The sequence below is a fragment of the Dermacentor andersoni genome, chromosome 10 (assembly GCF_023375885.2).
Source record: "Dermacentor andersoni chromosome 10, qqDerAnde1_hic_scaffold, whole genome shotgun sequence".
NCBI classification, from domain to species: Eukaryota; Metazoa; Arthropoda; class Arachnida; order Ixodida; family Ixodidae; genus Dermacentor; species Dermacentor andersoni.
Window position 1 is genome coordinate 18826589 of NC_092823.1, and position 72089 is coordinate 18898677.

Below are 72089 nucleotides of genomic sequence, written 5' to 3' on the forward strand. Positions count from 1 at the left end.
TTGGGTCATGATGATTTCAAGGCAAGCAACGGGTGGCTGCAGGGATTTAAGAGCCGGCACGGTGTCGTCGAAAGAGTAATCAGCGGCGAATCTGCCTCCGCAGACAGCGATGTTGCTGCTTCGTGGGTGGCTGACAAGCTGCCTGGAATCCTGAGTCGCTTCGAGGCGGCTGATGTCTACAATGCCGACGAGACAGCTCTATTTTATCAAATGCTTCCGGGCCGCACGCTAGCGTTAAAAGGCGATGACTGCCGCGGTGGAAAGCAGAGCAAGCTCCGCATAACGATTCTGCTGTGTGCCAACCTCGACGGCACAGACAAGCGAGTCCCGCTAGTTGTCGGCAAAAGTGCCCGTCCCAGGTGTTTTAAGGGGGGAAGTGGGGATCAGATCGCGATTTTCGCGAAAAAAATCGATTTTTGAAAAGTACGCTTTTCAGAATCTACAGCATCATTTCTATCTTGTACTGAAATATTTCACCGAAAAACAAACTCTAAGCACTTAAAATAAATATATTTGTCGGTGCCGGCGTCCACAAACCCGCCCGAAATCGCGAAAAAGCCGCGAAGTTCAACGCGCGACTGCTCGGCTTTCCCACCACGGAGCGCCGCCATTTTGGTATCGTTGGAAAGCCCGACTCTTTGACTCTTTGTCCCAGCCCTTCCCTTCCTTCCCTGCCAGCCAGCAAGCGCACAAAAAAAGAAAAACAGGAGAGTGGCAGCACGGAGCAGCCAATGGCTGCCGCGCCCCGATTGGCTCTGCGCCGCGGCTCGTTGTACGGCGCCTCCTCATTGGTCGACGCCGCGCCATAATGGCGGCCGAGGCAAGGAGCGCAAGGAGCGTCTGCTTTTGTCCGCTGCTGGGAAGCCTTTCTGGACTTTCCTTCTCTTGTGTTTCGAGGACGTCGGCCACGTGCAATGGATCCGCGCACGTTCGAAAAGAAGTACCGGACGAAGCATGCCTACGGGAAGCGGAAACGCAAGCCCGGCACAGCAAGGAAGAAGCGGCGATTGTCAGCAGGTGGTTCGGCCGAGCCGAGCGTCCGTTCAGAATCGGCGGAGTACGCGCCCAACGTGCTGTGCGATCTCTCGCCCAACGTGCTGCGGGATCTTGCGCCGAGTCGAGCACCAGCCAGCGATAGTGAGACGAACCATGATCTTTTGCCGTCGAAGCGCGGGCGCAGTGTTACTTCACCGGTGACGATCGACATGCCAGTGAGTCTCGCCGTACGCGAGCGTCCCGTCGCAAGTTCGTCCAGCACAGATTACGGAGTGAGCTTGCAGCGGTCATCGCCGCCCGACTGCAGAGCATCGGAGACGCGCTTCCGCGGTGTGTCGTTCAACGCCGAGATGTCTCCGCAGCCAACAACCGCCAGTGAAGGCAGTCCCATGCCATCGACGAGTTCCGGCGCTTCGACGGAGCTGCAACGCGGGCGCACGCTCGCTGCCGCGGATGCGCCGGCGGCCGACCTTGCCGCTCATCGCAGTGTTGACTGTTCGCCCAGTGAACGTCGCACTATTCAAGCTCACCTGGAAACACGATTTGTGTCCGCGGAAACTGCAGAACTGCAAGCGTCGAGAGTTCGCGAATCGCTTCGCGCGGTTTCAGCAACGGAGCGCAAGTTCGGGCTGACTGGCTCACAGGAAAATGCCATTCCCGCACCTCCAGAAGAGGAGTTTATGCTTGTTCAAGTTGCTGCTTTGAACTCGCTGATTGGTTCCCCGCTTTGCCCAACTTGTCAGCAGCCCGGCCTAGCAGTGCACCGCGAGACTGAACTGGGACTAGCTGTGAAGATGGTACTTTCATGCATTTCCTGTGGTAGTACCCTACAGTCCGAGTGGTCCTCACAAAGGAAGAGCGGCTCTAGAGCTTTCGAGGTCAACATCAGAGCTATGCAAGCAATAAAGAGCATTGGGAAAGGACCAACTGCTCTTAATGACTTCTGGGCCACCATGAATGTCTCGCATCGTGGGTTACACCACAAAACATATGATGGGCACCTCAAAAAGACTTTCAAGCCTGCCGCAGCGGCAGCTGCACACAACATCTTCACAGATGCTGTAGAGGCAGTGAAAAAGGTGTACACTGAAATGGAGACAACATTTTCAAAGAACATTACAGTAGTGTATGATGGCACATGGTTGACACGCGGCCACAGCTCCCATACCGGCGTAGGCTGTATAATTGATTTCCATACAGGGCTTGTGTTGGACTGCATAGTTCTGTCCAACTTCTGCCTTGGGTGCAGCCGACAGCCAGCAGAAAGTGACCCCAACTATGCTGAATGGAAGCAGCAACACCAGTGCCAGAAAAACACTGATGTGAATTCTGGAAGAATGGAGGTTGAGGCTGCACTACAGCTCTTCAGGCGCTCCTTGAGCAGAAATGATCTACGTTACACAAACATAGTTTGTGACGGGGACAGCCGCATGTTTCGCACTCTATGTGATGAAGAAGTTTATGGTTTTGTGCAGCTATCTAAAGAGGACTGCATAAATCATGTTAAAAAACGAATGGGGGCTGCACTTCGCTCTTTGGTGGCCAAGGCAAAGAAAGGAGAGCCACTAGGTGGAAAGGGGGGCCTGACACAGCAGCTCATCAAAAAACTGACAAACTACTATGGCCTTGCTCTGCGGAACCACTCGGAAGTCGAGGAAATGCAAAGGGCAGTAATGGCAACGTACTACCACATCACATCAACAGATGATGAGCCCCATCATGAGCTGTGTCCCCCTGGCCCCCTTAGCTGGTGCAACCACCGGTCAGCTGAGGCAGAAGGGCAGCCAGCACCAGCTCACAAGTACAAGCTTTCAGCTAAAGTTGCTGAAGCACTCCTGCCTGTGTACCAGCGCCTCTCAGACCCTCAGTTGCTGGCCCGGTGCAGAGGAGGCAAAACTCAAAACGCGGCTGAGAGTCTCCATTCAGTGATATGGTCACTAGTATCAAAAGACCAGCATGCCTCACTGTTTGCTGTGGAAACAGCAGTGCACGAGGCAATTTCAAAGTACAACTCGGGCAGTCTGAAAGCTTATTCAGACCTGTGCACAACATTGGGCCTGCGCCCTGGTGCCCTCTCTCTTCAGCGGGCTGTCGAGAAAGACTCCCAGCGAATGAAGAAGGCACACAAAGTCCATCTCCTGAAAGGACAGAGGGCTAAGAAGTCACCTGCTGCCAAGGACACCAAATTCTACAATGCAGGAGCATTCTAGACAGTGTGTGCCAGTATGGAACTTTGAGGCTTGTTTTCTCAAAAGTTTGTTTTGAGCTTATCACCTCGCTCGTGGAAAGCATAGCACGGCAATGGGAGCACGGATTTTAATCCTGTTTGTTTTGCTGCAATTGGTGAAGTGTGCCTTATGTCAAGACAGTCTCAGATTTACCATTTAGGCTCACCATTTTTTTATTACACAATAATTGGAGCATGATACATTCTAAACATAAAGAGAAGGTGCATACTATATCGTTTAGAAGAAGAGCAGAGAAATTTAAAAAGAAATTAAGAGAATCTTGACTTAGACTATACTTCTTAGTAACTATTAAAAACATTTACAGACCCATAACCCATTTTGCTGTCACGCTAGGCTTTCCACGAGCAAGCAACATGTGAGCAATATATAAATAATGATAAAATAAAAACTACTGAAGATATGATTGTGAAACTTTGCAGCTGTCTGTTTGATGCTATTTCGAACCTGTATGCCAAATTTCATCACTCTAAGATAAAAAATGAAAAAGTTAGTTCCGATCCCCTCATCCCCCCTTAACCCTTTGCGACACGGCGTGTACAATTGTACACGCGATTTTCACGAGCTTTTTTGCGAGCTTCTATCGTCGTCATCAACACTTGGGCCATTGGAGCCGCATTCGAATTTACCGCTCTACCGGACGGTGCTGCCATCTCGTGATTGCCGCGCCAAATGCATTACCAAAACAAGAAAACAAGATGGACGCCTCGACGTTCTACGGCGCGTCAAGTAGGTGCTCTTGGCTTTATCTTTTCTGCCTATTTAAAACGTTGATTAAGCTGGAACTAAAGCTGTGGACCTGATAACTAAGTGCTATAGATGAGAATAATACGGAATTATTTTTTATTGTACTACTGGTTAGGAAACGGTGGTCATGTTTACGATGGCGTGTCTATTTGTACACAACGTGTCACAAATGCACCGTTTAGGCGGCCGCCGGTTCATCCTGCTGTAACTGCGGCGAATGTCGCTTTTCTGCTTTACTGAGCCTTTTTTTCCTTTTATAGGCATCCAGACTCATGCGAGAACAAGACGCAAGACTCCGAACTCGTCAGTAGACCAGCTTTTTGACGCCATCATGAATGGAGATGTGTCAGACGCCGATCTTTCTGACGATGAAGTCGCCGATGTACAGGCAGCTCAAGCGGTAAGTGGCAAATAGCGAAATTTCTTGTTAGCAGTTGCATCATTTTGCCTTTACGTTTGCAGGTAACTGCATCGAATGAGGAGCATGACCCTAAAATGCATCCTGCAGACGACGAGGGTGATCTCAGTGACAGTGATGAGATGCCTGCGAAAAAAGTGAAGCATGTCAAGTGGCTCTCCAAACCTTTCGATCCAGTGGACACGCGCTGCACCTACCACCCGCTTGGCGGATCAACGCCAGAAGAACCGCTAAAGTATTTCATGAAGTATTTCACCGATGAAGTGTTCGAGGACTTCACGAAGTACACAAATATTTATGCCTTGCAGAACACAGGAAACGAACTTTCGTGCTCCGTGCAAGAGATGAAAGTGTTTTTTGGAATTCTCATTTACATGGGTGTCCTGAAATTCCCACGTGTCCGCATGTATTGGCAAAGCGGTACCCGAATTTCTGCAATTGCAGATGCAATGGCGGTAAACAGATTTTTTAAATTGCGAAGCGCATTGCACATAACTGACCAGAATGAGCCAAGGGATGCATCCAGTGTGGACAAGTTCTGGAAGGTGAGGCCGCTCCTCGATGTCATTAGGTCCCGGTGCCTTCAGCTTGAAGAGCTTGAACATAACTGCATTGATGAGCAGATGGTGGCATTTACAGGAAGGGTCCCAGCAAAACAGGTGGTGAAAAGTAAGCCAAACCCTGTTGGTGTGAAGATCTTTGTGCGATGCAGCACCGATGGTCTGGCGCATGATTTTGAACTCTATCAGGGCAAAGGCACAGGAGTAGACCGGGAGTTCTCCTACCTTGGTCTAGGGGGCTGTGTGGTAATGAGACTTGTGGAGTCATTCCCACAGCACCGCAACCTGAAATTGTTCTTTGACAATTACTTCACGTCCGTGCTGCTTCTGAGGGAGCTAAAAGGTATTGGAATCCTTGCCACGGGTACGATCAGGTGCAACAGGCTGCTGGGTTGTAAGCTGAAGGGCGAAAAAGAAATGCGAAAGGAGGAGCGTGGGAGCACCGATGTCAAGGTGACAGAGGAAGGAGACGTTGCCCCTGTGCGATGGAAGGACAACAATCTGGTCACGGTGGCCTCAACACAGGTTTCCACTGGTGAAGCTAGGGCTGTGAGCAGGTGGAGCTCCTCGAAAAAGGAGCGCATCGAGGTAGAATGCCCACAGGCTATACTAGAGTATAATCGCCACATGGGTGGGGTTGATAAGTTGGATTTTATCATGTCGCTCTATCACATCAGAGCAAAGACAAAAAAATGGCCTGTAAGGGTAATTTCACACCTCACCTCATTTGCGCTTGCAAACTCATGGTTGCAGTATTTAAGAGATGCTTCTGCTGAAGGCCTTGTCCGAAAGAACACGATGGACATGCTACAGTTTCAAACCGATACTGCCATGAGCCTGCTTGTTTCCGAGAAACCTTTGGAGAAGAAGCGAGGGCGACCAAGTGCGGAAAGCTTACAGAGGGTATCAAAAGCACCTCATAATAGTGGACCCCTCCTTACAAACACTGTTCGTTTGGATGGTAAAGCGCACTGGCCTCAGCACGTGGATGCACGATTCCCACAGCGTTGCCGGAAGCCTGGATGCAATTCCAAATCACGAGTTCGGTGCAGGAAGTGCGAAGTGTTCTTGTGCCTGTCCGCCACTAATGACTGTTTTTATGAATATCACACCAAGTAAGCAAGAAGGCTGATCAGCTGATGACCAAAGAGGAATTTTTTATCGCTCTACCTGCAATATTTTCATGCAATAAAGCCTTCGGTTGACTTTTGCTGACTTAGTTGTATTGAGTCACAGTGTGTACATATGAGGACGCGACCTAATTTATTAAGTACCTAAGGTACCGGCTTGTTTATGGTTTTTTACTGAAATATTGTTCATCAAGAGTGCACACAGGCAGTTTCAAAATTTTCTGATGACTATATCCTAATGCGTGTCGCAAAGGGTTAAGGGAACGAAGCGTATGCCCGTGAAGTATGTGGCGAATTCCAAAGCGTGGATGACTCGGCCAATATTTTCTGAGTGGTTAAAGGAATTTAACCAGGACGTCAAGCGGCAAGGCCGTCAAGTTTGCCTACTGCTGGACAATTGCTCGGCGCACCACATCGAGGGCCTGCAGCTGTCGAACATCGAACTGCATTACTTCCCGGCCAACTGCACGTCCCTAATACAACCCCTGGACAAAGGGGTCATTAACAGTTTTAAATTCTGTTACCGGCGCCGACTAATCCTGAAAATACTTCTCGACATCCGTCTGGAACGGGAGATGAAGATCGACATTTATCAAGCAGTCAAGATGCTTGCTGCCTCCTGGCAAGAGGTCAGGGCAGAAGTTATCGCGAATTGCTTTTTAAAGGCCGGAATAGCCAAAAACGCACGGGCTCGTGCCGACGAGGAGGAGGAAGACCTTTCTACTCCGTCCAATGTGGCCGAAGCGTGGAACGAGCTATGTACTAATGGTGGTGTACCCGACGACGTTGAACTGACTGACTTTTTGTTTGCCGACAACGCCGCCGTGGCTACAGAAGAAATGTCTGATGCAGCAGTAGCTGAAAGCGTGCAAAATCCGGATGGCGGTGATGATGGTGCCTGTGAGGCAGATCCGTGTGACGTGCCTACTGCAAAGGAGGTGATGAACGCAATGGACGTTATGCGCCGTTTCGTCGGCTCGCTCGACGATGAAGGAGCTCTACACGATTTAGCCTCTTTGGAGCGGCGTGTTGTGCCTACACTCGTGCCGAAGAAGCAAGCGGAAATTACACAGTTTTTTGGTGTAAAATAAATGATTGAAGGGTAAGTTCACCTTCACGGATATATTGAGCTATTTGGTTTCGTTTCTGCATCATTCGTACGAGCCTTCACGCGAAACCTGCATGTAACGAAAACCTGCATGTAACGAAAAATTGCGAGCTTTTGTCAACTTCGTTATATCCAGGTTTAACTGTATTATTACAGAAAATTTCTAAAAATAATTATTTTTCCTGGCAGTTGCATTAGGCTTTATTCAAAAATTTTGACATGCTCTAATTTTGGTCCCCATTTGCGAAAAACATTAATTATGGCCTGGTTGGACCCTTGCATCATCCTTGATCAATTTGGTGTTGAAGCATTTGCCGTAATCACCACGAAACTGGCGTAAAATGTTTTTCGTTTTCTCAAAACATTTTTGGTGGTAGTGTAGTTTCGGAGTGACAATATCTCTGGTTCTACTTACCTTACCGCAATAATTCCTTTTTTGTCAGAAAGGTAGATGTATATATGAGAAAATAAAGAAGATTATTTATATAGCAGTGTCCCCCCCTTAAAACGAGTCAACACAAATGGCAGCCACATGGAGGAAGGTAGTGTGGATGGGGCACTTAGATTTTGCACAGCAGCTCTGCCGTCCCCATAATTTGCTCTTTCTTTAATGCAACCCTGTTATAGGAGTTATCGGTCATAACAAGAAAATTTTCATGGCACTTGAATATTGTTATAAATGGGGTCGACTGTATTTGCTTCGCTTAGAAATTATTCAAATTAGGGAACTATTCATTTTGTACTCGCTTTGAAGTGAAAAAACAGCTATTTGCACATGCCTAATATATTCACTTGGTGGGCCTTCACAGTACTACTGGAGTATGGGGTAGTGTCAGCTCTTGAAGTGACGTGCTGCCTGTAGAACCTCTTCCAACAGGTGATCCAGCCCGGGAGCACGCAGCACCTGCTCCTGCGCCGCCTGGAACTTTTCCAGCAGTTCAGTGTTGTGCTCGAGGAGCCTTGTCTCCACTGCCGAGATGTAGCACCCTGTGGATCAGGGAAGACGCACAAGGCAGGATTTTGGCACAAACAGTACAGTCGAACCCGGCTATATCAAACTCGCAATAAAAACGCCCATCATTTCGATATAGAGCATAATTCGATATAAGCCTGCTAAATAATTGGATGTCATAAAAGCACATACCATTTATAAAATCACTCTATTGATGAAACTAGCTTAGTTTCGCATGAAATAGTCCTGCATTTTCTTCTGCTTGGGCAATTTCACTGCCTGGGATGTACGTACTTCCCCACATTGTCTAAGGAGTCTGAGCAGCTGAGGCCGCAACCTTCCGCATTTGCATAGAAGCACCGGACTAGCGCGAGCGCACCAATCACTTCAGAGAACGTGGGCAAAGGACCGTCGTTGCTTTTCTCATTGTGCCCACTTTCACTTGTGCTCAGTATGATGTCGGCAATGTAGTCTTCGTTTTCAGGCTCTCTCGTGGTCACGACACGATCATTTGCACTCACAAACTCGTCCACCGTTGATTCGTGAACAGCTTCTGGAAATTCTGACAGCTCGCTCCAAACACTGGCAACGGCTGCATTGCATTCATCAGAATTTACAGTCATCACCGAGCATGCGGAAACGGGCACAGCTGAAGCAATTTCGGATGAACCACTCATACACGGCCGTGCATACGCGTCAGACACCATGGGCATCGGGTTGCTAGTTTGGCCGCTTTAGCCCTAGTCTCCCCCTTATTCTTCAAGATCGTGCTGAGAGTGCTCCTCGAAACCTTTCACGCTGTGGGGACTTGTCACCGCGTTCGACCTGATTTATGATTTCGAGCTTCACGACGAAAGGCGAATTCTGCCAATTCATCACTGCAACACTGCGAGAGAAGGCCCACAAGTTGCACAGAATGAACCAGAAAAGCAGCGAGACAACTCGAACTTTTGCCATCTTGTACGACGAGGGCACAAGAGCGTCTGATTGGCTGCCTGAGCAAGCGCTACGGGCAGGCCAGGATCATTTTTGCAGGGGGGTGTCGACGGCTCGTCCGAGGCAGCGCGGTCACGGTAGGGAGAGCGGTTGCATGGAGCCGCGCCACCAGATGTTAAATTCTGCAGTGAAGTATCATCCCGCACCGTCATAAACTTTTTGCTTCCCGTGTTCTCCCGTGAAGGCTATCCGGATGTGGTGATCTGCGACAATGGGCCCCAGTTCTCATCTATGCAGTTCATTAAGTTCCTCGAAGATCGCACCATCCGCCTTGTGCACTCTTCCGTTTACTACCCCCAATCGAACGGACTTGTCGAGTGGTTTAACCGGGTCTTCGCCATGCTGGAACAGCATCCGCTTCACCAAGCAGTAACCGAGTACAGCCGCCGACTGATTTTCCGGACTCCGAAAATTCGGACATGCTCGATTATTCGGCCTGCTTCGCGGCACCACCATACTCCCCATAGACCATAATGTATAACAACTGCCAAAAGTTCAGACACCTTGCAACCTCTCATCTGATTTTTCGGACACTCCTTGAGCCAACTCGATCGAGAGCACCATGCACCAACTCTGACCGGTGCATGGTTCAAGTTGCTGAACACCATTTTTGTTTTGAACGGAGCCTCCTTGCTGCCCCACGAAGTGGCGCTACTGCAAATCCCCGCTCATCATCATCATTTCTGCCTGGTTCGATAGAGTGGTTCTACAGCAGTTCCAGTTTCAGCTTAGTAAGCCATGTCAAGACAATCCAGCAGTTGATTTGTTTCTTTGCGCACGATGCTGCGAGTAGGCCACGTTTTTCGTTTGTGCGACTGGTGTCGGCATGGTGGTGTTTGCTTTGTGTGCTGTGTCGAGGTTCCGGTGATCCAACGCGGCATACGGAAACATTGCGTCAAGTGTCTAATGGCGCCGACAGTGCCCGCGCAGACTGCGCTGGGGAATGCCGGCAAGCGGGTGCCGGGAGGCCTAAGATTTGTCACCTTCCGATGTGCTCCCTTCTGACGCGGAAAATGTTCTGCCGAGACCTGTGTAGTGGTAGCATTGCGATTACGGACACCGTCTCATTTGGCAGATTCACAGACATGCGCAGAACTCGACGACGGCGAGATCATTCGTCAGGTTTCTGCAGCACCGCCAGACGATGACTCCCGAGTCGGAAGATGATGCACCATGCGCCTTCCGATGTGCTCCCTACTGACGTGGAAAATGTTCTGCCAAGACTTGCGCAGTGGTTGCGTTAAGATTCCGGACACCGTCTCATTTGACAGTTTCACAGGTGCTGACACTGCTGTACTGACATGCGCAGAACTCGACGACGGCGAGATCATTCGTCAGGTTTCTGCTGCACCGCCGGACGATGACAGAGTCGGAAGATGACGCAACATGTGCTACGCTGCCGTCGCATGTGGAGCATGTACAAGCAGTGATTGTGCTTTCAGCCACCTATAGTGACCGCACGACCCTCTCCGAGATTCAGGCTTATCTGATTGCACGTAAACGGAACAGCGTGCAACGGCGCATTCACGATTTCTTTAAGCCCATTGGCGAGCCGGAATAAGTGCGTGGAAATAAAGGATTTCATTTTCTCCCCCTTAATCTGCTTTTTCGGACACCTGTTTATTCGGACATTTTCGCAGTCCCCGTGAGGTCCGAATAAACGGTCGGCGACTGTATTTGGGCATATATCGCTGCATGCCACATGCCACTACGGGAGTTGCACTGTCTGTTCTCCTACACGGACAGCGACCGAGAACACGCCTTGACATTGTGGGTCATCCGTCACGAGCTTTCTTCAGCGATCCTGTTTCCGAACTTCGTCTGCGCCAACGAGTTAAGAGCAAGCAAGACTACAGCAGAGTACACAGACCATCGTAGGGCCGCCAAGAAGACAACAGTGTCTGTTGGTGATTACGACAGGATTAAAAAACCTGGAATATCGGTTAAGGGAGACCTCCCCGTTTAGCTACCCGAGGAAGGTAATCCGCCAGCAAGGTCCATCAATGTTCCTGCTTGATGATGGACTAACCTGGAACGCATCGAAGCTATCCAGGGTACGTGCAGCTTCAGCCACATGGAATCTGTCGCGTAATGCTGTTTCCGAACCTGTGACACCGTCGTCGGCATCTCAGCAACCCAAACGATTACGCCTCAACAGCTCGACCCGAAGCCTGACCAGCTGTGCCCACACCACGAGCTACAGAGCCAGCTGTGTCAGAGGACCCTGTGCGTCAACGTCGGGTCCAATTACCGAGGAACAGAAGGCATCATTCACTAAGTGAATGATGCCTCGGTCAAGAAATTGCGCAAGTGCCATGGTGTTCAGCGACAAGAAGAGTTTGACTGCGCTGATGTTATCCAGTGCAATAAGTGCCGACGTGTTGTCAAGCACAACGAAAACTTTTCTGTTTTTCTCCCGCAATAAACCAGTCTCCAGGAGCTGCACATATCTTGATAAAGAGCTTTGCCATCATCCAAGCCTTTGGGTAAAGGTTCCCTAGTCAGGAACCGTAAAAGCACCTCAGGTTTGCATACCAGCGGATAACAAGCAGGGACAGTTTTTGACTTCCAGTTGCAGTGACTGCGAAAGCAGCTGATAGCCTTTCATTCACACACTTGCCGCCAGTGCAGTTTTCACCCTTGAACGCAACATTCTGTTGGGCAGAAGTTCGTAAAAGAGTGCGACTTATCCGTGCTGAAAACGTCTTCCATGGTGCAGTTGGCTAGACTTACCGGCAGCAGCCCATTTTGCCATTATATGGCACCATCGTGGTCTGCATGTGCTGCCTCTCGAAGCACCACTGTTGCACCTATGTTGAGGCACGCTTTAAACCTTGCTAGCCAGCCGTTACTGCAAGAGAAGTTCTTGCAGTTCAGTTGGCTAACAAATATTGCTGCCTTTTTGGCAAGTAGGGGCCCACTGACTGGTAAGCTCTGCACCCTGGCTTTTTTCAGCCACAGCATCAAGGCCTCTGCAACCTGGGAAAGGCTGATCCCCTCAAGTGGCACGTCTTGATGCTTGATGCAGCACTGATCCGTAAATTTTAGTGCTTTCCATATGGTGCGAAATGTCGTCAAAGGCAGTGCCAGCGCACATGCGATGATGGTCTTTACAGTTCCAGTCCCAATGCCACGAAGGATGTCCAGCTTTTTCACGATGAGTATGCAATTCTTTTGTTCATTCGGTTTTGGGATGGCTCTCTTTCTCCGGACAAAACCCGGCGAAATATCCAGTCAATGCTGGGCCACCGTGAATGACACCACTGTGTACCACATCTGCGTCGATGGTACACGTGCAATGCGTGGTGCTCGACCAGCTCGATCCAGTTGAAAAGCAGCAAAAGCCATCGAGCAGGTCGGATCACGTGAGGGTGATGATTGCTGCAATGGGGGTTTCAGCTGCACCGTGCTCTCCGCACTTGGTGACCCAATCTAAAGGGGAAAGACCGATCCCCCTCACCAACATGGCATCAATCAGAACTTCCGAGTATCGATTGAACTGCAGTTTCCATGTCCATTGTCTTATTCAAAAGTGAACAACACACATTCGCGGTGCAACATGCCGTTCGTCGAACTGCGACATAAGGGTGGACCCGGGTGTTTCGGACCGAAAATCGGCCCAAAATTCGAATTTCCAATTTTTAATTTCCGCGTTCTTGACACGTTTCCGCACCTATTTCCAAAATTCGGTTGCGAAGTACGACATATTTCTTCCGTTATTGTGACCTAGAGATGCAAATCCGCAAGCATTGCCCTTTAGATTGGGGCAAATCATGCCCGATTTTTTTCGCGCATAGCTTGATAGCTACACGCTCTGCCCGCAGCATTTTGGTATAACTCGAAAGCTCATGTTTCTGGCTTTCTTAATTTGTTGGTCGGCAACATTGCCAGCTTTGCAGTCCCAAAAAGTAACAGCAAAAAAAGAAAATGTGCCACGCATGATAATATTGGCCAGTTTGAGCATGAGAACAAGATAGCGAGTAGTGATTGGCTCCAAGGATCACGAGCCCTCAAACGACGATAACAGCTGCCATTTCGTTGTAGTCTCACGAGTGCGGTGCTGGACATGCAGGAGGTCCGACAAAGTTTCGTTCCGTGAATTGTTATGGGAGGAAACGTTCAAGATGCAACTAACTTCTGAAAGCGACTCCATCGTTGCAATCGCCACAGGATACCCAGCAGCTCACCAATGAAGTACCACTGCCGAACGTCGATGCCTCAACTGCTATGCCAGATCACACATCTCCACACGCCTGTGCCACTCACGTAAGAATTAAGGTGGCTGTCCTAACGGAAAAGGAAGTGGATAAAATAAGAGCGCATGAGCAAGCTACCATTCGACAAGATTGCATCTACGCCAGCCACAGAGCGATAGATGCGGCGTTTTCTTGAAGACCCAACCACCGATAGTGCAACAGCCTCGGTTGCGAAGCCCACTGCTTTGTACGTTGTTGTCAGACTTGCAGCAGTGAACAATCTTCTCGGCGTTTTCTCGTATGATACTCGCGGTGGTTCTGTGTAGCCAGTGCGGAGCAATCAGGATTACGGTCTCGCTACTAAACTGACTGTGGTTTGCGAGATCTGCAGCGAAGTTGCGTCGGAATGGATCTTGCGGGAATTCAGGGCCTGAAAAAGTGTAATCCTTTTGAAGTGAATGTACTCGCAGTGCATGCTATGCCATCGACCAGCAACGGCCAAATGGCCATGAATGATACCTGGTGCCTACGGATGACTTTTAGGACCATTTTGTCAAAATTCTTTCAATATATCACTGCTGAAATGTGTTTTGCTGTTTTCTCAAAACCACAATTTTGGTGATGATGCCATTTTATCTCTACTTCTACTAGTGCTATCACTGTAATTCCTATTTTTTCCAGAAAGGCAAAGCTGTGTAGAATGCAAATTATGAAATAATGTTGCATTTATTAGAAAATTTTTATAAAGTTTTTGTTTTTAGCAGATAGATTGATTTCTCTCACTGAAGTTTGCAATGTTCTCATTTGATATAAAATTGGATTACAACACTATTCTTGATAATTTGCACTCTTTGTTAGTGCCATACCATTTCCCACAAAAAGAAAAAAAGCTTTTTTTTTTTTTTCATCGCGCATTTGCTGCAGGATAACAACAGGTGGCTGCCGCTGTAACAGTGCGGGGCACCAAAACAAAAATGGCGGCCGGCGGGAGCAAGCCAAACACGTCGAACGCGATTTTTTTTCCTCTCGCGAGTACATTACGTGCATTGAAACAGTTTCTTCCGCAACAGTAATGAATAATATTGTTAATATCAGCAAATTTGTGGCGATAACCTAGCCATGTCCACTTTGAGGGGACAGAAACAGAAATGGGCGCGCTTTGCTGCCAGTGACATAGAAACGCAAGGCGGGCATGCTGCAAAAATTTCAGCATTTGTCTTCACTACAATCCTACTATCAAATATGTAATTATATTTCCAATAGGCTACTTAGTTGTGAAGAAAAATTAAATTCATTGTTCATAATTCGCAGAAACAATAGAAAAAAAACTGCACTACAGAAATTCATATTGGCACATGCCTAGGTACTAGAAAACATATGGAACACAACGGTAGGAATACTTTTTTGATATATCAAATATAATCTTACAGCAATTCTATCTTCACTGTTCCAATTGTGGGTGCCCTATTGTCTGATCTAAAGCAAAACTTAAAAATTTTTAAGCATAAATACCAAAATCTGTTCCTACCATTGTGTGCTTTGTACACTCAGCTACAAGCCACAATAAAAATTATGGTTCTACCTGCCTTGAAGGCAGAGATATCATTGCTGCAAATCAGTAAGAAGTCAAAAATTAGTGTTTTGCGAAAACGAGAAAAAAAGAAATAAATTCACTCTTAATCAAAAGTGCAGAAAAAATTGTGCACTATTTCGCAGTGAAAGTGGCTAAAAGCCACCAGAAAGGTAGTCACATAGACTACAGCCACCCAAATGGCGTTTTCTGAAAGCATTCTGCATGTCCGTATTGGTCTTGCGCTTTTTTGCAGATGCAACTGCTCGGCGGCGATCCTTCTCCACCATGTGTTTCATGCTTGGTATTCCAGGGTTGAGGTGCAGCTCTTTCGATATTGCTGCAGAGGTCGTCTCGCAGCCAGCGTTGAATTTCATCACTGCCTCAGCTACTGCGGCTTGCACGGTGAGCAGCGAAGCATGCTGTTCCTTTAGAGCCAGTGCCCATATGAGGGAGTGGAGAGACTCGTTGCTATTCTGAGTACTGCCCCGTGGGCACTGTTCAAGGAGCTTTTCATCAGACAGGCACTCATAAATGGGCAACAGGGCTTCACAGACATGAGGAGGCAAATTGTAGCGGTGCTTAGGGGCTGCCTCACCCTTTGCACTCGCTGCATTTTGCCGGCACCACGAGCTTGGTCCTGGTGGACAATAGCTGTAGTCCGATACCAAGTCATTTGATGTTGTGTGGTGATAAGTGGCCATCACACCCCTTTTCATTCCCTGCACATCACCCTTGAGTCTTCAGGGCCCAGCCATAATATCGTGTCAGCTTTCTGGCTAAGTCGGTAGTCAGTTTGCCTTTACCACCAAGGCTCTTCAATCCAGGTCCCTTATGCTTTGTGATAAGGTTTCGCAAGCTTGTGCCCATACGTTTCTGTACATGGTTTGTACAGTCTTCCTTTTCCACTGAAATGTATCCACTCACTCTGGCCTCCTGCAGCACAAGGAAAGCGCGACTGTCACTATCTGAGAGTAGGGTGGTGTACCTCAGGTTATGCCGACGAAGTGACCTCTGGAAAAGGATGAGGGCAGCTTCAACTTCCATTTCGCTGGCCTTCTTGGAGGTGTTTTTCTGACAGGCATGGCTCTCCTTCCAAGCTTTATAACTCGGGCCATTATCCTTTGGTCCACGCTCACAACCAGCGCAGAAGTTGCTGAGCACCACATAGTCAATGAATAGGCCCATAAACAGCTCTATGACGGCACCTACACCAATGTGAGACAAGTGGCCGCACGTCATCCAGGAACAGTCGTATGACACGGCAATATTTCCTGGATTTCCAAGCTCCAATTCGTCGTACAGTTGCCGAACCGATTGTGTGCACAGTGCCGTCTGCTTCTCGGCACCAAGTGCCGCCGCGGGCGCCAACTTCCTTTTCCCATACCTCTGCCACGTTTTGGTGTGAAGACCACGGTGGGAGATGTTCATTGTTGCAAAAACATCGTTTAGTGCCGTTTGCCGATTCCCGGTGGCTTGAATCACGTGCGCGGCAAGAACGTTCACAACGAACGGGTTGCTCTTCTGGTTACAGCTCACGCGGGGCGAGCTCCACGCCGACACGATATCACAGCAGCACGCACACGTGATAACAATCTTTATGACAAGGCCATATTCTCGTTCACTTTTGCCTACTGTGATGCTAGCGCTGCACACCTTGCACTCCACAAACGACATCAGTTCGCTCACGGAGTCCTAACTGACGACAGCGAAGCCTACCTCCATGTCGACTGGTGCGGCTGCAACGTCGTCGGCGTGAGTGAGGGAATCCAAATTCCGTTTTGTTGCTGGCGTTGAAGCAAGAACTTGAAGTTTTTTTTGTGCATTCATCTCCCTCTGTAGCAAATCCGCACATTGCAACATTGCAGTGTCACGCCGAACGCGGCTGCTGTCCGTAATGATTTCACTCGGCGATCTGGAAAGGCATACTTCGGCATCGTCCGGAACTTGGGCATCATTTGCGGTTGGCGGCAGGCTGTTCTCGATGTTTTTCGAAGGAACAGCGTGGTTCTGAAAGTTATAAGCTGATCGCTTCTTCTTTTTGCCGAACTTGTGCCTCGAGGCGAATTTCCCCAGTGGATCGGACATAGTTCCGTACTTGTCACAAACCTACGACTGAGAACAATGAGATGCGGCGTCGCGTCGCCTGCGGAGTGGAGCAGAGGACGGGAACCTCACGCAGCCAACCACAGCACGCGTTTTTGCTCACGTGCACTAGTCAACGAATCGGATCGCGCGTATGGATTTTTTTATCTCCCCGGATTTCAACGTTACCGGCGAACCAACGGAGTCACTTTTCGCGGGAAATTAAGGGGGAGGCTACCCTGGAGACGGAACTTTTAATTTTTTAGGATATCCGGATGAAACTTTCAGGGTACGTTCCCACCACCGAACTATGAGGAACTGCAAAGTTTCATGAAGATGTGTTTATTAGTTCCAGAGTTATTGAGGTCTAACTAGGTGGTTCATGTACAGTCGAACCTCGATATATCGAACAGCCCGGTGATCGCAAAATAGTTCGATATAGCCAGAATTCGATATATAAAATCACGTAGAAAACGCGTCAAAAACTAGCGCAAATCAATCAATGAACCAATCGTGGCGCAATAGATACTCACATGAAGCTTCAAACAAAGTATTTATTTAGCTCGCTGAAAGTACTGAAGCAGTGTAGCCGGCTTCATATTGGCAACCGTGTGCTTGACCACGGCGTCCTCAACATAGTCCAAACGGTCCACAATAGACAGTCCAGTGCCTTCTATTGCGCCGCAGTAGCGGCGTACAACGGCCAAAGCAGCTACAGCCTCAGTTGCAGTCGGGAGCGGGGCAACATCAGCGCTTGCTGGATCAGCCTCGGCAGCGTCTTCGTTTGGCCGCTCAGCAGTCACTTCTGCCGCGATCTCCACGTCTGTTAACTCCGCCACTGTTCCGGTGCAGTCGTCACCGCCAACGAAGTCCGCAATGCACATGATGTGTGGCTCAGCACCGACAAAGCGCTCCAACTGGCTCCACGGCCGCCTCGATCACGCGCGCACGGCGGGGGCAAGCCTCGCCGTGCGCGCGTGATCGAGGCGGCTTGCCCCGCCGTGCGCGCATAGGTGCGCGCGTGATCGCGGCGGCCGTGCTGGCTCCAAGCCGCCGCGTGTGTACGCCGCTACGTTCAAATGGCGCCCTCGGCGCAACCGATGTGGGCAGCTGTCGTACGCAGCAGTCTGGAACGCCGATCGCGCCGCCGCTACCTTCGAGGTGTTGCGGGAAAGCTCACCTCATGTCAACAGAGCGCACTTGGTCTGGGGCGGCGGAGTTCGATATACCCATTTTACATCCGGCCCTGTTCGAAATAAAGAATTAAAAATGCATGCGATTTTTCATGTGATATAGAAATTGTTCGATATACGCAATAATTCGATATATCCGTGTTCGATATATCGAGGTTTGACTGTATATGCCTGAGGAAGAGCCTGGAGAAATGCCAGGACATCGTAGGAAGCTGAAATTCACTGTGATGATCACTTGATAGATATCCCAGGGGGCTACAGAGCCCTTTTCTTTAATTTACCCTCCTAAAAATTTAAAGTAAACTTTGAATTTTATGTAGCCAGTAGTGACCACATTCATAAAAAATTAATTGCTTATTATAAATTAACTGCACCACCTTTCAAAAAAGGAAGCCTATTACCCCTAGCAAAATCATTCGGGAACAGAATAAAAAAAACGGCATGCAAATCTGAGGAGCGGTTCTTGAGATATCGCCTTCCCCAGCACCACTACTAGTGAAAAAATCCATTCCGAGAAAACAGGCCTTAAAGTTGAACACTTGTATTTTATTAGAAAGCTCCTGCGCAGCTTCTAATTAGCTCTTGCGGCTCCAGGCACACTCAATGTGTCGGATTTTCAACTGGCGACAGCCGACAGCACAGTTCCGCCGCTGAAAAGCGTCTACGCAGTCGGCACTCGCTGCGGAAGATCGGAAGTTCGATGCTCGTACAAGACGCATATCGCGCTCCCGCGCACCGAACATATGCACTGTTTGGGCTTTACCGGCACGCGTACAGCGAAGAACTAGCGAAAAAAAAAAAAAAAGCTGACAAAATAATCTAAAAGATAGCGCAAGGCGATGAGCAGCTCGCAAGCACGCGTCTGTTGAGGCAGACTGGGCAGCAAGGGTCAACAACGACGCGAGCGCGGCGGCTGCGGCATTTAGCCCGCAGGATTTGAACGCGCTTCTCCGGCCAATCAGCGCTTCGCATCACATCGCGGGAAAACGCCAACAGCGCCCCAACCGCGTTGACGATGTCATTTTGCAAGGCAGCAAAACAGAGACAAAGAATTCACGGTCAAAATGACACCAAGATGGTGCGGACAGGCCGCATGGGCCGGGAATGGCACGCACACGAAGTTTGACTTCATTTTGGCATTTGTGCGTTTTGTAGGCCACGGTGGCCTCAAAAGTAGCGTTTTTTTGGTACTTTGCGGTTGAATTAGGTGCTGATAATTAAAGAACAGGTAGTTTATGAGACATACAACCCAAAAATATTGTTTTTCAAAAATATACTTTTTGCGATATTTTTGGTTTTTGAGGGCCATGTCCCTCCTTAAAGAAGGAAGGCTCCTCTTTCCAACGAGACCAAGATGGCTGCGATCACGCGGATAGAAAAAGAGCTACGGGCCTTGATAAATAGGGCTGTTTTTGCACAGAATTCAGCTCACACTGATGTTATGAATTGATATTGCAGGCGAAATACTCTTCCGTGAGATTCGAAACTTGGTGAATTAAAGGAATATTAGCTGTAGATACCGTATTTACACGATTGTAAGTCGACTCGAATGTAAGTCGACCCCCCCATATCGCTTGACCGAAAAAAAAAAAAAATCGGGGAGCATACCCGAGGGCGCATTCGATAACTAAAATTTATTAGTAGCTGACATGGTCACTGGACTACACGTCTTCACTAGTGCTGCCATCGTCATCGTTGCTGCGGTCCCACAGCGCGTCGTGGTCCAGCGAAATTTCAAATTTGGCAAACGACCGCACCAGGACATCTTGCAGAACAGCAGCCCACGCCAAATGCACACAGCCATACGCAGCCGTCAGGGAGACTCTTTTGACAGGCCCGGTTGGTGTAATTTCGCAGTCTTCTGCCGCCAGCCACTCGTACTCACGGCGGAGCAGAACCTTAAAATTAAGGCGAAGGTACGGGCTTGTTTCATGACCACGTCGCACTTCACTGGCAGGGACCGATCACGCATTTCAGCGACGTACGCCGCAAGCTTAGCCTACAGCTCCGGAAAGCGTCCAGACTTCGGCACGTGGGAAATTTCTCACTTGCTGTCACACATTTCGCTTCGCTGCAGTCGCCACTCTCGCACCACCCGTTTAGAAACATCGAAATTGCGGCCCGCTGCGCAGTGATTTGTTTCTTCGGCGTAAAGGATGGCAGCCCTCTTGAACGCTGCTGTGAACGAGTGCCGAACGATTAGTGGGCCTGGAGCACTCATGACGACTGGGGAAGCATAAAAGTAGCACGTAGCCGGCAGTCAAGTGGAACGCGTCAAACCAATACCAATGCCTTTTAACCACGACCGACTAGTAATAAACCCGGTCGTGCTTTAAACAGAGAAAGAGAAACCCGCGAGCGGTGTCTGCTCTTCCATGAACTATCGATACTCCCCGCAAGCGCCGCCGTTCTGAGGGTGCCGCCGCAAATGGGAACAGCGGCGCTTCCATCAACTATCGACACCCCCCCATGAGTGTTGCATGCACTGTAAGATTCTCAAAAATGTTGAAAAACCCTTCCGAAAAGCGAACAAACACGCGGGATAGCGAAAAGATACGGGTAGGGCCATAGAGCAAACATGAAATTGTAACTACGTTGTAGCTCCCGTTGGTATCGCTTTTTTTGGCGGGGCCATGTTTCGGTTTCGATTGTAAGTCGACCCCCCAACTTCAGACTTTCAAATTTAAAAAAAGGGGTCGACTTACAATCGTGTAAATACGGTATTGAAAATTTCATTTTCAGAAAATCGTTTTTCTCGCAATTTTTTCGCCGCAAGGAGTCGTGTCCCCCCTTAAAAAGCGGTGCATCAAAAGAAAATTGTACCTTTGCAAAGTCTGTGAAACGTCCATGGCAACGTACCAATGGGCAACAGGAAAGTTGGCACGCTTACCTGCCTTGCCCACGGTCTGTCCCAGCACCAGCAAGAAGAGTGCCTTCAGGAGCCACGTGTCAGGACTGCCATCCAGGTGCGGCGAGAAGTGGTACGGCAACCAATAGTCGCCCCGCTCTTGCCACAGACGACTGCCACAGTCCCTGACTGCTGCATCTTCACTGCACGGACATAAAGAACAGATCAGTATAGTGATTAAAGGGACACTAAAGAGAAACACATAAATTAATTTTGAGTCACAAAATGTTTTCAAAACGCTATGTTTATTAACTTTGTGGTAACAGGTTCATTATTAGAAGTGGAAATAAAAGTCACACTTTCACTTATCAAACTGTGCACCAGATCCCCAGGGCCAGTACCACCCCATCACTCCAAGTCTCTGATTTCATATTTAAATTTTTCATGCTTGGGGTGTTGTGCTTCAGTAAAATTTCTTGAAACTTACGAAATTCACTCTTTGGATCTTACTATAATACAATGCAGTCTATCTTCACCGACAGGAAATTAACCTAGGCCAAAGAAAACGCCGTTGAAATCCATGACATAATGGCAAAAACTGCAGTGGTACGTTAAGGCAGCACCACCTCCTGTCTTTTGTTTTTGTGGCTTTTTTAGCACAAGCCTCTCCTAACATTATAAACGGATTTTTGTGGTATTTTAGAAGAAAAATTTAACAGTACAGTCGAAATCATTTTTCACTTTAGTGTCTCCATAGCAAGCGCTGCTATGGTGCGGTTGTTACGGTTGCTATGCAGGAACCACTGAACCCACTGGGATGGTGTGCCATTGACATGAACAATCAGCTCTGACATGAGCTGTTCGTAGAAACGTCTCTACGGACTTCCTAACCCTTTGCACATGGGCCCTGCATGCGTGTTGATACTGTGAGAGCATGATGACGCCAACGAATTTTGACTGCATCTATAACTGCTATCGCAGCAAAACCAGCAGGTGACTGTACTAGGACACAGAGATGAGAGCATAAAGAGAAACGGACCCATGTTGATATCCTGCCAACCAAGCTCTTCATGTTATGCTAGCATGTCCCTCACATGAAAACATTTGCACAAGAGGTCTAGTTAACGACAACCTTGTTGTACCTGTGTCCCGTGCGCAGTGTTATGTAGCACAGCTTCTGCCAGGCATCCATGCTGTCCTTGTTGTCGGGGCAGTCCACAAAGTCAGCCAAGAGGCGCAGGCACTCGACCACGCTCTCCTCTCCTTGCTCTGCACGTAACGAGGAAGTGGTCATGAACATGACATAAAAATGACGACCAGTCTATTATACTCGCAGACAACCATTTTTTGGCTGTGAAGGTAAGGATACAGAAGTGGATATCTCGCACTAACTATGCAGAATTGTACTTTCATTCACATTCTTGGACATGAAAAATGGAAAAATATCACTTACAGTAGAACCCCGTTGATACGATCCCTTATGTACGATTTCCCAGCAACAACATTCGCAACCAAGAATGAAAAAAAAATTACGCAATCGAGTGATGCTTATTTTTTACCGATTCATACATTCCCGGAAAACACAGCATTTCAGCACCAACGTTCAAGACATCGGCCAACTGTGATTGTATGATACTTTTGTCGGCCGCTAGACTTCATTTAAACAAGAAAAGGCGAGTGCGCGATAGAGAGCAGTAGCTGCCTGCCACGGCAGCCTTCCCCGCAATACCATACCTGCCAACCTGGTGAGATAAAAAATCGGGAGACTTTTTATTCACGCCAACAGTGAGGGGGGGGGGGGAGAGGGTTGCCTTCACTGTTTCAACTTCCGGTGGAACGGGGGGGGGGGGGGGGGTTCAAACTTTCATGCAGTGTTCGACGAGTCCTTTTGAAGAGACCTTGCAGTAGCAAGCTTTGCTCACTTCAAAAATTTGTCCGAGTACCTTTGCTCAAAACATTGTTGGAGGTCGGAGGGTTCTGTTGCACACTGATGAGCAGAATTCAGTCCTAGTTTCTCGCGCCTTGCTAAAATCCTCTCACACTCTGCCTTGGTATGCGGTATCTCGAGTAAATCGAGCATCACCTTAGCAACTCGGTGAAACATGTTTTCCATCAGTGTTTTTTATTTTTCCACCCACAGACCACTGCACGTCCCCCCTTTCTTCATTCAGAATATGCTCTTGAAGACTGTACGCCTGTAGGGTGGCAAACTCAGCTTCGAGAGCATCTAAAGCGCCTTCAGCAGATTCACTGGAATCTCGGGGCAGCGGCTGAGGGAAACTCTCAATAAAAAAACGAAGACTCGAGAGCGATGCCTGTGAAATAAACTTCAGGTTGGCCACCTACGCATTCTTCTGAGTTGCGTTTCAGAGTTGCGTCGACATCCGTAACACTTCACCTCGTCGCATTTTGGAAACATTTTCTGTAGAAGAGGCCCAACGTGGTAGCCGACACTAAGGGGTAGGCTGTCTTCGACGAGGAATCCCTTAAACAGGCACTCCACATGTATGACACTGTGGTCACAGTTGTTCCGGAGAAAGTTCAATATGTTTTCTTGCTGCTCAGCAGTGCGCCATGGAAAAGTGCAGTTTCAAGTCGCCTTTGCCACCATGTGCTGACGTCGCATCCACACGTACAAAATGCATAAGGTTCTCCTTTCTTGATGTAAAAAAGCACGGAAATTCAGAAGTATAAGATCGCAAAAACTTCTGCAAATACCTTTTCTTGGGCTTTGATTGTGCCATGGCATCAAGCACACGAGGATTGTAACTTTACACGGTGCACCACATACACACGGCCTAGCCAACACTAATCATACACACAAGCAGCAACGCCTTGCAAGCAGCAGCAACAAGATGCACCATGGAGGAAGGCCTGCATGAAATGGAAGAGCTACATTGGCTCTGGCTTCGGTCGGCTTACTAGGCACCGTAGCCGGCTGTTTAGTCGATGATACCGATGGTGCTAGTGCGGCTGTTGTTGGTGATGCTGACGATTACCATGTGGATTTAGATTTCGCAGTGCCAGTTTAAGACAGTGATCGTACAATTGGAAAGTTTAGTCAAAAATTGGGAGTCTCCCGGGCGAATCGGGAGGGTTGGCAGGTATGCAATACTCACCGACCCGTCTCACATGAAAATGCCGACGCGCACTCAGTTTCTTATTCTGGTACCAGGAAATCTCCTCCCGGGTTGGTGCATGCCGCATTCACAGCTACCACCGCCAACCCTATTGTGATAAGCATCTTCACCTACAGTCAACGACCGATTTTCTAGATGCCTGATAATTCGGACGCCTTCATGGCACCGCCACGGTACCCCACAGAGTCAATGTATAAGAACGTCTGAAATTTCGGACACAAAAAACCTTCACTGTCCAATCTTCCATACTTTTTGCCGTGACTGCAGGTCCAAAACAGCATTAATTGTAGCCACTACTGCCGCCATTTTATCTCTCCACCTTAAACAGGTGGTCTCACATACCACCAAAACCTTAAAGGGACACTAAAAGCTAATGCAAAGTCAATGTGGACTGTTTAAGCATTCCAAAAACGTCGCAACGCTTGTTTTGTGCAAAGAAAAGATTATTTTACGAGAAAATTGCATCTGAAGGGTCCAACTACCTTTTTCAAAATTCATGTCTCCTGCCTCCCAACTGGGGGAGTGGTGACGCATACGCCATTACCACCCTTTCCTGCCGTCGGTGAGTAAAACGGCAAACAGACAGTGGCACCAAGCCAAGACGGATAAGCTCAGAGTGGCGGATTCGCTACTGCAGCTGCTTTATGGCAAAGTGGCGTGGACCGTTCGGACATACCACGACATCACATGGAATTTGAGTTCCCTGCTACTTGCAGGTTGTGCGAGTTTCGCGAGCCAGCAAAACCAGCGCAGCACTTTGCGATAACAACTGAAACACGGAAGCATGGGCAGCATGGAATCGAGAGAAAACGAAACTGTTTCACCATGCACGTCATTGTCAAGGGCAACTTCATTTAGTTCTTTTGTCTAGACATGAAATAGAACTGGATCAGTAGCAGTTTATTTCTTCTTATAATATAATGCAAGGGTGTTTCGTGCAACGAGTGGTTGTGAACTAGTTACAGAGTTTAACCGAGGAGTGCTTTCGTTGTCGGGCAAGTACCCGAATTTCCCAGGGGAGTCTCTAATCATGTCCTGCATTTACTTCAATTTCTCGATTATTAAGGCTTTGTTGGCGTTAATATTGACGCCCTAGAGATTCTCGAGCACTAATTATCACTTTAGCTTGACTTAATATTTGCCCTTGGGGCAAATATTACGTCAAATATTATATGCTGATCGTTGTTGTGACAGACCGCGCCATTGTGCGACGGAGGTAAGGACAGCAGCGGCAGTGATGACGAGCTCCACAGTGGCCCATCTTTGACACTAACCGCGATGTTCACACAAAGTTAACTGCTGTCGAGCGAGTCCCTCAGTGATTCCATGGACGCTAAATGACGCTACGCCCACCACAGTTGTGAACCTGAAAGTTCCGTGAAAGCAAGTGCACATTTCTACCTATTTCAGCACTTCCAAAGGTTGACACGCTGTTTAGAGGGATAAATAAATGTTTTATTTTTCATAGCCTACTTTCTACGTCAATTCTTTAAACCATAAGTCGTAAATTTGGTTCGGAGTTACAAAGATATGTTCAGCAGCTTTTTTTTAGAATTTTTTTATGGCAGTCCAGATATGCAGTCACCGACCGATATTACAGACCTCGCAAGGACTGAAAGTTCGTCCAAAAAATTTAACCATCCAAAAAACTCAATCAGCCACAAAAATAAAATTTATTAGGCTTACTGTAGCATAAGGGGGGACCCGAGTCTTTGGGAACGAAGATCGGCCAAAAATTCGAATTCTCAATTTTTATTTTCCATGTTCCTGACGTGTTTCTGCACCTATCTCCAAAATTTGGTTACAAAATCCCACATAGTTCTTCTGTTATCGTGATCTGAAGATGCGAATCCGCAAGTGTTGCCCTTTAAATTGGGGACAAATCGCGGCCGATTTTCGTCGCGCATAGCTCGATAATTACGCGCTCTGCCAGCGAAAATTTTGGTATCATTCGGAAGCTCACATTTCTGGCTTTCTTTATTCGTCAGTCGGCAAGATTGCCGGCGCTGCGGTCACGAGAAAAGCAACAGAAAAAGACATTCGCGGCACACGCTATTATTGGCCAGTTTGAGCATGTGATCAACATGGCGAGTCATAATTGGCTCCAAGGACCATGAGCGCTCAAATGACGAAAACAGCTGTCACTTTGTCTTCGTCTCGCGACTGTGATGCTGGATATGCTGGAGGTCTGACAAAGTTTTGTTCCATGAATAATTACGGGTGGAAACGTACGAGATGCAATAAACTTCCGAAAGCGTTTCCGTCGTCGCAGGTGGCACAGGATAGCCGGCAGCTTGCCGCTACAGTCATACCGCTGCCTAACGTCGACGCTTCATTGCTTTGCCAGATCACACATATCCACACGCTGGTTACACACGCGTAAGAATTGAACATGGCTGTCGTAACTGAAGAGGAAGTGGATAAGATAAGAGCACATGAAAAGGCTGCGCTTGACAAGATTGCATCTACGATGACCACGGAGCGAAAGATTCGGTGTTTTGTTGAAGATCCGACCACCAATCGTGCAACAGCCTCGGTCGCGAAGCCCGCTACTCCGTACGTTGTCGTCGGACTTGCAGCAGTGACCAATCTTCTCGGCGTTTTCTCGTGTAATACTTGCGGTGGTTCCGCGTAGCTGGTACACAGTGATCAGGATTACGGTCTTGCTACTAAACTGACTGTGCTTTGCGAGATCTGCGGTGAAGTTACGTCGGGAAGGAGTTCGCGGGGAATTGAGGGCCCGAAAACGTGTAATCCTTTTGAAGTGAATGTTCGCACAGTGCATGCTATGTCGTCAACCGGCAATGGCCAAATGGCCATGAATTATACCTAGTGCCTACTGATGGCCTTTGGTACCGTTCTTTAATACTTTATTTCAATATATAAGTTGTGAAATGTTTTTCTATGTTTTCTCAAAACCACGATTTTGTTGATGGTTACGTATTGGAGGTGCGTTATCTCTGCATCTACTTGTGCTATCACTAATTCATTTCTTTTTCCAGAAAGGCGAAGCTATGTAGAGTGCAAATAAGCGAAATAATGTTGTCGCATTGATTAGAAAATTCTTAAAAAATGTTTCTTTTTTTAGCAGTTAGATGGACTTCTCTCCCTGAAATTTGTAATGTTCTCATTTGATATAAAATTGGGTTAGAACACCACACTTGCTTATTTGCACTCTTTGTTAGTTCCACATCATTTTCGTGTCTCGATGTTTATTATGCCATGCATAGTTTGGTAGATAGCTCACCTCCAAGCAAATTATGAAATAAAGCTGAATTTCTTCAATATCTGGAAAGTTATTTACTCTGCAAGAAAACTGGATGTATACCTAAAACTAGCACATTGAATATATAAACTCGGGAAGTTTTATAAATACCGACAAAAAATAATAAAAAAAAAATTTTCAGGCGCAGAGTCCCCCCTTAGGCCCCTGTGCAAGGAATAAGTAGTCGATTCATTGCTGTATGCACTTCTGCTTACATGCAGCCAAGTACACCTGTATTTCTGCCAGTTTTTTGCTGTCGCTGCACGTAGATGCAAGGACTGCAAATGCTCGAGTCAGCATGTGAAGGCTATGGAGCACAAAGCACATCATCGTCATCCGAGTCAGAGTTGCTGTTTGACGGTGGGAGAACTTGGTCAATTACTTCGTCATTGTCCCCTTCGGCAGACGACAACACCATGCTGTCGACGTCTGCAAAGTCTTCAAATGTAATGGCGGCAGAATCTGCACACCGCAGCCTGACAGGTCATCAATGTCCGCATTTGAGCACGTTGCGGTAGGCAGCAGGTTCAGGCTCTTCAGTCGTGGACTCATTCGGACTGTGACTCGAGACTCATTCCAAGTCGCACTTCGAGAGCACCGTTGGTGCCATTTGGTGCAGTCTGCTGATAAGTTCACAAGAAAGACTTCCTGGAGCCAGCAGAGTGCTGTCTGGAACATAAACTAAACAAACAAGCACAGAATAGCGGAACGCTGCTCAAAAGGCAAACACAACAAACAGAATGGCAAGAGCAGGCCTTGCGCGGGATTGCCAGAATAGGATTCAACGATTGCAACGTTGATGCGACCCATAATTCAGGCAAAGCCTCCAAGACGGGTATTTGCTTTTAAATCTCTGAGGCATAGTGCTGCAACCAAGGCAAGGCCTCAGAAATTTCCATTTAATGTGTAATCTCTGAGGCCATACTTGATGTCCCAGGTCTCTGAGGCCATGCCCATGTCTGAGGCCTTGTCAAGGTTGCCAGAGAAGATAACGGCGGCAGAGTCGGCATACGCTACAGCCACAGCCAGAGTCCGGATAATCGTATGTAGAGCTGTCCGAAATATCGGTCATCTTTACACATTAAATTTACGGGGCCACTGGCAGTGCCGTCAAGCTGTCCGAATTCCTGAGCATCATCAAATTACCGAGCATGGCCGGATTATCGGTATCCGATTTATCAGTTGGCGACTGTATAACCAATATATCGTTATACATATTATCATTATAAATGGATTGCACAGTACTCCTGTACTCACCGACATCATTTACACCACATCGGTTCATCACCTTTGCTTGAAGCCATCTTTACTGCTTGAAGCCAACTGTCTGCACTGTCTTCAAGCAGTATTTTACCTATGGATGTCCCTCAAGCATGCAGTTAGCTCTAGCAATAAAGAAAAAAGAAGGTAAAGGTGTACATACCATTTCGCTCAATAAGCTGTACATACTCCAGAACCTGGGGGTTAGTAGGGTCCGCTTCACAAACTCTCTGGAAAATAAAATTGACAGATGGCTCAGACTTAATGGTGCTCAGCAATCTACCATTTCTCCAGAATTTTATATACCGCATACTGGCGAGGCTCGACATCAGGTTGATTTATTCTTATCGATCCAGGCAGCTAATCACACCTTCACACAACCAGCTCTGCAGCCAAGGTTAGAAGTTTATTTGTTCCCATTCCAAGACGTTCTGAATGGTCCTCAGCCACAAATATTGAACCGATTTGCCCCGTCACTTTCATGTCCTGTCACATTCTTCACTTCTGCCACAATATCATTTTGGTTTTTAGCTTATTACTTTCAAAAAGTTGGCGCACCAACAGGTCCAGCAATACACTCTGCTTTGAATACAAAATAAAATGCAGCTTTTTCATTGCCAGTGCTTGACTACAGTTTCAGAGTGCTGCTTCTTGGCGGAATTGGTAATTCATACTCTGCTGGGGTGCATGTGAAAAAGAAGGACCAAGTGAGGCACACTAAGCCACGTAGGGAAGTGCTACTGAAATTTTAATTTAAAAGAAATTTCAGTTCCTAGAACGCAAAAAAAAAAAAAAGAGGGGGGAATAAATTTTAAAGAATGCTCCCATATGTGTGTCTGTGTGCTGTGGCCTTGTCTTCCAAGCGCATCTCTAGACAGTAAGACTACAGTTTGCCTTTTATGAATGGGGCATGTTATGCCATTAGAGTTATCGTACTTGCACGATTCTATTGTGCCACCAATTGTAATGCACAGTTATATTGTCACCTGAATATATATATAAATATAACTTTGCACCGATTCTAGCACACATCTCAAGTTAACGAAACCTGAGTCGATGTGTAGCATGTTGAAAGAATTTCATGGAACATACAAAGGCACACCAGCACGCACACAGCTGAATCATAGCGGCAAGTCGCTATCGTAGTCTGAAGATGCCTCCTTTTCGCTGTTTACTGACCACAGAAAGTCATTTTCAGTTCCATTTATTGCATTAGAAATGCCACACTTCTTGAAAGCTCACGCAACCACTGCCTGCGGGAGGGCATTCCACGCACCATGGACCCACCTTACACTGTCTCTGAGCATTGCTTTCCTCAGACAAATCGTTGGATGGCAGTGTGACTAACTACCTAACATTGAGCTTTCCCTTATACAGTAGAACCCCGCTGTTACGTTCCTCACTGCTGCGTTTTCCCGGCTGCTACGTCGTTTTCATCCGGTCCCCGCATAGCTTCCATAGGATCCAATGTATAAGGAACCCCGCTGTTACGTAGTAGCTGTGGAAACGTTCCCGCATGATGCGTCGCAACCCGAACCCGCCTGGGCTAAAGTAGGCAACGCGCTCCAACCGCCATTTTGACTTTTGATGAGTTTTGACCGGGCTTGGCTATGGAACTGGCTGCAAAAAGCCGCACGCCAGTTCGAGAGGCCGCCACTAGGTGGCCATTCGTGAAAAATGCTCTCACTATCATCACTGTGATTACGGTCACCGCATGGTTTGTTGGACGGGTCGACTCACGGAGGAAGGAAACTCGGGAAAGGCCCTGACGTCACTCTTTGTGAAGCTATAGCTAAAGGGAAGCCGGAAGTTGGCGGTGCTCATGGCGTTGCTCCGCCTATCGGGCCAGCTCTCCTCTCTTGTTTACATTTCTCGCGAAACCACGCCGCGCTGCGCGCAACCGGGCTGTTCGGACGCACGCGCTACGCAGCAATACTAAACAATCGTTAGCACGTTAGCATGATTACGCCAAAGAGGGCAACATTTCCCGCGGATATTCCTTCGTCCGTTGCCATTGCCGTGGCGCGGTGACGACGAGGAGCACGAGCCGCATGATGCCGGGGAGTTGCCAAATCCTAGCTTTGGAGAAGCCGTCGCGGCTCTGGACCTCCTCCGCAGGTACGTCGCACCTCACAGCAACGCTGACAGCAATGCCGCCTTCCAGGCTATTGAGAAACGTGTGGTGATTTCTAGCGAGCGAAAGAAACGGCAAGCCACCATTCTAGACTTTTTTTTTTAAGTTCTAAGCGCACTCTGTGGAAATAAATTGTCTACAGTTGAAGCTGCACTTTTTTCATTCATTTTCGGAGCTTTCCTCACTGTTGCGTTTTCCCGGCTGTTACGTTTTTTTTCCTCGGTCTGGTTTCCTCGGTCCACTGTATGTAAGAATCCGTTTCATTCTTGATTTTGAGTAGAATTAGTTATTTGAGTAGAATTAGTAGAATTCCAAAGTGTAATTTTTTTGTATGAGAAATGCATTCAAATATTGCACATTAATTACAATGTGCAAATATGGTATTTTTGCAGTGTTTATGACAATCCTGTCCCACGTGTGTGCCATTTTCCCACTTATGAAAGCTCCGTTCTCAGAATGATGCTCTTTTGGACATGTTCACGAATTATTCACTTAACGTGAATTCTAATGACAGATTCAGAGCACTTCCACCTCCACATTTTCTGCTCTTTTTGAACCATTCCAATGGGACATCCGGAGTACCAACTGTGTGTTTCAATGGCAGACTGAGAGCGAATCTCAAACCGACATCATTTCTTGGAGCAGCTCGGACTGTTCAAAAAAAAAAAAAAAAAAAAGAGAGATAAAAGAAAGTCTGCGGAGTCGATTGGAACTCTGCATGCTTTCGTACGAGATATTTTTCTCCCCTAGTCCACCTGGTGACCTCACATATGTGGCCATCGTATCTGCCCATTAAACATTTGCATGCAATGACGACACTTGGGTGGTGCTGGGAACAATGGTGATTCTAGCTAAACACAACAGCAGTCGCCTTCACATCGCGTGCTGCGATATGCTCATGTCTTAACCTTTATCTTGACATTATTACCAAACCAGCCTGCAGCTAGAAATTGCGGAGAGTCTCGGGTAGGGTGTAGTAACATTTCTGCAGCTCTGTCGTCTGCTCACCTCTCATCGATCACGTGGATGCTACTCACATCCAGACGGATAACAGAAAAGTCGCCCGCAGAGCCGTCCGTCATCTGGGTAAACCATTCATGTCCACCCAATTCCCACTAAAGAACCGTGCCTTCATGTGTGGGAATTGAACTCAGCAACTTGCACTTGACAGCACCATATCATAAAACCCTTGGGTCACTACGGCGGGTAAGAAGGGACTTACTTGAAGCAGCTCCACGCGTTGAGATGCGACCGACTCTTGAGTCACCGGGCTACGCTGTTTCGACAAGGCTTGTGCGTACAAGGCAGCATGCAGGCAGTCGTCCGCATGGCTGTCCATGTAACCCTCCACAATGTCTTCAGCCTCGTCTGCACGGTCGTACCTAAGCAGAAGCTGCATGCATACGCATAGCTCAATGAAATGCCAACCCAATGAGAGCAAAGCTTTCTTTGTCTTCCCCCAAGATTTCTTGGAAGTATGCTACATGCTGAATAGACGGCTAATGGAGCATTTAACGCTGACCGGCAAAGTAGCATGTATCTGTTCTATGTGGCAAAAGAATCAATCGTGACATAAACCCTGTGTGTGCATAAGATGCTGGTTCACATGTATCTTTAAAGCACACAGACCAGTTAGTAGAAGAGCACACATTATTTAATGGCTTCTTTGATTTGGCTAAACAAACTTGAGGACGAAATTTTTTTCTTAGTGGCAGTTGTGTACAAGCTTACAACGAACGTGTGGCGAAAAGAATTTTTGAAAATGACACCATAAAAGCAGAGTTACAGGTGTTCGATGATCCAGAATGCCAGCCACCACACGTTCCTCCCTCTCCTTCGATGTCTCTCCCCTTGAGCGATCTCTTCTTCTTCTCATGCACTACTATAAATGGCAAGTGGACACCACGTCATTACCAACGTTTCCTTCACGTTTATTTTCTCGTTTCAAAACACCATCCACATCTGATTACCACGACTCTGCTTTCTTTGGCTAGCCACTGTTGCTTCCGTGCCAGCCTGTGCTCCTGTGAAGCAGTGCTACAATGGACCCGGTGCTGTGGATGATATGCAATCACTTCCCATTTTGTTTATAATACCTTGCTAGAGGCCGGTCAACCCGCTGCACAAATGGAAAAAAAAAAAAAATCTGTGCGCATCTCTACACCAAATATATAAAATATTTGAATGTTAACAATTTGATTTGATTCAATTCGGTAATACTCGACTGTTTGCACACCCTTAACCAAAGACATTTCAAGGCAATGCCACGACAGCATGCTGTGACGGGGGTGTGCGCAGTGCAAAGCCTGGTGCAACAAAGGGCCTTTGTTAGTGTTTTTTTTTTCTTTAAGGTTTTGCATTTTTTCCTTTCGGTGCACGCACATAGTAGCCTGATTTAATTGTTCACAACCAATATCATGGGATGGGAGCATTATCAGCAGTTTATTTTACCACAGAACACATACAAATTTTGACAGTGCATTGACTGTTGATGGTTATGTCTGATATACAGTCGACTTCCATTAATTCCTCTCCGACAGGATAGACAAAATTTATCGAGTTATCCGGCGGGTCAAATTAAACAAGATGCAGAAAAAAAGTGCCAAAATACATCACTGATTTATTGGGTAGCATTTGCCCGACTATAGCATGCCCCCAAATCAAACACACACACACACTTTCTACAAGAAAACTAATTAGAAAATGACATTAAATCTCCTAAACAAAGTACAAATCGGACACGCAATTATTTAGCAAGAAAAATGGGCAAGGATTATCTGTTGCACAATGGCAGCCAGTTTCCTAAAGTCAGCTTTGCCACATGGCTATTTGGTTTCTTGTTTCCGTGGTTTTATTCGCGCTAAGTTACTACTTCAAATATGGACGTCCAACTAGCCCAACAGGCGATTTTGGTTTGGTATGTGAATGTTCTGCACAGGCAATTTTTCGCTCAAAATTTTCGAAAAAATAAAAAAGGTGTGCGTCAGACTCGGGCAAATACCATAAATGGACATTGTGAGCTACAGTTATTGCTGAAACATGTTCCCGAGGGCAGGTCGAAAATAGGCGTTTTCAACATGACTTGTCTCAACGTGTTCACTGTCCCTTAAGCTGTGCCAAGAAAGGCACTGCCACTAAAGGGGCCGCTATTGTGGTCACCATAGGAGTCAAGAACGGGCGTGCTGACTGATCATGTTAAGGCCAATTTTAATATTGAAGTAATGAAAGTTTGGGCCCACAGAAACGCAAGGGCGCCGCCAGTCAAGACTTTCAGTCGGGATCGAATTAGCCAAAGGATTCAATTAACTGAAGACAAATTAACAGAAGTCTACTGTATTGTTAAGACCTGTATTGTTAGAAGTGGATTTGACTGTATTACACAATTTTTGAAGCACGCTGCTGCCACAGTCTGACCAGAAAATGTTTTCAATTGATCCTAAATCCTTATTTTCGATAACTAGAGATAGTCAGCTCTGAAACACTTAGTACATTATTCGCTTATTAATGAGTGCTTCAGCACATACTGTACATAGTGCCATGTATCATAGCTTCACCACCAAAGCTGAAGCAGGGCCAGTTTGAACAGGAGCAGTACCTCAAGTGTTTTTGTGAGGAAGACATCCGTCGTCTCCTGACAAGCACTTGCAGATGACTCGCTGTCAGGTGTAAACAGGGGGCGCCACTTGTCCAAGGCACTGGCAACGCTGGTCAGCTCCTCATAGGATTCCCCAGCAGTCGCGTGGGCATCCACATCTGGGCGTGCCAAAAAGCTGTTTCACACGAGCCTACCATGCACATGATTCAAACTTGAACAGAATTTTACTGCATGCTTTAAGCAGCACACACTGCTATTCAAATAATGTTTACGATCTTTTTTCATCAATGTTACTGAAATGTTTCAGTTTACGAAGGTTTTTGTGTTGATTTCAAATATGTAATTAGTTTTGCTTTAGATCAATTAGTTCCTAGGACAATTAACATTTCACTTTCATTGTTTAAGGCCACAATGAAAAATAAATGGCACAATAAAAAGGCTTTTTTGTAAGGCATGGTTAGATAGCACGAAGAGTAAGCAATGAAGTAGAGCAAGTACTTGCTTTAACTGACCATTAATACAGATTTTACAGCATACAGAGTATAAGCCCATAAAAAGTGTGCAACCTTGTGACAGAAAATGTAGAAAAATAATGAATTTCTAAAACGAAAACAAAATATCTGCTTGCTATACTTCAGAGAGTACACATGAGGCCCTGTTCTGCAAGAGCGTTTTGTTCTATCTGTTCTTGGTGTAGTTCTTGGTTCTTCTGGAGTGTTCTTGGTTAAGCAGTTCGCACGTCGGCCTCTCAGACTCTGCATTCGAGCACATCATGCACGGATGTGAAAATATTGAACTTATGTGTAACTAATTAATTTGCAGATGACCATTAGAGGCTGACAATTGTAACTCTAAACCTATAACAGATAGCACAAAACTAATTTCAGTTATGATATCAGCGCAACAAATCACACCTGGATGGCAAATTTTCCCAATTTATTCCCATAAAAAAAAAAAAAAGGTTTCATTGCCACGTCCCCGCTCAAGCAGTTAGCCAATTCATTAATAAGCTTCAGGAAGACTGAGTCAGGGATTCGTTGCAACTATTTTACTAACCATTGCCATGCTTCAAAGTGGGTTTGTACTACTGAGGTTTTGCTCCACACACATGAAATTCTTGTGTGCACACATATGTAACAGGAAAGTGAGTTCTGCTTGGCTATCACCAGGACACCTCGTTTACTCTGAGAAGCAAATAGACTCATCGTCTACGTTTTTACGCATCTTAAAAATGAAAAGCTTATTACTTCTTGCAACTAAACAACACACAAGCTTACCAGCGGAGTCATCGTGACGTGAACGTGAGGCATGGCTCAGCCACTGCAGGTAGTCGAGAAGACCCAAGTATCCCCTGATGAAGGCATCCAGCTTCTCATTGGGGCGAAGCATTTTACGGTCTACTTTCAGGTGCTCCTGAGCATCAACAAAAACAACACTGTTGGGCAAGAAGCTGCATTTACCGTAATTACCTCACCCTCTGTGAGTTAACTTGTTCCCACACAAAATCGGCACAAGTGTACAAAATGTACCAGCATACCCACAAAGAATAGCAAAAATTCCTCAACACAGTGTACTGAGGATAAAGAATCTGGAACTTCCCCACCAATGCATCATTCATGCCAGTAGACATGCAGAATTGGCGGGCTATCAGTAATAAACTGCTTAATTACACACTGACAAAATTGGGCCGTTTACTAGCTCTGGGCATTACAAACAAACAAATACGAGGTTTGTTCGATTCAGAAAAGGTGCAGGCGGCGCCAGTTATGGTGTGCCGGGCCGCTCCCGCTCACTGAGAGTTTCAAGGGTGCACTGCACCGTGGCAGCACCTTGCCTTGCACCCCCGTTCAATCGAGCACGGGGTACCTTGACATGCACAGTGTCCCCAGGGTGCACAATCTTTATCGGTGCAAGGTTCGACCAGGTCCACCGGACCGATTAAGAGCCCTGTGTCACAGAAACTTTGGCGTCCTTCGTCGACCATCTTGTGAGTGAAAAGGGCATTCTGAACCACGCATACCCAACCACGTAGGCCATCCGTGTAGAGCAAAGACGTTGCTGAATTAATGGAATTTCTCGAAGTAAAATGCGACGTACCACGAGTGTTGTTGCATTTCACCCCTATCAAAATGTGGCCGCTGTGGCCGGGATTTGAACACGCCACTTCGAGCTCTGCGGCGCTACGCTACATCCACGAAGCTACTGCAGCAGGTAATCCTCCTCCTTACCAATACCATTAGTTACACTGCAATCTGCATATTGAAATCAGAGTTTGTCAACGGGGAATTTCCTGCCTTACCTGGAAGAATGTGCGCAGGTGTGCGAAGTTCATCCTCTTGAGGCAGTACACAATGTACTCCAAAGCCAGCTCCTTCTTGTCCGCCACCAGAAGGCATCGTGAGTGCCTGCCACCAGTGGGGTTGTACAAGAACAGTAAAGAATGCAGTGGCGGGATATGCTTTTACTAATTCTAAATGCAACATGTACAGTCGCCGACCGTTTATTCGGACCTCACGGGGACTACGGAAATGTCCGAATAAACAGGTGTCCTAAAAAGCAGATTAAGAAAAAAAAAATGAAATCCTTTATTTCCGCACACTTATTCAGGCTTGGCAGAAGGCTTGAAGAAATCGTGAATGCGCCGTTGCACGCTGTTCCTTTTATGTGAAATCAGATAAGCCTGAACCTCGGAGAGGGTTGCACAGATATTGTAGGAGGCTGAAAGCACAGTCACTGCTTGTACACGCTCCGCATGCGACAGTAGCGTAGCACATGGTGCGTCATCTTCCGACTCGGAGTCATCGTCCAGCGGTGCAGCAGAAACCTGACGAGTGATCTTCCCGTCGTCGAGTTCTGCGCATGTCAGTACAGCAGTGTCAGCACCTGTGAAACTGTCAAATGAGACGGTGTCCGGAATCGCAATGCAACCGCTGCACAGGTCTTGGCAGAACATTTTCCGCGTCAGTAGGGAGCTCATCGGAAGGCGACAAATCTAGCGCTCGTCCTGTCTGCTCCTTTCTGTGTCCGTGTTCACTTCGCGCTAGAAGCCAAGATCATGTTACCGTACCAACTCGCCCAACTGTCTATCCTTTTGCATGACAAATCTTAGGCCTCCCGGCACCCGCTTGCCGGCATTCCCCAGCGCAGTCTGCGCGGGCACTGTCGGCGCCATTAGACACTTGACACGGTGTTTCCGTATGCCGCGTTGGATCACCGGAACCTCGACACAGCACACAAAGCAAACACCACCATGCTGACAACAGTCGCACAAACGAAAAACGTGCCCTACTCGCAGCGTCATGCGCGAAGAAACAAATCAGCTGCTGGATTGTCTTGACATGCCTTACTAAGCTGAAACCGGAACTGCTGTAGAGCCATTCTATCGAACCAGGCAGAAACGATGATGATGAGCGGGGATTTGCAGTAGCGCCACTTCACGGGGCAGCATGGAGGCTCCGTTCAAAACAAAAATGGCGTTCAGCAAGTCGAACCATGCACCGGTCAGAGTTGCTGCATGGTGCTCTCGATCGACTTGGCTCAAGGAGTGTCCGAAAAATCAGACGAGAGGTTGCAAGGTGTCCGAACTTTCGGCAATTGTTATACATTATGGTCTATGGGGAGAATGGTAGCGCCGCGAAGTAGACAGAATAATCGAGCATGTCCGAATTTTTGGAGTCCTGAAAATCAGTTGGCGACTGTATTGTTATTCCTTCGAAAGAACACCACAGAAAAACACAACCGCGGACCGACATTAGGAGCACTTGTTTGTGGTGTCATTTTGTGTTCGTGCTTTTCTGCGGTGCCACTTCAAAGAAATGAACCCTCACTAACTTTTCCAACTGTCAGTTTTAAGCTATTGTCATGCCATGAGAGCCAGCACCGCATTTTCATTGGACCCGTACCACCCCTGTTGTACATTTACTCTTTTCTCGCTTATACAAGCTCTGTCCTAGGTAAGAGTGACATTTCTGACACTTTTCCCCACTAATCTACCACTTCACATCTTCGCTCATCTTTGGCACCTCTTTCAAAGAATCCTGAATCACGTGGGCAGTGATCATTAGTTCAATGCCAGGTAGGCCTACCCTGTAATAATGAGCTGCGCCCACAACCCAGACACATGGGGCATCCTAAGAGTTACATACGTACTGCATGCGACTTACATGCATGTGACCAAGAGAATGACACTGACTAAGTGCTCTGCATGCCATGGCAATTACCTGATGAAGAAGTTCATCTTCTCTGGTGAGGCCAGGTTTTCATGCAGCAGCATACCCGCCTGGAGGAAAGTAAAAAAAATAATAATAAAGCAACAACAGCCATGTCAATTCATGAGATGACCTCAGAATGAACATCAAATGCTCTGCAACCTATGAAAGGCTTCACAAAAGCAGTCAAGGCTATCTGGTCTACTGAGTGGGCCACTGCTTGTGTCAAGAGAAAGAAAATTAACTGGATTCTCTAAGTGGTGCTTGTTGGTGCCATGAACATTGTATTCTCATCCCCCCCCCCTTCCTCAATGCTCCTTAACCATGCTCAATAGTTTTATGTATTTACTTCCTTTTTTTTATTTACAAGGTGCCTTGTAAATATTGGAGTGGACAATGAAACAATGTCTTTGAATAAACAATAATGCACATTGTAACATTACACACTGAATATTGCACACTATAAAACACTCCATACACATGTGGGAACAGAATTGTGAAATTCAGTACAAAAATGAAATTGCACTATTATACAAAATACGTTGAAAGACGCTCTAATGTCATAACAAAAATACCAGGTACAATGTAAAAAAATATTACAAATTATTCAGCTATAGTAAGAATGAAGGCCTAATTAGTGCATGAACTACATCCCCTAGGAGACCATTCCACTGGTGTACAGTTTGCAGAAAAAAAAAAAAAAAACCTTTGTAAACGTTAGTCCTACAAGAAAATTCCTTTAGTTTCATGTTTCTTTAATTTAGCTATTCAATATGGCATTGCAGCTTCCAATTTAATGGAGCCTTTGCTCCTCAGGGAGACAAAGTTGGCAATAAGCAAGACATGCCTGTTTTCCAAAAAGGGTTTTGCTTTGAAATGCATAGGTGGTGCCCAAGATGCAGCACATGATGTTGTGTCGTCCACTGTGTTCAGTACCTGCTGTCCTGCACTGACGCTCTGGTAATAGGCTAACACCATATGTTTTGGAGTTGGCCCCTTCACTATTTGCAGTTTCGATGCTACAATGAAACCTCGTTACTACCAACACCGCATTAACAAACTTTTCAGATTAACAATATTTTCAGAAATCCCCTGCTGACTGGTCATAGTTTCAATGTGAAAATACTTTTGTACTGCGAACTTCAGAATATTGAACTTTCCAGAATAACGATTGCCATTCAGTTTCTGTGCATAATGATTGTTATTAAGTTTCGGTGCCATATTAACAATGCCTTAGTACTATAAACTAAAATTCTGAAATCTGGGGATTGTTATATTTCTGTATATCCTTCACAGCAGCTGGAGCAGTGGACTAGCAGATGACAAGATGCAGAAAGCGGACGCCGTGGTGCACAGGTTCAGAAAACCCGAGATGGCACTGAAGGAAAGAAATGTGGGAGGGGACCTTTCTTTTTCTATTGCAGAGGTAACGATGCATCAGGTTTTGCAAGCGCATGCCCCACTCAGACAAATGTTGCCAAGCAACAATGGTGCATCTCTTCCTTTTTTTGCCATTGTTTCTGTGCACGCCTCTTCTTTCTTTTGCGCTTGTTTCTGCAGCCATACCAGCTATACGCATGTAGAAATGTAACCTCAGTGATGGCAGAGATGCCACACGGTCGAACTTTCTGGACGGCATCATTATCCCATGCTTGCACTTTGGAACAGTTCAGGTGTCTGTCTTGAGCGAGACAGTTGCGGTGTCCACGGCAAGGAATGTGAAAAACAAACAAGACGGAACCCAGAAAGCCACTATTTGAAGGGAGGTGGCTGGTACAATGCAAACATTATCTATTCTATGGGGACATGGCACAATAGGCAAAGATTTAAATTTAACACAGAGATTGGCATTCTCACCTATCTACTCACTGCGACCATTGTAAGAGCAAGAAGTGTAAGCTTGAGTGAGTACTGGATGCTATGAGAGCATGCGAGTGATAACAAATACACAAGTGCCCTAAAGGGAGCGAATGCATTATGTAACCTCAATAGCATACTAGTGGGTGAACGTCAGCAACCATTATTGTTTTATCAAGCTTCAGCTCCCTATGCAAGACCATATTTACTTGAATGTAACACGACCATGATTGTAACACAAAGGTCTACTTTCCATTATGCAAAATAAAAAGATTAAACAAACCGCGAATGTAACGTGAGATGGATGGGAGAAGAAATGGTACCTTTAGTCAAGAAATCACAATTTAGAAATGAGTTCTCTTCACTTATCGTCGTCGTCCGAGATGAAGACAACTTTCCTTTGGCAGTGTTCTTGGGCGATCCCTTTTAGAGATACAGTAAAACCTCGTTAAACCGTACCCACTTAAACAGTAGTTTCGGTTTAAAAGTAGTAAAGTCAATTCCCCGACTCAGCGGCCATTGAACATAACGCATTTTGTATCCGCATAAACCGTACCAGCTTATTGTGTACGCATCGGTTAAAACGTAGCGTTTCCACTTTTCGTCGCGCAAACACGGTGGTGGGTCGTCTCCATCGGGTGGCCCGACAGAACAACAAGCCTTAGAGATCGATACAGCGGCCTCCAAGCGCCCTGTACGTTTGCACGTGAAGCCGCATTAACATCAACATCATTTCAACGCTGTGCCCATGCCGTGCCAGAGAGCGTTGTGGCTTCGTGCAACCGAGGACTCGGGTTATGCCGAAGCTCGGATAAAAAAACATGCCGGGTGTTCAGCATAGAAGAAAAATTAGACATCCTTTGTGCTATCGAACGTAACACGAAGAAGTCGGCATTGGCCCGCGACATGGATCTGCTGTTGACTACAGTGTGTAGCATTTGGAATGCGAAGCTGCTCGGCAGCACTGCTGCGATCGCGAAGAGATGTCGGCTACGAAGTTCGACTTTTCACCATCATTGCCTCTGTTGTTCCCGAAGTGTCGACTAGTGACAGTGATGAGGGCGACACGGAAAGCGACAGCACGGGCGATTCAGGCCTGACAGTGGCAGAAGCTGCGCGTTACGTCAGCCTCATGAATGCAATCGTCGCGACGAGAACAGGGGCGCGATAACATAACTATTCCAAACGAAAAGCTTTTCGAACTCCGGCACCCGGCAATGAAAAAGGCGCCCTAGGACTTCTGCAGCACTACTGCGCGCGTACATGGAGAATACGTAACGCCAACGAGAAATCTGCCGTGCGAGTGTTTGCCGAGAGGAGGGGGGCTGGCTAAGAAGCTGGCACGCAGCTTCAGTAAGTTTGAGGCCGCTGTCGTCGTGCTAGGCCGCCGCGGCATCAAACGAAAATAACACTTACGTCGCGCGAAGTGAATAAATGCTGCATCTTTTTTCCCCTTTCATCGCACTCTCTCTGAGTTCCGTTTTCGACAGGTCAGTGGGCGATCTCATGCTATTTCGGTTAAACAGTACTACCGTTTAGTACGTACTTTTTTCGAGCTCCGGCTGACTATGGTTTAATGAGGTTTCACTGTACATTTCATTTCACGAAATCTTGCATGACTCGGCACTGAAAGTGTCCCCAGCAAATTTTTGTGGGGCTGTGCTATGCTCGTTATCAGTGCCAAAAGCACTATCGGCTGTATACTTCGAGGCGTTCGGTGCCGAGACGAGCCGAGTCTCAAAAAAAGTGAAACTATCTCTATAAGTCATGAGGTCATGTCATCTTCGAAGTAACACTTGAGCCTTAAAACTTGAGTCCTAACACTTTGAGTCCTAACACTTGAGTCCTAACACTTGAGTCCTAACATTTGAGTTAGGCTCAAATGTTAGGACTCTGATGTTGTTACTCTATGCAGAGAAGCACAGTCACATGCATGTCATGTTGAGAAAAAAATTATAAGCACATTAAAAAAAAAAAATATCGAACACTGTGTTGGTATAGATTAGACATTTGGGTAAACATGCAAAGTATTCCCAGCTCCCTACCATGTTTTGTTTCTGTGACAGGCTTTCTACAAGCAAGGAACTTATGAATACTCATAAAACAAAAACTTGTGAAGATACCTTTATGAAATTTTATATTTGTCATTTGATTGCAATGTGCAGTGTATGTGCCAAATATCAGCCCTTTCTATCACGAAACAAAAGAGTCAGTCCTGATCCCCTCCTTCTCCCTTAAGTGAAAGAAAAAACAAACAGAAGGAGCAACAACTCGTTACCAATTTTATTTGATGAAAATGCAATCATATATTAATTGTTTTGATGCGCAGATCTAGAGAATGCAACAAAATTAATATCTGCAACCAAACACACTATCGCCTAGTCACACATTGAAATCGAAACTCACTCTTACACAATGAAACAAAAGGAATGTTGATACAAGCCACACCTCTTTGTCCTAACATATGCATCCATAAGCTTATGTGCCATTATTTCATGCTTCCAAGAATACAAATGCCCACTAAAACAATGGTACACAGCCACACAAACCACAGTGGAAGGGCAGGTGCGAGTTAGTTTTTTCATGTTCAACGGGTACCTTGTACGAGAACTGGTCTGCTGGGTAGTGCCCAGCCAGAAGAACCTCCAGGGCCTCAGCTGCCGCCCGCCACCGATACTGGCAGCACAGGCGCTGCACCAGGCGCGCCAGGAGGCGGGCACGCTGGTTAACTGGTCGCCATTCCTCCACTGTGCAAGATGGTAGGGAGGAGTGAAAATGGTGACTTTAGATCCAGTAAGCCCCTCAAAGAAGTCAAAGCAGTATGGTCGCTGCATGCCTTGAAGCCCGCATTGCTCAGTAATGCTGCAGGCTTCTAGACAACAAGTTATGGCACTTTCTCGAAAAGTACGCAGTTAGTGCATTCTGCCAGTACTAAACTATGGGGCCAAAACTTGGAATATAACAAAGAAACTTAGGAAGGAGTAAAGGATGGCGTAAGGACCGATGGAACGAAAAACATTAGGCATAGCATCAGGACACAAGAAGACAGCGTTGTGGATTACAAAGCAGATGGGTGCAGCCAAAGTTCTAGATGACATTTAGTAGAAGTGGAACAGAACAGGCCATGCTTTGCGTAGGCCAGACAACCGGTGGTCTATTGGAGTTACAGAATGGGTGGAGAGGGAAGGGTAGTTTGAGGAAGGACAGCAGAGGATAATGTGGTGTGATGAGATTAGGGAACTGGCAGACATAAAATGGACTTAGCTGACCTAAAACTAGTAAAATTTCGCTCTCTGGGAGAGGCTGTCACCCTGCAGTTGAACATAAGTAGGGGTGTGCGAATATGGAAATTTTCAAATATGAATACTTAGCATTGAATATTGAATAATTAACAAGTTAGGTTAATTTCTTATTTTGGAACACTCCAATTATGTTGTCAATATTAAAGAACAAGACTAGTAAGCCATTATACTAAAGCGTTGTTTACTTGGCTCATGCTAACTTGGAAAATTCAGTAATTCCCACTAGCTGTCCTCGACAGCCCGTACTTTATTATACTGCATCAAATGCCTGCAAAATGAGAGGCATTCAACCCTGTGCCATTCGTCACTCATCGCACTTGCTGCCAACAAATAAGCTCAAAATTAGGGGTGGCAGTGAAAAACGAAAAGAAAAAAAGTTCACCCTCGCTGTCCACAAACGCATGCCTCCTGCTACTAGGAAGAAGATCGCGAGATGCTGGCTGCTGTGTGTTGTTGGTGGTGGTCAGCCATCTTGTCTACGCTGACTCATCCTGTATATATATTGTAAATACAGTCTTTATATACTCCTATCATCCCCCTAACAATATTCAATAATATTAGGACCTTTCGAATATTTGCACACCCCTATAAATAAGATGACGGCGGTGATAAAATTTTTTTGCAGTGCTTGTCCTTTCTCTCTCTCTCTCCAGTATAACGAGTGATTGTTAAAGGTGCCCAGAAATGTCAATACTACAACTTGTCCGGAACAAAGGAGCGAATGCCCCATGTTGGAGGGCTGCACGATTTTAGAATTTATCAGAATGCTATTCAGGTGTTTTGTAAGCCCTTCTTTTTGTTAATAAAAAGGCAGAGAAAATACCTGTCGACTTCTGCAAATGTGGCAAACACCTCACAAAACAAAATGATGCCCCTTATGCACACTGGGTTCATTGCAAGCTTAAAGATAACGATTTCATGATGGTGGGTACGACCAAAATGATGGGAGCGGGGACTCGAATAAATTTGGGAGCCCGCCCCTGGCCTGGCATTTTGTCCAAAGTGAATGGGACTGCAAGTATGCCTGCTACATCATGGTGAAACACAAGCAACACACAAAAGGAGTGTAAGTAACACAATTCTGCCAGAGTAACTACCATTAAGTGCTAGACAAGGTAAAGAGAAACACAATCAGTTCAGATTGATAAGTATTTTTTTTTATTCTATTCTCATTGATTTTACAGTGACAGATTGATAATTACATGACTGCATGACCAGATCCGGCCTGGCGGAGTAATATTACATCTATACATTCCTTAAAGGAACACTAAAGGTTACTATGAAGTCAAGTTAAAGAGATAAAGCAATGCTCTAGAATGTCTAAGGTGCCAATATAATCGCGAACAGAGCTTTAGTAACCGAGAAATTGAGGTAAATGCATGACACGATTTGAGACCCCCCAGCGTCATTCCGGTACTAGCCCGATGACGAAGGCACTCCTCATCATAACTTATGTCACTAGTACTCAACTACTCGTATTAAAAAGATCATTTCATTAGGTTATAAGACTGAAGAAAATTCTACTTGTCTACTTGTATTCGATTCTAAGAAAAAATAACATTTTGACGTTACCCTTCAGCAGTATGGGTGGCCGAAAGGTTTCGTTTTCGCTCGACTCTGCGCGCTTGACTATGCGCCGCGCACGCTTTGGAGTTTCAGTTGTTTCATTATCGCGTCAAGCTGCGCTGGTTCTGCTGGCTCGCGAAACTTGCATTTGGAACAAGCAGCGTGAATGCCACGTCCATGTGATGTGGGATGCGCGAAGGGAACGGTCCGCGGAACTTGGGCAAGGGCAGTTGCAGTGGCGAATCCAACGTTACTTATCACTGTGTGCCAACGAGTGAACCTCTCCTTTCGAAGTGGTTAAGTGCCGTACCTCTGCCACAGCGCGTTGGCGAAGGGTAGAAAAATCGCATAGTGTGCTCTCTGGACTTTCGTACAGAGGATTACGAGTTCAACGCCGACTTACTGAAGTCGTGTGGAGTGCCTTTCAAAGCAATGCTTTCCCGTAGCACTGTTCCGCCGGTCTTGCCTACATTCTCCGAAGCGCAAGAACAACTGCAGGTCGAATGCGGCAGTCGGTGAGTGCGGCATTTGGTTTTCACGAAGGAAAAGCTACAAATGTATGAATATGTACAGCCAATGACATACAGTTGCCCTCGTAGTAGTACACAATAAAGCCTGCAGTTCGAGCCCAGCATCGCGAGCCAATGTGTCTTTGTCAGGGTCGTTCATTGCAACGAGCATCAAAGTTGGCGTCATAAAATAAAGAACCAGCTTATCGCCGCACACTTTCTCTTTCGCTAGCCACCATAGTTCCGCTTTCGCGCTGCTGTCGGCTCTGTCTTGGCTCTGTTTCTGGTCGCACGTTTGCCTTTTGCGCAGAAAAGCCATATCACTGTCTGCGGGCGCCGTTTTACTCACCGACGGCGTAACGTCACTATGAGACCATGACGTCATCACTCCTCGATTGGAGGGCGGGCGATTTGAACTGCGCTAGAGGTACGCAGACGCTTCAGGATGCTTTCTCTGTTAAAACAAATCTCTTCTTCGCATGAAACAAGCGTTTCGAGGTTTCTGGGATGGTATTTCGAAAGTCCACGTTGACTGCCGAACCTTTAGTGTCCCTTTAAAGATGTCCACGCTTAGGTAGTCTCATTTTACTGAAGGCCCTTGTGTAAACTTTATTTTGGAAACACTAAGGATTAGGCACATTTGTAAAAACGGCTCTTGAAAGAGCACCAGAAAAGAGCTGAGCTAGAATTTGTTAGGTCAACACAAGAAAGAACAGCTGAAATTTCAAATTCGCATAGTCCCACTTTGAGCACGAAAATAATGAACAAGGCAAGAATCGTATACAATACAATCAAGCTGTCGCAACACAGGGGTGGACTGCCCAAAGTCACTTTGGGGAAGTTTTCGGTGCAAGTAAAGTTGCATTTTGGAGCAGCTTGGAGGAGGCTAAACTTCATTTTGGAGTGATTTAGAGCAGATAAAATTTCATTTTGAGGCAGTTTAGAGCAGGCCAATTAGAATTTTGGTGGAATAATGAAACATGGCAGCACATTTCAAAACCACGACGGAACACAGAATAAACCAACACGAGCGCTTTGCTGCAACTGTCTTAAGCTATATGTTAAGCTGAGTTTTGAAACAGATTACCCTGATACTGAAACTGTTTAGTGCATGCACATATTGGAAATAGTGCCTGTAGGTTTTCAATCAGTGGTAACACAAAAACATGCATTCTGCAATAGTGAGTAAAAATTTCTGGAAGTAACGCAAGATATTTTTTCTATAAATACATTCTTCTCTCATTTGTTGACAGTGCGGGTGAAGTGCCTGGGAATGCACTTCATCAACAGACCGTACGAAGAAGCCAGAGTTATGAACTACTGTGGTTTACTGAAAGCCATCTATACATAATATAAATAGTTTAAGCTTGCCACAAGCCAATCAGAATGCAGGGTAGTAGAAGCGCACTTTGTAGCTATAGCATACAAGAAAATGGAACAGTGGGGAGACCGGCAGCAAGGCACGTGCTCACTGGTAAAGCCAAAAACATCGGTAGAACTACAATCAAACAATATATTCGACGTTCATGATGACAGTGGAAAATGTTCTCAAATTATGCAGTCCAATCTATGCGGTAGCATGATTTCTGGGTCATCATATGGCACCGCAGGCGCAGAGAGCGACAATAAACTCTGGGCCACACAACTGGCTGCTCAAGGCACTTTGCGTGTATTCGCAGGCTTCTTTTACATTCAGAACACTTTTAGTGGCACGTATTGAGCAACAAAAAGCTGTATCGGGAGTTTTTCATGCTGCTCTACAATTTTCTCATCGACACTTTTCATCTAATTATAATACTTGAGAAGTTTATTAATTAATTAGGATTAATTATGTAATTAGGCAGAATTAAAAAATAGCCTGAGTACTGTATCTCCAAGCGACGACAAACAACATTACCTTGGTTTTGTCCAGCCACACGGCATTCACATATTTTCAAACTCTTCAGTTAGCTGGGACACCCTGTATACAGATGAACTTCACAATAACGAAATCAGCGGGGAACATGAAAAAACTCACTTTCGCAAGAATTTCGTTGTGAAATGAAACAGCACAGACAGGTAATGCGCTGCAAAAGTAAACTTTACTGTCAAAATTCCCTTAGCCTATTTCGGCAAGCTTGCTCAACGATATAGAACCGCACTGTCAACAGTACAAAGTGTGCCACATGCATCGATAAGGAGTGGCAGTACTGCCATGGAGCAGTAGTCTCAGTGAATAGCTTTCAGAGATGCAATTACTTTTGCAATATTTTGCGTAACTCGGTAGAGGACACAGAGCAACAGCCCTCCAGGCATGCACCAGCATTTCTCCAGCGCACGCCTGCAGGTGCCAATGCGTCCACCGGTGCCAAACACTGAAATGATCATATCTCATATACCCGAAGGCAAACTGATCGCGATTACAGCCCCTTCATGTAAATCTACGTCGGGCGCCGAATCCGCACGCAATGCCTGTCGGGTGGCACCGAAACCAGCATCTTGAAGCAAGGGATGTGTATTCCCGGACGATCACTCAATCACGGCGCGATGAATGCAGGGTGTCTGCCAAGCTGACATTTCCAAATTCCCTGAGTTTTCCAGGTTTTTCCCGAGTCCCTTTGCAATATTTCCCGAGTGACACAGAACTTTGTTTTATGTCAAGACGGGCTCCGTACGTCATGTCACTCTCTAGTAAACATGTTAAAAAAAAAAAGAACTACTTACTCCAGTTTGAATAGTAAGGGGTAGTGTTTATTTTACTCAAAAAGAAAACAGAAGGGAGGGGTTAGTAAAATGCACAGCGAATAAAATATCTTCGAAGGGAAATAGTAAAACCCATTGCAAACTGAGTCAGACATTCTCAAATACGAATAAAAAAAGACGCATACAGAATATTTGCGAATATGAGCTATTTCTATCGATTGATAGCAAGCTAACTGGTATGAGGCCCGAATTTTATCAGAAGCGAGATTCTCTCGCAACAGCTGGTAAGTCAACCTCAACTGTCTTGACATACTCAGCCCACGCACAAGGCCTCAGTGTTACGTTTCACTGCTTTAAAGAGTTTTATTTTTTTTTTACTTGGATGACGGACACCTGCATCTCCGTGTCAGCCAACACTTTGCTTTTAGAGTGCAAGCTCCCTCATAATAGCGGCGGCGTGCTTCTTCCCCCTTTCATTTCTCAATGCGTGGGTACGTTGTCTTATTGTTCTCCTTAGGCTGCGCATTCGCCACACGGACTATTTGAAGCATCCTCTTGGACAATGTGCAGTCAGCGTCCGATTTTTCGGACTCCCTAGGGGCCGACAAAACGTCCAAAAAAATGAATGCATGTCTTTTACAACATAAGAGTTGAAATCGCCACAGGCACGCCCGAAAAAGTTCTGAAGGCCTGCCAGTACACTTATTAGGCATATCGGTGCTCGTACTGTGACAGAAGATGGCGGGTGTACGCGTGTATAATTAAGGAATACGTACTGTGTCCCGTGACAGTTGCCCCTTCACACATTTGTTATGCTTCACAGCGTAACACTTCTGTAATGCGGCGAAGCTGACTTTCGGGAACCGGCATTATGCAACGCGCCGTGCTTTCCGAACTTCGAAGCCAGTCGCGATGACCACAAAGGCGGTGTCGGTGCGATTGCTGACAGCGACGAATTCTTTCAATGAAAAACACGGTACAGAACGGCAAGAAGCTTAAGCTAAGCCAGAGTCCTTCCATATTTTTTTTTTTTTCTGGTCACGAAACTGCCGCCCCAGTTTCATATAGAGCCAGCGCCCGCCGCTAGAGGCGCAACCGTGCATGAGAGGGCATGCGAACGCCGCTACCGCTGTGGTTGTGTGGGGCAGCCTCGGTATTCTACCTTTCTCAACTTCCTCAACCGTCGCTTTAGTTTCACGTAACTATTTTTAACATTGAATATGCTTAAATTACTGCCTGAGCGCGTCTTCTGCACGATATGAGCGCCCGGGACGAAAAAAAAAAAAAAAAGAGCCGCACATAACATGGAGCTTGCGGCGGTCTCAGACCAAAAAACAAATTTTTTAAATCTGGGATTTTAAGAGCCAGAACCGCGATACGATTATGAGGCACGCCGTAGTGGGGGACTCAGGATTAATTTTAACCACCTGGGATCCTTTAAAATGCACCTAAATTTAAATAAACGTAAATAAATGTCGGAATGAGATTTAGGTATGATTAATGCAAGACAAACTTAGCTACTAAATGTCTTTAAACGCATCTAAAGGTCTGCAAAGCGATGCCATTTCTGTAAGAGATTTAGGTAGGATTAATGCAAAACAAACTTTGCTACTAAATGTCTTTAAAATGCACCTAAATTTAAATAAACTGGTGTTTTGCATTTCGCCCCCGGGGAAATGCGTCCGCTGTCACGGCCGGGTGGTCTCAGTCCAGATTTCTAAAAAAAATTAAATTATGGGGTTTTACGTGCCAAAACCACTTTCTGATTATGAGGCACGCCGTAGTGGGGGACTCCGGAAATTTTGACCACCTGGGGTTCTTTAACGTGCACCTAAATCTAAGTACACGGGTGTTTTCGCATTTCGCCCCCATCGAAATGCGGCCGCCGTGGCCGGGATTCGATCCCGCGACCTCGTGCTCAGCAGCCTAACACCATAGCCACTGAGCAACCACGGCGGGTTCCAGATTTCTACATCATCGCCGTTCGCCTCAACGCTTCAGTGGGCTCCGCTTTTTAATATTTGCCTGAAATTAAACACCGCGCATTCGCAATAAAGCACCAGTGGTCCCACTTATCACCAGGTGCAAACATATGGGCTGTCACCCCCGGTTACCAGCAAGTAAGCGCCAACTCTCCATTGCGCATAGCGCCAGATTGTTCGCCGAGCACAGCTGTTAACTTTCTTTTAAACTGTGGCAGAGAAGGACTCTGACTGTGGGCATTATCTTATAAGGAGATCAAAAGAATCAAATTGTTATTGCAAAGGGCTGCTACCGTAGAATACTTAATGACAAAGAAAAGGAAATTGAGCTGCTCCGTGCGCTTAAGATTTCTCTGTAAAGCGATGCCATTTCTGAATGAGATTTAGGTAGGATTAATGCAAGACAAACTTCGCTACTAAATGTCTTCGGTGCGGCTTTTAGCAACAGATTACGGCGAACATGAAGTGTTATGACCTGCGCAGTTGAAACTAGCTGTATTGTAATTAGGCAATTGCCTTAGCAAGCAGTCGTTTAGAAGCGTCAGTAAGCCCAGCACTTATTCATGCTGCTCGTGGTTTCGACGCACAAACGACGAAACTACGTATTTTGGTTCTTAATGCGCAACTATTTACAATATGTTAAAAACTTTATGTTTCGATTAAGAAAAGAAATAGAACGTGTTGGTGCAAAAACAACATACAAGCACGATCATTTATTTATCATGTAGAATAAGCGGAGCGAAATACAGACAGCACAGAAGCGTCCGGTCACGAATGGTCCACCATTCACAACGCAAGAAGTTTGTTAAAAGCATGACACTGATATAATAAGCATAAAGAAATAACATCAAACGCGAGAGATATGCATTGGGGGGCAGGAAACAAACACCAGTAAACAAATGGCAATAAATACAGAATGCATAATCGATTGCTTCTATAAACAAGAAAGTGTAAAGCATAAGCATTTCATAGCACATGGCAAAACAACTCTCAAACGAACACAAGTAGCCACATAGAGCCATTTTTTTTTAAATGGCTTGTTACAGATACCACCATTCTACTTCAGCTGTTGCTTGCAACACGTGTTCGGCATCGTTGTCCCACCCCGCCACTTCAACTAAACAGCCCAACACTCGAGAAATAGCGAAGCACAAGCACAGAACGCACCCGATCACTCAGCTCGCCTCGCATGCCCTCTGTGGCACGATGCCCTCTGTGGCACAGTGGCGCCGCGTCGCGGCACTTTTGGGCAGCATATGAACCTCTCCCATAGCGTGACGGCGGAGTTTCGTGACCAGAAAAACATGGAAGGACTCTGGCTAAGCCTAGCATTGCTGCGGTGGTGGCTACGGCTACCAGCGGATCTGCATGCGAGTGTGCCCGTTCGAGGCGGCGAGGTTATCAAAATGGCGACGGTTGTGGCTTTTATTAATGCCGTTTCAGACCTGCGGTCACGGCAAAATGTCCAGAAAACCGGACGGCGAAGGGTTCTTGCGTCCGAAATTTCAGCCTTCTTATACATTGACCTATGGGGTACGTACTGGTGCTGCGAAGCCGTCCGAATTATCTGGCGTCAGGAAAATCGCTCGTTGACTGTACTCTGACAACTCCTCCAGCCGATGACGCGGCGTCAAAGACCATTCGTTACGATTCCTCTCTGTTACTCGGGCTAGCATTACCGTGACTTTGGGTTACCTTTCGATAAATTTACAGCCAATATTCCCTGATAGAATCACAAATTCTCTGAGTTTTCCCCGCGTTTTCCCAGACTACTCAAAATCCCTGAGAATTCCCGATTGGTAGGCACACTGTGGATGGCCTTCCATGCTACAACCGCCATTTCAAGTGCCATAAATAATTCCACGTCAGTGAAATGTGTATTTCCTAGTTTTTGCTGCATTTTTCTCACCAAGGAGCACATTACGCACTGCACTAGATGTGCAAAAACAGCTGTCACATTGGTACCAACATACGTGCTGCTTCAAATGAGCGATCAACGAACAAGATGGCAGCCATGACGTGTTTCCAGCGCATGCAATAGCTTTCGGCGATTGGTTGTTTTTGTGAACAAAAATGGCGACGCCCACACAAGAGTACTGTGGCGCTATTTTGGCAAAGTAAGACGTACACCAACCAAGTAAAACCAATTAAAAGACAAGAAGACAAGACATTTTGCAATTTAATGCAATTTTAGCGTAAAGCAACCGCATTTGAGCACATTTTGGAGCCTGCTAGTAGGTAATATGCACAAGTCGGTAATATGCAGGGTTACATGACGGCAAATTTCGTTGATGAAGGATTTTAGTACAGCGACATTTCATTATTGAGAGGTATGAAATGCATCAATTCTATGGGCATTCGCCGGAGATATGAAAATATTTTGTTGTCGCGAGAACTTTGTTGTCGAGGGACTTCGTTATTGCGGGTTCTGAGTGTATTTTAATATAGTATTGTGTGTGTGTGCATGGTGTTTACAGTGGAAACATGAAAAAAATTGTTGAATTGAGGAAATACTGATGATGGAGCCATTGCTGGTGTTCTAATGCACTTGTAATACTATTGTCAGGATTTGCAGAAACAAAGCGAAAATATGAACTGATAGGAGTGCACGTCAGTGCCAACAGTGGTGCAGTAAGCTTTTAGCCGCAATAAAATTTTGATGTGAGAAGGTAGAGGCAACTTAAAACAAACCTCATCTGATGCCAGTGACAGAACTCTGGTAATGACACTTACGAGGGAGGTAGGCTTCGACATTGCCGGGGGTGCCGTCGCACGGTGTGCAAAATGTGAATGGCTGTACTCTTTCGTAGAATGAATGCGCTCGCTGTTCACAGTCACTGCCAGAGTGCACATGCCAAAGCGGTTCTGGTGCTGATGGGTCTATTTTCCGAGTCTAGCACAGGAACTGGCGTTTGTATGAAAATGGCACAATTGGCGCAGGAGTCCCACCCCTGACAATATGATCACCTCTTGGCACAGTAATGTGGCTATGAGTGGTTGGCTGGATGGCCAGACCACTCTGTTTAAGAACAGTCAATTGTATTAAAATAATCATGTCGACAATGGCAACGTGGTGCAATTGCAAAAGTTGTAGCATTTGTTTACTTATGTGGGGACAAAACTTGTTTTTGAGGAAACAAAATAAATGAGAACTTCAAACCGCATTTTATTTTGTTTGCCAAAGTAAATAAGTGGCAATTTTTCACCCGTGTCACATGCCTTGAATCTATGCAGAATACCTGAATAAATTATTTTTTCGGTTTTATGTGCCTAAACCACAATTTGATTATGAGGCACGCAATAGTGGCAGACTGTTTTTTTTTACCACCAGATTAACGTGCCCCAATGAATGGGACATGGGCATTTTTGCATTTTGCAGCCATCGAAATGTGGCCGCTGCGTCTGGGATTTGATCCCACAACTTCGTGCTTAGCAGTGCAACATCACAGCCGCCAATTATGCATAAATGATATGCAGAATACCTGTGTGTGCTCGAAAGCCCGACCCAAGCCAATCAGTGAATGGGCCCATGCCCAGCCGGTCAAGGCTCTAATGCAATGTTGTCCGTTTCTAGCAATAAAAATTAACTACCGGCCTGAACAGACGCCATCGAGAATACATGACGTCACATTAAGCCAGTGGGGAAACTTCCAAGGCAGCCCCATTCTTTTGTTTTAACGTGATTAGCATTACTAGTGTACTTAGCACTGTCTGGGGGCTATGTCTGTCTGTCCATCTGCCAATATCTCTCACCATTTTCCCACCAACTTAGTTCACTGAGCAGTGCACGGTCTAATGATGTGATAAGGGAACCAGGTTTGAAATCAATCATTCGGCCAACCTGGATCACGGGTATGTGACATCGCATATGTGCCGCTTATCAGTCGACCCGTTTCACGCCAACCTTCGTTGCTGGGTGTGTGCCCCTACTTTACGTGCCACTCCTCAATGAAACTCGTTCATCCCAATTTCGATCAACGGCTAGGTGAAACTAGGCGAGTGACACACTTCAATCGACCCATCTGACATCAATTTTGGTCAATGTGTATGCTCCACTCTTCAATGAACATCTTTTAAGCCAATTTGTGTCACTAGTGGCATAATTGCCGCAGAAAGCATGCACACAGAAGTTAAAAGAAATACACACGCGACAACATGGACCACCAATGTTGTCGTGCGTGTTTATTTTACCTTTTGTAAGCATGCTTTTTGCGGCAATTATGTCACTTGGCTATAACCAACTAGGCCAAAAGCAAGTTCTATTGTGTCTCTAGTTATGTGTAATTGGGTATAGCCTGCTCTTCAATGAACGTCTTTGACACCAACAAGGGCTGCTGGAATGTGCCACTACAAATGTGCTGCTTTTGGATGACGAAAAATCATATAAATTACTCTGGTGGAGGGCAAAGATGAACCTGCGTCATAAATATTCACACAATCATCTGTGAATATGTATTCACACTCGTACCATGCAGGGACTTCCCTATGGTGGTGCTGGATGGTACTGTATGCCCAGAGGGAAGCACGAGAGAGCAGCCTGGCTCCATACATGCCATATACATGGGTCGACTTGGCGCGGAAGCTTGGGCTTGGTGATTCATTGGAAAAAGGACACAGCGCAAAAAAGACAGGGACACGAGAGAGCGTCATGCACACAGCGCTGGCGCATTTCGGCGGTTGCAATAGGATGTGTAGATATATTGCTTCAATTAAACGCAGGAACGCTGACATTCATAGTGAGATTGGTTCTGCCAGATGTTAATGCAATTAGCATTCTTAGTGTATTCACACACTTCCCGGGGGTTGTCTGCCTGTCTATCTATCTACCTGCCGCATTTTTTCCGCGTGTAATCTGCAGTAAAAATTTTGCAGTAAAGTCGGGTGCAAATTATACGTGAATTCCACCTTGAGGTGTGGCCACGTCTCAAGGTGGAAGCCACAACTCAAGGCAAGGTTTCTCACCATTTAAATATTTCGACACTTTCTATAAAACAAAAACAAAAAATCCTTTTTCCTTGAGCTGCGCCCAAGTTTAAACATAAAAGATGTAAACAAAACATGGCAAAAGCTCATGCTTGGATTAAAGAAAGAAGCAACTGAGGCATAAGAATGAAGGCTTAGGATGTTCAAACAAAAAGTTCACCAATTCAAATTAACCAATAAAATGAGCACGGGAAAAAAGAGCACTTCGGGCATGGCATTTCACGAACCTTCTGTGGCATCTGCAGACACTGGTGATAGTGTAGATGGTACTGTAAGCTGCTCCAAGAGTGCCCTCTGCAAAGAAAAATATAACAATTTATTTCAAAGGGGTTTAAAAAGAGAAAGATGAAATGATTAAATGGCAATGCTAAATTACATGTCTGGCATGTCTTCGCTCACGTAAAGTACTGAGAACTTAACTGTCCGAATCATTGGTTCCTTTAACATACAATGTAATCCCCGTATATGGATACTATCAACTAGTCTTTAGCAAATGCTCTGTTGAGAGCAAAGTTGTTGTTTAGCAAATGTCTTATGAGAAGTGTGCGAACTTCAAGCCATTTTTTTTTCATTCTTTTGCTGTCTTTGATGGCTTACCAAGACTCCCCTCAGAGCAACACTAGCCTTTCTGGTAGTCTAGATGCAGAATTTGCTGATCCAACCATAACATTTCTTTTTACTGTATGTTTACCACAGCAACACCCCTAAAATACAACTTAATTGAGCAACCAGACAAAGTTTTATGCGAATGGGATGTTAGCGTGGAGACACCATGCTTCAGTGAGGTTATAATCGGGAAAACACGAGGTACCACTGCATTTTTCCTTTAGTGTTACTTTTATGTCAGAAGACTCGCAACAGCACAAGAGAGACTGCTTTAATAGAAGCACAAGAAGGTGGAGTTAACAAATGATGCATACAAAAAGGATCGAAAATAATGTTACTGAAGAGCTGTGTCGACCAGGTGGAGAAACATTTTTGAAGTGCTATGTCACGGTGACATGGGAGGCACATTTCTGCAGTCTCTCTGCTGAAGGCACTGTGAATTTCACGCCTTTGAGTAGCTGTTTTACTGAACTGTGCCAACTGCAATGTACCGAACTCAGCTTGTCTCACCACACTAACGCAAGAAAGACGAAACGACGGCATGCCACGCAGATGGGTCGAACTTCACCAACAGTGCTACGTTGTACTCTGCAAGTTGCAGTGCATAGCAAAACCAAAATGCAATTTTCATGGCAGCCGCGAGAATGACATGAAGCTGACTACCAGCAGTTGGTCACGGCAGTTAGCCACATTAGCAATGATCATGACAAAGTCGGTGACAGCAGTTAGCCATGTGAACAAGTGATAAATTCGTCAGAATAATCTTCACTGCAAGTGGAAGGACTGATCCGTATGTAACTGACTATCAGCAGTTAGCCATAGGAACTACTGTGTGAAACTTAACAGATAATACCGGAATCATATGAAGACATTTTTGATCGTGGGCTCAGCGAGTTGGCATTGAATATGTCCGCCTCGATTGGCGCTTCTTTGCGCAAGCTACGAAAGGGCGTGGCATTCGGAACGTCACTGATCGCCCTGATAAATTTGGGAGCGAAAATTTCCATGGCTGCCGTGAGGGTGGAAAAAACATATTCGGCAGGCAGTTATAAACATAAGTTTAGGCAGCCAATGGAAGGCGACTACTGCCGTGAGAATAGACACTGCCAAAATTGTACTTCTGAAGGAAAAGCTTTTATATGAAATGAAAACAAAACTAAGTCCATATAGTTTTAACACAGAAAGTAATACATGTTATATGCAGGAGGTTCTAAAAAAAGATCATGTACGTCAACATACTGCAGTGAATCACAAATCCCACGTCGCAAATGAATAAAATATTTGAGAGGACGTTTAAAGCTGCACCTTTAAGAGTGGAACACGACAGCATTCAAAGATACCCCGACTGCTTCTCACGCTTCCCGGCAACTGCAGATGTGACCGTAATGTTCTCCTGAAAACGCTCGCAGCGAACGCTATGCACGAAGCCGAGCTCTCTGGTTCGTTTTTTGATGGTACTGCAATTCAATTCGTTCAGTAACACCTATGCGCCACGTGGAGGGCCTGCGTGGTTAGGGATGCGTGGCTCGGTACGATTTTTCTCGGCCGCGGACGACGGCGCAGGAAATTCTGTGCCACGGGGCGGTTAACGCTATCGCGTCAAAATGTAGATTATTTACACAGCTGCGCGCTTAGCAAAGGTTGTCGTTTTCGCACCGACCTCCTGGAGAATCGCAGCACAAACACCAGGATACTCTTTCCACACTCTTGCGCACTTGCGAATCTCGTAAAACGAGCGCCGTGCCGGCACATCGAAAATTCCAGGGACAAAGGTCGGACAGCACGCAGGTGGGGTGACCGGTTAACACTGAGCTGACCGAATCAGACGACTTCGGCGAATTCATTCGCTTGACCCTGCCCTGTTGCAGGAATTGAGGTCATGCCTAAAACATATTCAACCACGATTGCAGTGGATGGATGCTCTTGCAAAGCAAAACGCCGCTAAAATATTCGAAAGTTCGTTCTCTAAAGACCCCGAAGTTGTGCCCGAGTAAAGAAGGCTAAACGTATCGCTCAAAACGACAGCACACATGCGTTCCCTACATTAAAGCGTACTTCGCACAGAATAAAAACATTGCAGCGCACCCACTGTTGAGTTTACGAGGACATTGTCAACAAAAACGCTCATGCCAAAGAGTACACGCCTTTACTGAACTTACCCACTGATCGATGGAATACTCGTCACAGGCCATGCTCACTGCTTCTCAGAAAGCACTTCTTATAGATGTATTTGATTACATCAATAGTTGTGTTCCATCAATCCAGAGACCAAAAAAACAGGCATTTAGTGACCACACGCACTCCACGCTGCTCCACGCTACTTTGTTGTCGCCGGTTCTGGCCCCCATGTGGCTCTGGTACGTCTACGGCTATCACTCGCGTTGGCTCTTTTTGGCTTACAAAACAAAGAAGTTTCGTTTTTGGATCACGTTGCGGTATAGTGCCTAGAATATACTGGCTAGTGTGCCGTCCACCCGCTCTTTTCAATGGAGGAGCGTGGCGCCGCCTGCAATGAATGCCCACGGTGGCCGGCAGAGGTCGCTACCATACGGGTGGGTGCAGACTGCGCGTGTCGTCTGCTTCGCACATCAGTTTCGCAGCGGTTGCATCGGTTTCCATGTTTGCGTTCTCAGTGTTATTACAGTGCTGCGTGTTTGTTCTTGGTGTTATCAAAGAGTGAGTGTGTCGCTGCTGTGTTTGTGTGCCTGTGTTTGTGTGCCTGTGAAAAGATGCCGAAGCTAAAGAGACAGTGCAAGGAGAGGACCTGCTTTGTGCCGTTGTGTAAAAGCGGTTACCGCTCGAACACAGAGCGTGTATCCTTGTTCACTGCACCATCTGATGTGAAGCGGCTAGCAGAATGGGCAAGAATGATCAAGAGAACAGACAGAAGACTAACACCAACTGCTGTGGTTTGCGAAAAACATTTCGAAAGCAGTTTAATCGAGCGCGCGTTCTCTGTCACCGTGAACGGCGTCGTCCACGAGATTCCCCGCGATAAACCGCGCCTGAAACCCGACGCCGTACCCACGATATTTCCTGAGTATCCTAAGCACCTTGTGCCTAAAGTGCCAGTAAAAAGAAAAACAAGAAATCTGTGCGAGCAAGATCTAAAGCTTCCATCAAAGCGGCGCAAGCGCGGTGAGTCAGCTGCCTCTGAGCTGTGCTCAGCCATTGAGGGAGCGGAAACAGAGAGTCTCGAAGGTGTCCACCAGAATGCTGCTGTACCTGAAGAGTGCATCCCACGCAGTAGCTTTGAAGCAGCAAGCGCGCAAAATGATGGAGCTCAGTGCCTGCAAAACACTACTGAAAGTCGCCATCCGTTCAGCGACCTCTCTATTCCTGTCGCGTGGATGAAAGTGCCATCTCTGCCAGCAGAATCAGTAGCTTACGCTTATTGTGAAGCCGAAATAAATAACTTCGCCACCCTTTTCATTGAGAAAATGGTATTGTTCGAAAAGCCTTTGCCTGAGCGACAGTCAGTAGTAGCCACGGTTTACTTGAGAGGGAGAGAGAAATCAAAACAAGTCCTCACAACTCGTGATGAGGCCGAATCCCTGATCAAGAACGTTTCCTTGACAGTTCTTTGTGGTGGATGCGGCCTAAAGCCTGCTTCAAAGAAGCACACTTCCTACAGAGACATGTATTTTGCGGAAAAATGCTTGTTATCTACGAAGTCTGGAGGGGATCCTGCGTTTTCTGCAAGTACCAAAGAGTTCTAGCTCAAAACCAAGCCTGCAGGAGAAAGAAAAGGGAAAAGGCAAGCGCAGGGAAGCATGGCGGAAAGAAACACTGTGAGAACATTTCTCGAAATTTGTCGAGAACCAAGAAACGACTCGCAACTGCAAAAGAACAGGTGGCACACATGAAAGAGCAAAATGAGGCTGTTAGCGAAGAGGCATTTGAAAATAAAATTAAATCTCTTCCTCACAAACAGCAACTCGCTGTCAAGAACTGCTTCCTCGCTGCAAGACGGAAGTCACATAAAGGCATGCGATACAATGATGAGTGGATCGCAGAATGCATGATGATGAAGATGCGAAGCCCGAAGTTGTACGAACATCTCCGCAGAGAAACCATTATGGTACTGCCTGGGAGAACTTGCCTGCAAAGGTATCTGCAACGCTTCAAGGGTGGCTTTGGCCTCAGTGCCAATATTTTCAATGCCTTGACTGAAAAGACGAAGGCCATGGATGTTTACAGTCGACACGGTGGTCTCGTCATCGATGAGATCAAGCTTTCAGAGCACCTAAATGTAAAATCAGCAGGTGAGTAAAGCTTCATTGAATATTCTTTGAAACTCCTGCGTACATGAAGAAAATGGAGTGTTCTGCTAACTGCTATGATTTTCCTCAAACGAAATGTATTACGATCGAACGCCCATATGCCTAAGGTGTTCTGCAATGTGTTGCTTAATTTTATTGCGATATTAATTATATGAACACGTACTCCAGGTAAATTTTCGCCACCGCCGTAATGCTCTGTGTAAAGTTAAAGTGCGGTAAGATCCATTCACACCCCGAGCGCCGTACGGTGTGCGTGCAACGGTGCGCCAAAAATTATGATGGTTTGATGCACACCGTCTTCCCGTGCGCTCTATGTTGGAGCTGACATTCAAGCGCGAGCTATAGGGGGTAGCAGGCTCCTCTAGCCCGGCCGTGACTGCGCATGGCTGTTCGCGCACCGCACCTTTGCGACCGGTGCATATCCTAATCAGGGCGAGCCGAGATGGTTTGTGGCTACATAAACGCTCTCTGTTCGCCTTAATTGAGTTGGAGGTCGTGAACATCAAATTCTGGAACGGCGGTGAAGCGAGAGGCATTTCCTCCCCGCTGCATGTGCTCTCCACCAGAGTTCCTGTTCATCGAGTGCTGTCCGTCAAGAAGTACCGGTGCGCACGCGACACCGTACTTGTAAATTGAATTAGCGAATCTTTACTGTAACCTATAGGACTGATAAAACTACGAACCTTAATACTTCGTGTAGGTTAATGCTTTGCCATCGCTATAAATTCCTCGCCTTTCATGTGAAACTGGCATGTTTACATTGTTTTACTAACAAGTGATATGTTCCAACCTTTCTTGAGATGTCAAAGTAAAACTGGATGTTCCTCCTGTGCTTCTTTTTTTACAATTAAGGCCACATTGAAGGCTTTGTCGACCTCGGGGATCATACACCTGCTGACCAGAAGAATGTGCTGGCAGACCATGGCATGGTAGTGCTGTTTCAGCCATTTACTGGTTAGCTGATTTCTTTTTCTTTTTTGCTTCGCAACCGTATAATATGTAAGGCTTATGCTCTCAGAAAATACTTATACCTTTATGCAGGAAGCTGGACACAAATTCTTGGCGTTTTTGCCTCCAAGGGCAATGTGAAATCCGCGACACTGGCGAAAATCATTGTGGAAACAGCCATCCTTGCGGAAAAGGCTGGTCTCTTTGTGGACTGCATAACATGCGACGGCGCCAGCTGGAATAGGAGCATGTGGCGGCTGTTTGGAATACACGGTGAGATATCTTATTTGAGTGCAATATGCTAAGTTGTTCTTGCAACGTTGTGTTAGTACTGCAGCACACGCTCTACGATTTTTTAACTTGTGATGAATTAATCGCCAACCGTGGTGGAGCAGTGGCTTTGTTGTAGAGCGCCCTGCAAAGCCCGAGGGTGCGGGATCAAATCATTGCTACAGCGGCCGCATTTCGACTGGGGTGAAATGCAAAAACGCCCATCTACCGCGCATTTTGGTGGACGTTAAAGCACCCCAGGTGGTGAAAATTAATCCATAGTCCAGTCACCCACCACGGTGTGCCTTAAAGTCTTATTGTGGTTTTGGCATGTAAAACCACACAATTAATTTTTTTTGAAATTAGGTAATAACTGCTTCTCCTTGACATGTTTTCTTTATTTATTTTTTACAAGGTTCTGCAAGCCACGTTCGGAGCAGCACCAAGCACCCAGTCGATCCGGAGAGGCAGCTGTTCTTTGTGTCCGATTTTCCACACTTAATGAAGAACGTGAGAAATGGATTTGTTGCAAAAGGGTACCTGACACCAACTGGACATGTCCACAATGGTATTGTTCAAGCAGCTTTCGAAGCAGATCGGGAAAGTGTTACACTGAAAGTGATGCCGAGCATTACAAATGCACACATTAAGCCGAACTGTTTCGAAAAAATGAAGGTGGACATCGCGTTTCAGCTCTTCAGCGATCAGGTCATCAAAGGGCTATTTGTGTACAGGGAGCGCATTGAGTCTTCGTATGGGACTGTGCAGCCGACTGTAGATTTTGTGAAAGAAATGAATCGCCTGATTCGTGTCATGACATCACGGACAAGCGGAAAGGCGCTCAAGCCTGGAAGTCCAAACATGCGCTTTTTGAAAGGGTTTCTTGAATATTTGCGAGAGTGGGAGCAGCATGCAAAACCGGCTGGTGGTGGTTTTCTTACAGAAAGCACAGCTTCTGGACTAAGGGTTACCATCACAAGTATCCTTAATCTGTTGTCCTACCTGTCATCTACCGTGGGCTTCAAATATCTTTTAACGTCCCGCTTAAGCCAAGATAAGCTAGAAAACCTTTTTGGAATAATTAGACAATCATCAGGGTGCAACGACCATCCAACAGTTTCGCAGTTTCTCGTGACTGTCAACTTACTGGCATTTTATAATCTAGCCAAACCACCCAGAGGAGGAAACTGCCCACCAGACGTGGTCAGAGCACTGCTGAATCCAAATGAGTTGTGTGCAACAACAGGCAGGAGCCTACTGGACAGGATAGACGGCCTTCTTGACCGCGGAAGTATCAATGAAGCTGAGGATGTCATTCAATCTCTTGCGTCCATTGGTGAACACGAAGCTCACACAGAAAAAAGGAGCAATGGCGCTTTGATATACTATACTGCAGGTTATGTTGCACGAAAAATCATTGCCAAAAATTCTTGTCCCAAGTGTGCAGGCTGCCTTTGCGTAAGTAAAGCAGAAGCTAGTGCCGACGCTGCTTCATATTTCACAACCCATTTTGACAATGGAGGCCTTGTATATCCTAGTCAGACCTTGTCAACAGCTCTGAAGGCCATGGAAGATGCATTTACTGCGTTCTTTAGTAAAAACAAGCTGCATGCAGCGAGTCTAGCTGATTTTTCAAGTCAGTTGCAGACACTGGCCTTTCCACAACTAGGGTGCCCAGAGCACGAAAAAGCAACTTTGACCGCAGTTGTAAAGTTCTATGTTCTTTTGAGGTTTCGTTTTTTCGCAAAAAGCATCAACAAAGAGAGGGAAGCGCAAAGAAAACGGCAGAAGCTCCTTAAACTGCGTCACTGCAACTAGATATATCTTCATGTATGTGTGCTTTATCTCATCTAGTGCAGTATTGTGCCTCCGTTTGACTGTTCCACTTGAATAAAATCTTTGTTACGCTTAAATAAAAGCTCTGTTTCCTATTTTTGTTCAAATACATCAGACATAGATAGAAAACTGCACGTGCTAACCAGCTTTAAAAAAATTATATAGTGCACGGAACACCAGCAGTCCATTTTACAGGCTAATTAACTTACTTATTATCATATACCCTCGGGACCGAATGGGCATTATGAGCCAGGGGATGGATACATTGTTTACAAACAATCAAAAACATTCAAACCTATCAGGACAACAATAAGAAACAGGCAGAAACAACAGCAAATCAAAAGAAAAAGAAAGAACAGCGAAATTCGAGTCATTTCGAAAAATGATCGGGTACAGTGGTCTTGAATGGTTATGCATTAATATAACATTAATAGAACAGTAACATAACCTCAGCCCCCCCCCCCCCATTCTTTTATTTTATTAGAATAAAAAAGTAACCTAACACTTACCTTTAAAAAATTACGCTGCTATCATGGCTAGAATAAAAAACAGGCATCCTTAGCTATCGCCTAAGAGATCTCGACGCGAAGGTGAACGCCTTGTAAAGCTTACTGTAATTCACCTTAATCCACCCTAATCCTCCGTCATCCACCCTAATCCTCCGTCATCCACCCTAATGCTCCTTAATAAACCGTGATCCCCCCTAATTCAACCTAATCCCCCTTAATCCAATCACTATAATCAATAATTAAATTTGCTAATCATTTAGCATCCCTTATACACGGCTGGACATGCTTTGGTTCGTTTCTGGCCTTCCTTGGATCGTGTGATATGTTCTGTACCTCGCAACACGACCTTGGAACATGGAGATCTAAGGCATTTGCCTTAAAAATTACGTTTTCTCTTCGCCAGCATAGAAACACATCAGGCTCCCCGCTCGAAGCCTAGCTGAGATAGCACACGCTTTTCACGCAAGCGACAAGCGCTAGAGAAGCCTGTTGTAATCGAAACAAATCCTTATTTATAAATCGGCTGCCCACATTTGAACTGTGCTGCTGCTACGGCTTAATAAAAACAAAAAGCGCAGCAGCTCGCTTGCCAATGCTGTGGAAACACGGTGGGCTACGAAGACCGGATGGTGCCACGGCACCCACCCGCACTGCAGCGCCCCTAGCGGCAGCCGCCGGCATTCATTGCATCTGGTGCCACCCGGGAAGCCGCGGACGGCACACTAGCCAGTATATTCTAGGCACTATAGTTGCGGCCATGACGCTTCTGGAGGCGCTTCCGGCGCTTGCAAGGTGAAAAAGCATGACCTTTGAGAAACTTCTTTTAGTAATATTTTTTTAATGGAAGAAGTTGTACAGTTGTTGTGGTACACACTCTATGAAAAGTTTAGACCCTATGAGTCGTATCTTGCCACATGACAATAAACGTCACCTGCAGGTCTTGTCCGCATTTCCTTTCTTTAACGCTGCGAGCCCGGTACTTCTCAGTAATGAACGGCATGCGCGTTATCAGCATGACATAGTCTTGCCGACAGCCTTGCGCGGCGTTTTCTAGAAAGGAAACGCAAGCAAGGCGGATGACAATTATTGTTGTGCGCTCTTATTACGGTTGCACCCTTTGGGGTGTATATTTGTCCCACAACAATAATCGTCATCTTCCTTGCTTGAAAAGTCGGCGCTCGCTACTTTCCTGTCGAGTGGTAAGGTAGCGAGTATGTGACTCTGCTGACCACTAAACTTTGAACCAACTTGATCGTGTCTGCCACTTGACGAACAAGCTAGAAAGAGAACAAGCAGAAACCATACTAAGGAAGGCGTACAAAACGGCACTACACCTACCGAGGAATACTTCAAACGACAAGCTACTGCAGCTAGGAATACACAACACGTTCAGCGAGCTGGCAGAAGCGCAACTAAACACACAAATAGCGAGACTTTGGCAGTCGGCTACAGAAAGAATGCTCCTAAAGAGACTAGGATACGATACGAAAGGGGCAATAGATCGAGAGGCAGACATCCCAGACACCGTCAGACAAACCCTCAGAATAAGTCCAATTCCACGCAACATGGATGCGAACCTACACGCAGCAAGAAGGCAGGCAAGGTCAGATTACGTGGAAGGCCACCTGGCAACACAGGAAAACACGGTGTACACGGATGCAGGGCTATACCCGTGGGACAAGCACACTAGAACACACAGAGTAGCTACGGCTGTAGTAGACTACATGGGAGAGACAATCAGCTGCGCAACCATAAGGAATTGCACGGTAGCGGAGGGGAAGAGGTCGCCATAGCGCTTGCAGCGACCGAAGGCTACCGAAGTAACAGATCACTAACCATATTAACAGACTGCAAAGCTGCATGCAGGCATTACATGCAGGGGAGAGTCTGTAAAGAGGCCCTGCGAATCCTCCTCGGAGCAGGAACCCTCGGAAATAAAGTGAAACACAAACTTTTCTGGATACCGGCCCATACCGGGATAGAAGGGAACGTGAGAGCAGACAGCCTAGTTCGCGAGATCACATACCGAGCTGGACAGATAGAGCCTCTCGACAACCCTACAACGGTGGAGCCGACGTGTGCGGAAATATTAAACTACTACAGAGGGCAGAGAATCAAATATCCTCCGCCACACACACTACATACACAACAGGGAGCAGCCGACTGGAGAAGGCTACAAACCGGAACTTTCTATAATCTACACATACTAAGTAAAATGTACCCGACACAATACAAAAACTCCTGCCCATGGTGCGGAGAAATACCAACTCTTTAGCACATAACATGGGAATGTAAGCATAACTACACATTCCATAAACATAAAAACCCGAGTGCGGAGCAATGGGAGGGCCTGCTCACCAGCAGCGAGCTCACCGCCCAAAGGGCGATGGTGCAGCACGCGTGCGAAGTGGCCAGGCTCAGTGGAGCCCTGGACAAGGGGCACACCCGTGCTGAAGAGCCAGGCAGCAAGCGCAAGACGGCTCACCGCTTAACCCCTTGATAGCATCAATAAAGCTTTTCTCTCTCTCTCTCTCTCTTCCTGTCGAGAATGCTTCGTCACGCTGATAACGCGCATGCCGTTTGTGACTGGGAAGTACCGGGCTCGCAGCGTTAAAGAAAGGAAACGCGGGCAAGACAGATGACGATTATCGTTGTGGGACGAGAAAAGCCCCAAAGGGTGTAAATTTTTCTAAACTTTACACTCTAAAGCAGTTGCACCGTTTAGCGTGTATATTTGCCACACAGCAATAATCGTCACCTGTCTTGTCCGCATTTCCTTTCTTTAACGCAGCGAGCCTGGTACTTTCCAGTGACGAACGGCATGCGCGTTATCAGCATAACATAGCATTCCCGACAGGAAAGTAACGAGCGCAGCGTTTTCAAGAAAGGAAATGCGGGCAAGGAAGATGAAGATTATCGTTATGTGGCAAATATACACTCCAAAGGGTGTAAACTTTTCTTGGAGTGTAGATATAGAAGTTTCTGTATCCTGTTCATCACAGTTTCAAATGGAGTTATCCTGCACTCTAAAAAAAGTTTTCACCCTTTGGGGCGTATATCTGCCACACAACGAAAATCGTCATCTGCCTTGATGCGTTTCCTTTCTTGAAAGCGCCGCGCCCGCTACTTTCCTGTCGGGAATGCTATGTCATGCTGATAACGCGCATGCCGTTCGTAACTGGAAAGTACCGGGCTCGCAGCGTTAAAGAAATGAAATGCGGACAAGACAGGTGACGATTATTTCAAGCGACAGAAAGCCGCTTGAAGCCCTGATAATGGGGGTCCGGTCTCTCCACGAGGTGCACACGGAATCTCGGCCCCATTGGTTCTGCAGGACACTCATCGCCGGTATGTATATAGCACGCAGGGTTTATTTCGTTCCAGCTGGTGAATTTCCCCTCCTCTACAAGTGTGCGGTTGTCTTTCAAGAGTTGACTTAGACGATGAGCAAAACGAGAACAAGGTGATAGCAGGAGCCAACGTTTCGACAAGTGAACTTGTCTTTTTCAAGGCGACCTATGCTTTCCTCGCCACAGTATATATAGGAGGCGTTCTGTGGCGATACTGTGGCGATATACTGTGGAGAGGAAAGCATACGTCGCCTTGAAGAAGACAAGTCCACTTGTCGAAACGTTGGCTCCTGCTTTCACCTTGTTCTCATTTTGCTCATCGTCTTGAATTTCCATCTCCCGCCTTCCCCGTGTTTTCCCAAGAGTTGACCTAGGCATTTATTCGGGCTACATGGTCAATCATACTAGGCACCTCAATAGTGCAGTTGAGGTTTCCAGTACTTTCAAGACTGCTTCCATTCATTTGGCCGTGAAATGTGTTCTCGAGGTGAAACTAGAGGCAGCAGGACGCGTTCGCTGCTTGCTGCCAGCGCTCTTCACCACGCCAGCATTGTGACAGCGAGTGCTCGTGGCCATCGAGTGAGCTGTGTGTATATTTGCATGTGCGTGCGTAACGCCATGCTTAAATAGATGTATCTACCGGTGTGTGTGGGGGAGGGGCATGCCCCCCCCCCCACACACACACGCACACTTGCAAAAGCGGGCACTGTCGGCTGCACACTGACAAATCCAGCAAAACAACATATCATGCCAAGTTTTCTCGCAGAATTGCGCCCACATACCTACGATTTATTTCTTACGTATCCCCTCTTTGGGCAGATAGGATTGTATTTCCGGCGACGTCGCCACGTACTGTAAGAGATGATTCTCGGCCGGCCGCGGGTTACTGTGTTTTGAGGTATACGAGACGCCTGCAGGACATGCTTTGCAAACCAGAATTGCGGAGAAAGCTGGCGCTGGCTGGTCCAAAACAAGTTTAATTTACCACCTCTTGCCTAATTCCTGGTTTGTTGGGACCGTCTAACCTAACCATTTTAGAAAACAGGAAACAAGATTTGCTTCTATAATTTACCGGTATTTAATCAGTGTTGCTATGTTAGCGATTTCGTCGCTAGATTTGGTGATCTTTTTGTCTATTTGCGGCAAACTTTTCTATTCAGCAACCAGCGATAATTTTAATGACTTAAATGAACAATTAGCCATATTTGAATAACTTATAAGTTAGAGAAGTTGCTTCACAAATGGCCTTCCAGGACGCACTTTAATAGTCTAAAGCTATATCTAGTATGTGGAAGAAACTCGCTGTACGACGCATAAGCTCCGTGCACCATGATGAACCAACGATTGACTCCTTATTGGTAGCTTTCACATTGTGATTATGTTTCACAGTACAGTGTCATAGCCTTCCCATTGCGCTCACAAAATTTAGATTTCTTTATTATTTACAAAACCTATTTATTGCCTTTAAACGCTGCGACTTCATCGCTGTCCCTAAATCCATTCGATTGGTAGACGTGCGCAAGCGTGTCAGAGAGTTAATTTACCGAAACCAAATGGAATTAATTTTGTATTCGCGTTTAGAACGCAGCAGGTGAATAAGGCATCGACTGTGTAAAAGAGGCGTAACTATCGGAACGGCTGAGCTCGCCCGCACCGACAGAACAAATCATTTCCGTTTCTCACGGCTTTCGGACCAATCAATAGAGAGTTTTAGAATAGGGGCCCCAAACATTTTGGGGCCCCAAAGAAATGGCGTCGAAGCCACTGCGCATGCGCAAGACGCAAACTGTCTTTGGGTTTTGCGTTGGGAACGCTATTTCATCGATTTAGCGGGAGCCCAAATAGCGGCCCCAAAAGTTTTGCGTCGACAAACATGGCGGCACCCATCGAAGCGACGGCTCTAACCTAGCACCAAACTGGGTTCGATTCGCGGTAACGCGTGAAGTTCGCAAGCTAGGAGAAGTGACTGCGGTTATCGCTTTCTCTCAACTAGCATGTGTTATGAAGATTGACTCATTAGACGCCGCTGATTTTGAATTCGATTGTGGATTTTATGGCTCGTAGGCCTAACACGGCTAAGCTTGGCTGGTGAAGGCTAGTAAAGTTGGTTTGCTCAAAACTAAGCGCAACTAATTGTTTGCTGCTTAAAGGATAACCTCTAAATTGTAGTTAAATGCGAATACACGAAAGTCAAAATTATTATTCCTATCATAAAATGGTTTATCTTATTTTATTATTTCTAATAGCGTTTCTTTGACGCCATAGTGACGCTGTCAGCGCAAGACGCTAACCGCTAACGTAAAACCCTATTCTAAAACCCTTCACTCCTACGTGCCCCAACGCTAACACCCTCAAAGCTCTTTGGGGCCCGAAACTATTGGGGCCCCTATTCTAAAACTCTCTAGTAACATACATGGCGGCTTTCAGGTAGATAACGGGCGAAGATGTGCTATTTGACCTGTACAAAGTTCGGGTAATTGTTATCGCCGTGTTAACAGCATATGCGGGCAATCGCATTCCACATAATCTAGTTCTGCTACCCAATTCCCCAAATATCCCCAATTGTTCAGTTTACCGCCAACGTTGAGAAGCAGAAAAAAATTAGGGTCAAGATATAGACGAAGTGCATTTTCATGCTAGGAAAACTACGTTGCTTGTGTTTTTTCCAATCGTGTCGCGTTTGTAAACTTCCAATCTGAAGGCAATAAAAAATTTAAACTGCAATAATACGTCATGTAAATATTAGAGGTACGTGGTCGAATATCGATTTTTTTCGAATGCCAATAGTAAGTATCAAATATGTAATTGAATAGACAAACGCAGGCGCACGTATTTACAGAAGGAATATTTATTTCGGTATAATTAGTGACACGCTCGTACTGAAAAGACACTCATCACGGACAATCAGGACCGTTTTAAAAACAGCATGCCTACAACCGTCATGAAAAGAACTGTACCAATATAGCCACTTGACACCTTTAGAATCTGGTAGCAAACAAGCTTTCCAAGAATGACAGACTGCTGTATATCACCAACTTTCCAAAAAAAAAAGCAAAATAAATATTTGTTGCGAAAATATAAGAAGCAATAGAAAAGGAAAAGAAAAAGCTAAATAAGTATGTGTGCCCTATAGACACAATAAAGGGCCTTCATTGAGAAAAATATATCCCTGGCTGTAAGATAAAATATAAAGCTGCTACATGACTACATTGCAAGAAGGACTAATTGGCAGGCCAGAAGCGAAAATACCGGTTGACATCTATTGGACGAAAAGAAGGGGAATCGAGGGGCCCGGTTTTGTAAGGGCACCGTTTTTGGAAGAACGCTCGCACGTATTTGTTAGCCAGAACCACATGAAACCAACAGATAACGAAGAAAAGAAAATAAGGCATAGGGGAAATCATTTGTAGTCTTTAATTGGGGTGTAAATATGAGAAGCGAAATAGAAATGGAAGAAGAAAAAAACACAATTTCGTGACGGTGAGAGCCGCACTCACGACCTCCGCTGTACGGGCGCGTTGCACTACCGCTTAGCGTGGATAGCTGCCTGTGTTGGTTGAGCATGTTCGATGTGAAAGGCGCGAACGCTTTGGGGAGTGGCGCCCTGTGTGTGCGTGTGCGCGCGTGTGTGTGTCATGTTTATCTCGTTGTCCGTCGTCGTCTGCGCGCCTTTCAGGTCAGATATTGCACATCCAATGGTGCTACGGCGATGGCTGTTCCCACGTCCATGCACTCTTAGGTATTTATGTATGTGTATAAGATGTAAACCAAGGAGTGATGACGAGCGTCACACTTACACCGCAAACCCGAAGACAAAGCTCGCATTCCCAATTTTGTTTCTGCATCACTTCAAATCTTAGTCGCTGTCTTACGTCTGATAAACCTAATTTGCCACACTTTGTTTAGCAGGTGGAGAACGGTAAGACGATTTGAACAGTCGGTGAATGCGAGATATTTGGTTAGTTTTGGTACTAAAAGATACCGAACAGTTCACTTTCGGATACAAATAACATATTACAGACAAACTATTCGTATTCGAATATTCGCCCACCCTAAAGTAGACACATTAGTAAAGCTAAGGAAACCCTGCTGGTAAATTCACTGTGTTACTTCAGCTGCATCGTCGTTAGACCAACATGAAACGTCTAGGTAAATGATTTACATCGCGTTAGCTTATATTAGGGTGTTTCAAAACACCCACGTTCTTAAAATCCACTTCACAGTAATAGCGAGAATTTCGGTGACATTTTCGTCTCTCTTCAGTCACACGCTTCAGAAAATATTGGCAACATTAGACTGTAATGGTTCATAATGTGCGATTGAAAACCAGATCTATCAATGACAAAGATAACTTTCACTGACGTATTTTTCAGCCCTTTTTTTATCGCAATGGCAATCGGGCAATCCACAAGGGAGGTGATCTTTACAGTAAATGACTGGGCGGAGCATACTAAGACTGGCCCTGGTGGCACGCTGGGCCCGCTCTCAGTATGCTCGGGCCAGTCATGAGCACGAATTTCTGTCAATGAACATTTTATAATAAATCAACGTGTCATCAACACGTTAAATAAAGAGAACCTGTCATTCTTTATTGGTCCGCGGTTGCTAAAGCGGCGTCTACCTAAGCCCCCCTTTCCACCCTCGTTGCGCGCCGTCTTGCGGCGCATCCCCTGGCAGGAGCCCTGCGTGTCAGGCTTTACGGTAAAGCACACGAAAAAGGAGCATGTACTGCAGAAATCAAAGGCGCAAATTATATACA

General features: G+C 46.1%; 2 protein-coding genes across 3 annotated transcripts; one reads left to right on the forward strand and one right to left on the reverse strand.

Annotated features, from left to right (window-relative positions):
• The first annotated feature begins 3761 nt into the window (after positions 1-3761).
• On the forward strand, positions 3762-6182 carry LOC126519151 (piggyBac transposable element-derived protein 3-like). 2 transcript variants are annotated; one of them, XM_050168760.3, is made up of 3 exons: positions 3762-3971; positions 4250-4389; positions 4452-6182. In XM_050168760.3, the coding sequence occupies exons 1-3, from the start codon at positions 3941-3943 to the stop codon at positions 6084-6086; spliced, it is 1806 nt and encodes a 601-aa protein (XP_050024717.1). In that variant the 5' UTR covers positions 3762-3940; the 3' UTR covers positions 6087-6182. The 2 variants fall into 2 exon arrangements, with proteins under 2 accessions (XP_050024717.1, XP_050024716.1); XM_050168759.3 differs by lacking the exon at positions 3762-3971 and having other exon boundaries at positions 4066-4389.
• Positions 6183-7665: 1483 nt separating this feature from the next.
• LOC126519152 (uncharacterized) lies at positions 7666-58472 on the reverse strand. The gene is made up of 12 exons (XM_050168761.3): positions 58294-58472; positions 55756-55822; positions 43103-43251; positions 38660-38718; positions 36739-36844; positions 35717-35852; positions 34440-34597; positions 32067-32237; positions 28874-28940; positions 22188-22314; positions 21088-21248; positions 7666-8192 (listed from the first exon to the last, which is right to left on the reverse strand). Exons 1-12 carry the CDS (start codon positions 58324-58326, stop codon positions 8038-8040), a joined length of 1389 nt encoding a protein of 462 aa, XP_050024718.1. The 5' UTR covers positions 58327-58472; the 3' UTR covers positions 7666-8037.
• Between the last annotated feature and the right edge of the window lie 13617 nt (positions 58473-72089).

Bases quoted from the DNA above. Each gene is read 5' to 3' on its own strand.
- LOC126519151 (XM_050168759.3), top strand. From the start codon at position 4,207: ATGTCGCTTTTCTGCTTTACTGAGCCTTTTTTTCCTTTTATAGGCATC. The intron at 4,390-4,451 runs GTAAGTGGCAAA...TTACGTTTGCAG, and splicing joins ATGTACAGGCAGCTCAAGCG to GTAACTGCATCGAATGAGGA.
- LOC126519152 (XM_050168761.3), bottom strand. From the start codon at position 58,326: ATGGCCTGTGACGAGTATTCCATCGATCAGTGG. The intron at 35,853-36,738 runs GTAAGGCAGGAA...GTTGATGCTCAG, and splicing joins ACCTGCGCACATTCTTCCAG to GAGCACCTGAAAGTAGACCG. The intron at 21,249-22,187 runs GTACAACAAGGT...ATGTCCGTGCAG, and splicing joins ACACTGCGCACGGGACACAG to TGAAGATGCAGCAGTCAGGG.